Source organism: Nomascus leucogenys, chromosome 16, assembly GCF_006542625.1.
Source record: "Nomascus leucogenys isolate Asia chromosome 16, Asia_NLE_v1, whole genome shotgun sequence".
Classification (NCBI taxonomy): domain Eukaryota; kingdom Metazoa; phylum Chordata; class Mammalia; order Primates; family Hylobatidae; genus Nomascus; species Nomascus leucogenys.
In genome coordinates this window covers 34509527-34562827 of record NC_044396.1, presented here as the reverse complement: position 1 = coordinate 34562827, position 53301 = coordinate 34509527, and the positions used below count along the sequence as shown (strand labels likewise).

Here is a 53301-nt window from a genome sequence, read left to right as displayed (position 1 = left end):
TGGCTCATGCCTATAATCCCAACAATTGGGGAGGCTGAGGAAGTAGGATCACTTGAGCCCAGGAGTTTGTGACCAGCCTAGGAAACATAGCAAGACCCTGGTCTATTTAAAAAAAGAAAAGAAAAAAAAAAGGTTGAAGGGAACTCCTGCCTTGCCCCTTCTGCCAATTAAAAACACAAAAAGAAAGCACCATCTTCGAAAAACAGAACAGGCTGTCACCAGACACCTCAACAATCAGTGCCTTGATCTTAGACTTTCCAGCCTCCAGGACTTTGAGCAATACATTTTTATTGTTTATAAAGGTCCCAGTCTGTGGCATTTTGTTATAGCAGCTCAATTAGACTAAAACAGTGTGGTTGATATGATCATTATCATTATCATCATTAGTATCTGTCTCAGGGGACTTGGTCTGCCCTCCTATTGAGAAAGGGGGCAAAGATAGAGACTGAAGGGTCTGTTTTTTGTGGATAAACAGCAAATCTAAGAGAACTATTGAGTTCTTAATAGCTGATGTTTTCAAATCTATAAGGAATTTCACTGATAAAAATGTTTTCTACTCTTTGAGTATCAATTTTCTTCTAGCCATGTCTAAGAAAAATATAACAGATTCCTTCAATATCAACTGAATGTCCACCACATGATAAGCAGTTTTCTAGCCATGGGGATACGGTAGTGGACAACACAGACAAAAATGCCTTCCTTAGCGTATCTTGTTTTTTAATGAGACTGACAAAGAGAAAACTAAAATGCCATCAGTTATTGAAACGTGCTATGTAGAGTACTGCAGATAGAAAATATTTAAATAGTCAAAGAAAGTATCTCTGAAGAAAGGTGACATTTGAATGAAATGGGTTGGCAGGGAGCAATACAAATATTGGAGAAAACAATCAAGTCAAAGCAAGTGCAATGACCCTGGAACAGCAACAAGCTTAACCTATTTGAGGAATAGCAAGAAGGCCAGAATGGCTATAGCAGTGGTGGCAACAGACAGAATTTTTAATAGATATGGTTAAAAACTAGGTAGGGAAAATATCCTGTAAGGCCTTGTAGTCTTTAATAAAGAGTTTGGGTTTTATTCTAAAAATGATCACATATCATTGTAGGTTTCGAGGAGGCAAATGACAAGTTGTGATTTACATTTTAGAAAGGCCATTCAGATTATTGTGTAAAAAATCGCTGGATGCAGTGGCTCATGCTTGTAATCCTAGCACTTTGGGAGGCCAAGGCGGATGGATCACCTGAGGTCAGGAGTTCGAGACCAGCCTGGCCAACATGGCGAAACCCCCGTCTCTACTAAAAATACAAAAATTAGCCAGGTGTGGTGGCAGGTACCTGTAATCCCAGCTACTTGGGAGGCTGAGGCAGGAGAATTGCTTGAACCCAGGAGGTAGAGGTTGTAGTGAGCCGAGACTGTGCCACTGCACTCCAGCCTGGGTGACAGAGGGAGATTCTGGCTCAAAAAAAAAAAGACCATGTCAGGGCAAGAATGGAAGCAAGGAGAGCTATTGTGAGGCTACTATGTGGGCCACATGAGACATGAGCGTCACTTGGCTGAGGGTGGAGATGCAGATCATGGTAAATAGTCAGATTATGGATCTGTTTTGAAGGTAGAGCTGACCAAAGCTGTTGAAGGACTAGATCTGATGTGTCAGATAAAAAAAGGAATCAAAGATGAAATTTGTGTCTTTGGCCCAATTAATTGGCTAAGTGAATGGCAGTGCCATTGACTGAGATGGGAAAGATGAGGTAAGGTCTAGTTCAGTGGTGTCCAATCATTTTGCTTCCCTGGGCCACATTGGAAGAAGAATTGTCTTGGGCCACACATAAAATACAGTAACACTAACAATAGCTGATGACCTTTAAAAAAACACAAAATAATCTCATATGTTTTAATAAGGTTTATGAATTTGTGTTGGGCCGCACTCAAAGCTGTCCTGGGCGGGCTGCATGCCACCCACAGGCTATGGGTTGGACAAGCGTGGTCTAGTTTGATGGGGTATGGGTTATATTTGGACTTGTCAATTTAGATGCACAATAATCTAAGCCGTGATGTGGGGGTGCTCAGCAGAAATTTTAGAGAGGGAGGTTTATGTTTGGGTCTCAACAGGATCTAGATGATATTAAACAGAGAGAGTAGATAAGATCAATTAGGGAATGAAGTTCAAAGGCTGAGGTTAAGGACACTACAACATTTAGAGTTTAGCAAGAAGAGGTATAGTCAGCAAGGAATACTAAGAATGTTAAGCAAAGGATGTTATCCTGTAAGTCAAATAAAGAAAACGCATCCAGGAGGAGGGCATGATCAAATGGGTCAAGTGATCTGAGTCTTCTATAATCTTTAGATATCATGGAATAAACTTAATAACTGTTATCTGCATATATTTGCCTGGTAGTTTACAGCAGCATTTCTCAAATTGTGTTTGTTGATATTGAAGGAAATCAAAATATTTTACCCTAAAATATATTTCTTTGACATATTTTGAAATGGCTGCCACCTGGCCAGCAAATAGAAGTGGCCTTGCAAATCTGTCTTTTGTGGGGAAAATATGCATCTGTAGAGAATTTCCATTAATGCCGCCATGCCCCCTCCCCTTTCTATGCCTTTCTTGAATCCAGGAGAGGCTGAGTGTCTGACCGTTTTAAAAGTCTGAAAAGAAACATTTACCATCTATTCTCTCCAAGGGAGGTTTCATTTACATAACAAGGCCACCTTTGCTAGCCAAGCTTGTTACTTTCTCCCTCATCACCTGCTGATTTATCAACATAACCTGTTTCTGGCCACCCTCTGAGTCTGTATTCTTTACTGTGGCTCAGGATGTTGGGTCTTCATTCTTAAGGCTCCCATGTACACACATTAAATAAATTTGTATGCCTTTTCTTCTGTTAATCAATCTGCCTTATGTTAGTGATTTTTCAGTGAAGCTTTCAGTGGTCAAGAACCTATGGTTCCTGGAGTACAATAATTATATAGGATATTCTGCAAAAAAAGGAGTGCAGTGATCAATTATGTGACATGTTTCACTCAGAAATTCATGATCCACATTAGTGTATTTAAAGCTCTGAGAAATCCATAGAAAAGAAAACTTCTACCTTTTAAAAACAGGAATCCCCCAAATTGTTTTTTCCTAAAAATCAGATTGAGGATAACCTACAAGCAGGAAAATCCAACCATTTTAGGGGTACAATTCTGAATTTTTCCACAATCACATAACCACCACTGCAATCCCAATTGTTTTTAAGCCACAAATCATGCCATCTATCAATGGCTCTAGTTCCACTTTAAAAATGACTGCTGCCAGTTTACAGAGCACTTTCGGATGTATTTTTCCATTTAACTCTAATGTCAACCCTCTTGAGTTTGGAACCATTATTTCCAATGAGACAGATAAAGAAAGAGGCATAGAGAGGTAAAGAATCATCCCCACAATCACACAAAGCTACTCAGTGAAAGAGGTAGATTAAATGCAAACATTCAGATGAGTTAGATTTTCACTTGGTATAGTGGAAAGATAACACTGGATAAGACTATCAACAACCACAACTATTTATTGAGTCCTTCAACCATCAAGTAGGTGTTGTTGTTCTTGCCTTACAAATGAGAACATAGGAGTAAAGTGTCTAATCAGTTTGCTCAAGGGTAAAGAGAAATTGGTGGAGAAAGAATTCAAACGTAGGCCGGGCACGGTGACTCATGCCTATAATCCCAGCACTTTGGGAGGCCGAGGCAGGAGGGTCACTTCAGGTCAGGAGTTTGAGACCAGTTTGGTCAACACGGTGAAACCCTCTCTCTACTAAAAATACAAAAATTAGCTGGGCGTGGTGGGGGGCGCCTATAATCCCAGCTACTTGGTAGCCCAAGGCAGGAGAATCAGTTGAACCGAGAGGTGGAGTTTGCAGTGAGCCAAGATGGTGCCACTGCACTCCAATCTGAGCAACAGAACAAGACTAGTCAAGAAAGAAAAGAAAAGAAAAGAAAAGAAAAGAAAAGAAAAGGAAAGGAAAAAAGAGAAGAGAAGAGAAAAAAGAGAGAGGGAGGGAGAGAGGGAGGGAGATAGGGGAAGTAAGGAAGGGAGGGAGGAAGGAAGGAGGGAAAGAAAGAAAGAAAGAGAGAAAGAGAAAGAAAGAAAGAAAGAAAAATTCAAATCTAGAACTCTGACTCCAGAGCCTGAAATCCTAACTGCATGGGATTGTGCTGTCCAGTATGATAGCTACTAGTCATACTTGGCTATTTGAGCACTTGAAATGTGGCTACTCCAAACTGAGATGTGTGTAAGTGTAAAATACACACAGGATTTTGAAAGCTGTTTTTTTAAGTAAAATATCCAAGTTTTAAAATTACATGTTGAAATAATAGTTGGGATATATTTATAATATTAAAATTCACTTCACCTGTTTCTTTCTATGCTTTTTAATGTGGCTCCTAGAAAATTAAAAATTACATATATGTGGTTCGTATGCTGCTTCAAAAAGTAGAGGCTGTTCATGGTTTTCTTTCTTAGTGCTGTCAAGGTCAAGGCGCTTCCTGTTATTTCTCTATTCAAGGGTAGAAAACATCACCAGGGTGCATTGTTTTATTGGGCATTGGTTTATTTCCAGGGGGTGGAAACGGGATTCTTCCCCTAGGTCCCCAGCTGTTTGTAGTCATATTCTTTTACTCACACACAATGTTATTGCTTTTGCTTTTGGGAGATGTGTTTTATTTAAAATAGTGGCTAATCAGGGACTTGTTAACAGCATACACTAGAAGGTTTTTTGTCTGTTTTTTGTTTGTTTGTTTTCTGAGACAGAGTTTTGCTCTGGTTGCCCAGGCTGGAGTGCAATGGTGTAATCTTGGCTCACCCAACCTCTGCCTCCTGGGTTCAAGTGATTCTCCTGCCTCAGCCTCCCGGGTAGCTGGGATTACAGACATGAGCCACCATGCCTCGCCAATTTTGTATTTTTAGTAAAGACGGGGTTTCTCCATGTTGGTCAGGCTGGTCTCGAACTCCCAACCTCAGGTGATCTGCCCGCCTTGGCCTCCCAAAGCGCTGGGATTATAGGCGTAAGGCACTGCACTCGGCCTTGTTTTTTTTTTTTAACAAAACAATCACACAAAATGACCATGGAGAGTCAGTCCTGGGTTCCAGTTTCCAACTAACTGCATTTTCTTGCAGAGTGAGCCCGCACCACCACAGTGCCTGTATTCTATCAGACCCAGGTTACACATGGATCCTGTAATGCATAAAACAACTTAAAAAAAATCTCACGGGGCTACAAAGATCTTTTAAATACGTTAAAAGCTCTAAATGATTAGAACTGCCTAAGATAATGTTTCTCTTCCTGAAACCTGCTTTGTTTTAAACTCAAAACATTCCTTCAGTCCTTGGGCATTACTTTCTTGATTCTGAAAAGGGAGGAAGTCTTCATGAGTAGGAGTGTGCTTCTTTATCCTTATTATATACTATGTCCACTACCTCAAAATGGAGTGGTTCATTTTATTTGTATGATTTGGTAGCTAGCGACCTTGGTTCCATATTGGAATCACCTAGAGATACTTTGAAAAACACATATGCTTGAGCCTTGCCCTTAGAAATTCTGATTTAGTGAACACAAAGTATAACTCAGCCAACTGAGAACATGTGACATGCGGTCGAGGTTTAGAACTATTTATGAGGATAGCGAAACTAATGTTTTAGGCCCTGTAAAATTTACTTTAAAAAAAATCAGTTCATACCCAGGTACTTCCCCTCCACATCTCTGTTCAAACCTTTTTAATGAAATCCCACTGGCTTAGACACTATCCCTATGAAACCGCCTTTGCCAAAATCATAACTGAGAAATTACAGTGAAAGAGGTCTGACCTAACTGACACTACCCTGCTTCTAACATTCAAGGTGTCCATTCCCAGGTGTAGGCCAAACTAACTTTGGGAGGAACTTAGTTTATAGTTTAGCTTTGAAACAAAGAATATAACGGCGCTTTCCCCCAAACAAACCCCCTCCCTGCCTGGGGACTAGACTGCCTTTGCAGGACTAACAAATTAGCTACAAGATTAGAAGTTATGGTTAAGCAGTCATGAAACTGGAGGCTGCAAGATTCTAAACCTCCCCAAATGGCTCCTGGGAATAAAATCACTATTGTAAAACCTAAGATCAGTGCTTGAGATATTTTGCAGACCCTGCACTCAGTGGATCAGCTGGCACTACCCAGATCAATAAACAGGCTCATCTAGTCTTGTGGCCTCCACCCAGAAAGTGACTTAGTGCAAGAGGACAGTTTTGACTCTTTACGATTTCATCTCTGACCCCACCAATTATCACTCCTGACTCACTGGTCCCCTACCCACCAAATTAACCTTAAAAACACCAATCCTCGAGTTTTCGGGGAGATTGATTTGAGTAATAATAAAACTCTGGTCTCCCACACAGCCGGCTCTGCATGAATTACTCTTTCTCTATTGCAATTCCCCCGTCTTGATAAATCAGCCTGTCTAGGTAGTGAGCAAGGTGAACCTGTTGGGTGGTTGCACCTCCACCAAACTCCTATTAGGGTTACTGTTAGCATCACTCATTAGTCTGATGTTTATGTACAATGTGTGTGTGTTGCTTGTCTTACCAACTGGTCTATAATTCTTTATGGAGAGGAGTAGTATCTTTATATTTACCATGCACCATCCTAGCGCAGCACATTTCACATAATAGATACTCAATAAAGGATGTTTCAAAAGTACATATGTAGTTTGGATATCCACGAGACATTTATAAATGCAAAAATAAAGCAATGTATATAATTCATCAGACCCTTAGTTTATTTAATTTTTTTATTTTTTTATTTTTTCTGAGACGGAGTCTCGTTCTGTCACCCAGGCTGGAGTGCAGTGGCGCGATCTCGGCTCACTGCAAGCTCTGCCTCCCGGGTTCACGGCGTTCTCCTGCCTCAGCCTCTCTGAGTAGCTGGGACTACAGGCGCCCGCCACCACGCCCGGCTAATTTTTTGTATTTTTAGTAGAGACGGGGTTTCACCGTGGTCTCGATCTCCTGACCTGGTGATCCGCCCGCCTCGGCCTCCCAAAGTGCTGGGATTACAAGCGTGAGCCACCACTCCCGGCCAGATCCTTAGTTTATATTAGCAATGGGATAGACTAAAATATGGGTTAAAACACAATTATTTAATATGGTAGACATAAGAATTTAGGAAACTTATAGATTTCAAAGTGTTGTTTAGGAAATAGTCCAAATCAAAAACAGTCTTGGGAAATGCAACAGCATGGGGAAGTCATCTAGGCTTTATGGGAATCTTTCCACAGTATCTCTGCCTACTGGCATCCAGAATCATAGATGTATACTTGCCTGGCAGGGGAGATACCAAGATCACAGGATCATTAATGATTCCAGTGGTGAGAAATCAGTACCTGGCAGTAGAAGTCGGCACTTTATTGTGGGAAAGTCTGAATGGTTAGGAACCATGCGGGATATGAAGTCAAATCTGCCACCCCAAACCTTCAATCTTTGGTTTCAGGTTGTACTCTTAGGATCATCACAAAACAGATTGAATCTCTCCCCTCATAACAGTCCCATTAAATGATGTGCCACCCCAAACCTTCAATCTTTGGTTTCAGGTTGTACTCTTAGGATCATCACAAAACAGATTGAATCTCTTCCCTCATAACAGTCCCATTATATGATGTAAAGTCAACTATACTTGTGAGTCTTACTCCATGAACTCAGGTTTGCAAGAAATATAATTTTACTCAAGGGATGACTTTTAAATCACTGAAATCACACAGGATTCTCTTTCCTAACCCACTCCAGCCCAAAGGCACTGTCTCCCAATACCATCCCATTGGGGGTTAGGGCTTCAGCATGTAAATCTGGGGAGAAAACAAATATGCAGTCCATAATACTAGGTTCATAATGTGCTGTAACCCTTATTCCCTCAGCCTCTATCCCCATTCCACTGTATTATTTCAAAACAGACCTTACTTCCCATGGGACCATTAGAGCCTGAAGAAGAGATCTCTTCTGATGCATCATCATTTTTCCTGGCAGCACAAATATTCTGCTCTTCCTGCTAATGCTAATTGATACCAATTGAGCACTTACTATTTCCCTGGCTTTTTTTTTTCCTTTTTTTTTCCTGTAGAGATGAGATCTCACTATGTTGCCCAGGCTGGCCTCAAACTCCTTGGCTCCAGTGTCCTCCCACCTTGGCCTCCCAAAGTGCTGGGATTACAAAGTGAGTCACTGTGCCTGGCTGAGGTTTTGTTTTAAACTCTTTTTTTTTTTTTTTTTTGAGACGGAGTTTCACTCTTGTTGCCCATGCTGGAGTGCAATGGCACAATCTCGGCTCACCGCAACCTCCGCCTCCCAGGTTCAAGCAATTCTCCTGCCTCAGCCTCCCAAGTAGCTGGGATCACAGGCATGCACCACCACACCCGGCTAATTTTGTATTTTTAGTAGAGACGAGGTTTCTCCATGTTGAGGCTGGTCTCGAACTCCTGACTTCAGGTGATCTGCCCGCCTTGGCCTCCCAAAATGCTGGGATTACAGGCGTGAGCCACTGCGCCCAGCTGTTTTAAACAATTTACATTTACCAAGCCCTTTAATCGTGCAGGTATTATTATTATTCACATTATACGGACAAGAAAACTGAGACATAATTTACCCAAGGTCACACAGCTAGTGAGTAACTGGTAGGGAATATTCCAACCTAAGCATTCTTGATACTAGGATACAGTGCCTTAGTTACTCAACACTTAAACTGTACCACCTTAAAGACAATAACAAGAAGTGTGTGAAAATGTGGAAAGGCTTTGATGATGTTGGATGCGTTACAAACAGAAAGGCTTTTAAAGTAAACTTTTTATTCAATTATGACACACATACTGAAAGTGCATAAACGATGTTCAGTGAATTTTCATAAAGTGAACACACTGATGTAACCATTACCCACATCAAGGAACAGAAAACGGAGCCGGGCGTTGTGGCTCAGGCCTGTAAACCCAGCACTTTGGCAGGAGGATAACTTGAGGCCAGGAGTTGGAGACCAGCCTGAGCAACAGAGCGAAATCCTGTCTCAAAGGAAAAAACAAACAAACAAACAAAAAACAAAAACAATAACCAGACCACCCATCCCCATTTAGAATTTCCTTTTGTGCTAAGTTTCAAAACTCAAAATAAGCATTCACTTATTTTCTACAAACTGCATTCTATAGTCGATCTCAAACCTTGATTGAGATACATTTCCATTATAGTATACTCTTTCTAGAGCACTGATCTCAACATGTGGTGCCCAGCCAAGTAGCGTTAGACTTTCAAATTCAAGGATCCCAAGCTAGACCAGCAGAACAGGAATTCTGGGAGTGGAGCCCGGCAATTTGTTTTTTAGCAAGCCCCCAGGCTGATTCTGATGCATCTTGAGGTTGGAGAAGCATGGATGTTGTCAGTTGTAACAGTTGTTGTTTGTGATCACGTAGTAACTGTTAGATGAATACTAGGGTTTAAAAGTGTTACGCTTGTCTAATAGTGACAAGTTCTCATTACCCATTTGTTTCTGAAATACGCTGCAGGCAAATGCGTTTTCATTTTAAATAACCATGTTGTTGTTCCGGTCAAGGTTGCACTTTACAAGGAATAAGGAAGATAAAGCTGCCTCCTCCTATCCTAATCTCACTCCTCGCTCAGTCTGGAGTCCTCCAGTTTACCTACAAAGCCCCGCCCTAGACTGGCGGCAAATTCAACGCCCAGAGGCAGGAACAGGTGTCGGCCAATCAGAAGCCGGAGCAGGTGTCGGCCAATCAGAAGCCAGGCTTGAACCGCTCGCCCTTGTCCCGCCGGCGGAAGAGACTCTCCGCGGCCACGCCCCGCGCCCTCGAGTGCGAGCCAATCGTTGCTCGGCGCCTGAAGGGGCACTACCCAGGCGAGCCATTTAACATGGCGGAGGACGTCTCCTCAGCGGCCCCGAGCCCGCGGGGCTGTGCCGATGGTAGGGATGCAGACCCTACCGAGCAGCAGATGGCAGAAACAGAGGGAAACGACGAGGAGCAGTTCGAATGCCAGGAACTGCTCGAGTGCCAGGTGCAGGTGGGGGCCCCCGAGGAGGAGGAGGAGGAGGAGGACTCGGGTCTGGTGGCCGAGGCCGAGGCCGTGGCTGCCGGCTGGATGCTCGATTTCCTCTGCCTCTCTCTTTGCCGAGCTTTCCGCGACGGCCGCTCCGAGGACTTCCGCAGGACCCGCAACAGCGCAGAGGGTGAGGGCGGACCGCGTCCGGGCCGGGACTACGCGGGGGGCGGATGCGGGATCCGTGGTGCTCGGCAGAGGGCTGGTTCCCTACGTCGCCGAGGGAGGTCGGGAGAGAGGGGCTGCTGCGGCCAATTAGCTGGGAGTCCGAGGCTCCGGGCTGAACTTTGTTGGAATCCCGGTTCGCCCGTTGTCAGCACCTGAGTTTTTCTCAGATTGATTTCCTCTTCGATAAAATGAAAATAAGACCCTGTTTAGGTTTGATGCAAGCATTAAATGATTTAAAATGTATACAGTTCCACTCAACCCAGTATCTTTGTCTCTTTTGGCGCTTTCTACTCAGGTATGCCTGTAGCAATATTCAGCAGTCCCTGTGGCCTCCAGTGACCCCCCAGGCATCAGTGTTTTATGTTAATTTGTGAGCTATTTAACCTCTTTTGGCCTGCTGGCTCTACAGCAGTTAATTTTATTCTGTATAGGCTCAGAATAAAAGTAAATGTTGGCCACATGCCTGCAAGTCCCAGCTACTTGGGAGCCTGAGGTGGGAGGATCGCTTGAACCCAAGAGGCAGAGGTTGCAGTGAGTCGAGATCGTGCCACTACAGTCCTGCCTGGGTAACAGAGTGATACCCTGTATGAATAAATAAATGAATGAATGAAACTGTTAATGAAATCTGCTGCACACCGCCCCCATCCCAAGATGGGGGTCTCGCTGTCACCCAGGCTGGAGAGTGTAGTGGCGCCATCACAGCTCACTGCAGGCTCGACCTCCTCAGGCTCAGGTATCCTCCCGCTTCAGCTTCTGGAGTAGCTGGGTCTGCAGGCGTGCACCACCACCCGCAGCTGTTAAGTTACAGGCGTGAGCCACCGCGCCTGGCCTAGTGTAGCTTTTCGAAAAACAACAGAAAGATGTTCTGGTACTTCATTCATAGTTGGCGCTAAAATTACTGTGCAAGTATATATTTATAATACTGTAATTATGCTATTTAATAGAATTCTCAGAAAGACATTTTGACACATTTCATCTTCACCATAATCCTGTGAGTTAGGCAAATAATCTTAGTTTTAAGGTACTGATAGGTTAAAAGGGAGTGTTTCAGCCCCATGCTTTATCTTCCAGTTCAAGGATCTTTCCTCTATATTGCGGTTAACACTGGAGCCAGGGATAATTAACATTAAGTAGAAAATTAAATCCTGGAAGGAAGCTAGTTCCTCAGAAGTCTCTTAGAGTTCTCTTAGAGTTGGAGACATTGGTATGAGCTGTTCAGCTCATGTAGGTATAGATGACTTAGAAATATTTACATATGCATGTGTAGATAGGTTACTATACAAATATGTATTTCCTTACTCTGTCAGATAAAAGGGCACAGAAGCAACCTAACTCTAGTAACAATGAGTACACCTAGCACCCCCATCTTGTTTACAACTAAGTTTAAAGACCTCACTTGGCTTTATTGTGATTCTGGATTCAGGTAATACTTTATTCCATAAAATAAGTGCTCAATGAATTGAGCAGTTGGGGGTTGGCTTTATAGACAGTAATACTTAAGGAAGCTGAAACAGAACAAAAAGAAGATTGGTTATTTCACAGTTACTTGTAAGGCTGGGACAGGGAGACAGAACAGTAGATCCATGGGATGCAGAATGGATGTTGTGTTAGCAGGCATGAAAGCAACAGTAATTTCCTTGTACGTACGTCTACCTCAGAGCTCTTGAGTGGTTAGGCTCATTATCAATGAGCAATGGTATTTCGAAAGGAATCTTTTTTCCAAGCAGTAGATCTCAATAATGGGCTTAAAATATTCAGTAAACCATGGTGTAAACAGAGGCACTGTCATTTTGTTCCATTTCTAGAGCACAGGCAAAGTTGATATATCATTTTAAGGGCTTAAGATTTTCAGAATGAGAAATGGGCAATGGGTTTAACTTAAAGTCACCAGCAACATTAGTCCCTAACAAGAGAGTCAGCCTGTCCTTTGAAATATTGAAGTTAGGCATTGACTTCTCTCTGGCTATGAAAGTTCTCTATGACATCATCTTCTAATATGAGGCTGTTTCATCTACAACTAAAATCTGTTGTTGGCTGGATGCAGTGGCTCACACCTGTAATCCCAGCCCTTTGGAAGGCCAAGGCGGTTGGATCACTTGAGGTCAGGAGTTTGACACCAGCCTGGCCAACATGGGGAAACCCCATCTCTACTAAAAATACAAAAATTAGCTGGGCATTGTGGCACACGTCTGTAATCCTAGCTACCCAGCAGGCTGAGGCACAAGAATCGATCACTTGAACCTGGGAAGTAGAGGCTGCAGTGAGCCGAGGTCACGCCACTGCACTCCAACCTGGGTGACATGGCAAGATTGTCTCAAAAAGAAAACCAAAATCAGTTGTTTAGTGTAACCACCTTCATTTGTGATTGTAGCTAGATCTTCTCAATAACTTGTAGCTTTTACTTCAGCACTTGCTGCTTCACCTTGCACTTCTATGTCATAGAGATGGCTTCTTTCCTTAAACCTCATGAACCAGCAACCTCTGCTAGCTTCCAGCTTTTCTTTTGCAATTTTCTTACCTCTTTCAGCCTTCTTAGACTTGCTCTGGATTAGGCTGTGGCTTAAAGGAATGTTGTGGCTGGTTTGATTTTTTTTCTATCCAAGTCAAACTTTCTCCATATGAGCAATAGGCTCTTTTACTTTCTTATCATTTATGTGTTCAGTGGATTCGAACTTTTAATTTCCTTTAAGAACTTTTCCTTTGTATTAACAACTTGGCTGTTAGGCACAAGAGGCCTATGTTTCAGCCTATCATGGCATTTGACATCCTTTCCTCACTAAGCTTGATCATTTCTAGCTTTTGATTTAAAGTGAGAGACATGCAAGTCTTCCTTTCACTGAAACACTTGGAGGGCATGTAGAGTTACTCATTGGCCTAATTTCAATATTGTTGTGTTTCAGGAAATAAGGAGGCCTGAAGAGAGGGAGTAAGGGGAAGGGCTGGTCAGTGGAGCAGTTAGAACACACACAATATTTATGGAATAAGTTTGTGTCTTATATGGGCATGATTTGTGGTACTCCAGAACCTTTACAATAGTAACATCAGAGATTATTGACCACAGACCACCATACAGATACAATAATAATGAAAAAGTTTGAAATATTGCAAGAATTATCAAAATGTGACAGGTACAGTTACTGTTAGAAAAATGAGCCGGACGTGGTGGCTCATGCCTGTAATCGCAGCACTTTGGGAGGCTGAGGCGGGCGGATCCCGAGGTCAGGAGATCGAGACAATCCTGGCTAACATGGTGAAACCCCATCTCTACTAAAAAAAATACAAAAAAAATTAGCCAGGCGTGGTGGCGGGCGCCTGTAGTCCCAGCTGTGCGGGAGGCTGAGGCAGAAGAATGGCGTGAACCTGGGAGGCGGAGCTTGCAGTGAACAGAGATGCACCACTGCACTCCACCCTGGGCAACAAAGCCAGACTCCGTCTCAAAAAAAAAAAAAAAAAAAAAAAAATGGTGCCATTAGACTTGGCTCAAGCTGGGCTGCCGTAAACTTTCAATTTGTAAAAAAACATGCTATCTGCAAAGCACAATAAAATGAGGTATGTCAGCACCTATCCTTTGTGGTACTCATTAAAATTTTAATTAGTTACTTACATAACTTTTTGTTTAATTGTGTCTTCTCAGATTAAAACCTTCATGGGGGCAGAGACTGGCTGTCTTAAGTCATCACCTCCTAACACAGGCTGGCAGTAGATGTTCAGTAAATGTTGAATGGCTTGTGTTTAAATTCTGTATAAATTTTGTGCTCTCTCAAAATCCTGTTAAATTCTATTATGACTGTGTATGGTCCAGATAATCTCTGGTGTAGCATAAGATTATGTTAGAATTGAGGGAGGAAATTGGGTAAATATATATTTGTCTTACATGCCTAATTGCTACAGAACTGCTTTTCAGTTTGCTAGTTATTTAAGTTTTTTATATACACCAACCAAGCCCTGGGTTAAGTATAATGGTAGTAGTGGCACCTTCAGGTCTTAGGTTAGACATTATTTCCTCAGAGAAGCCTTCCCTGACACCTCCTCTGTGCAGAAGATAACTTAAACACACAGATTTCTTGTTATATGCTTCCGAAGCATTCTGTACTTGTCTTTTTAAAGTTTTCACCACATTTTTACTTCAGTAGTTCAATCGCTTGTCTCTCATTGCTATGTGGTAAAAAGCTCACTGTGGTCCAGGAGTATGGCTTACTTGGTATTGTATGTAGTCACTGCCTGACTCAACATCTGGGTGGGCATTCAAGTTTTGGGGAGGTTAAAATACAACTTTGTAAGCTAAACAGACTCACTTAACTGAAACCTTGATAGAAATAATATAAAATATTTTCTATTATATGAAATGTTTCTAGGTATAAGTTTCCAACCAATGATTTTACACATTTTATAATTTGTATCTAAATCTTTTCTGTTAATGTAGACTGCTACTTGTGAAAGAATTTTCAACAATTTTTATTCTACATGTGAAAGTTATATTTTGTAAGAAATGTCTTCATTGCTATTCTTTTTTTGTTCTGAATTTTAATCAGATCTTAAATGTACAACTCTAAATTTATGATAATTTTTACAATATGTTTGTAACCTATTACTGAACAAACCACACAGTGGCACTACTGGATCAAGTTTGATTTTAATAAAATTTACTTTTTTTCTTTTTTAGCTATTATTCATGGACTATCCAGTCTAACAGCTTACCAGTTGAGAACAATATACATATGTCAGTTTTTGACAAGAATTGCAGCAGGAAAAACCCTTGGTAAATATGTGTTTTTATTTTATATTGGAAATATTTCAATCTGTGTCTAAATGTAAGACAATGGGAAGAAACAGATGTTTCTGGGGGAAGTTTGCCTACAAGTGCCTGGTGCCTAGGGGTGTGTGGGGTGTGTGTGTGTATGTGTGTACACATACAGTCATATCTAAAGCAAGTAAAAGAAATATAGTCCCTGTCATCTTAGAACATTGGTTCTCAAACTTTAGCCTGCTCCAGAATTACTTAAAGGACTTATTAAAAAAAAAAAAAACATAGTGCTGAGTCTCCCTAACTCTAATGAGTTTCCGATTCAGTAGGATGGGTATGGGGCTCTGAAATGTACATTTCTAATAAATTCCCAGGTGATTCTGATGCTACTGTTGGGGAATTGTGTTTCATTGACTCTATTTGGTAACTTTGTGGTGACTCCAATCATACACACTCTGTTTTTTATTGGCAACTATTATATTTGAAACCTTTTATTTGAACTTGATGCCAGCACTTATTTATGTAAGAAGTACAGTTTATAGCTGTAATCTCTCTCCCTTGTCTCTGTAGTTCCATTTTAGATTGTAATGGGCAAGGCTGATTCAGTTTATCAGTAATGACTGGTATTTACAACATGGTCATTTTTTTTTTTTTTTTTTTTTTGAGAAGGAGTCTCGCTCTTTCACCCAGGCTGGAGTGCAGTGGCGCAATCTCTGCTCACTGCAAGCTCCGCCCCCTGGGGTTCACGCCATTCTCCTGCCTCCGCCTCCCGCGTAGCTGGGACTACAGGCGCCCGCCACCTCGCCTGGCTAATTTTTTGTATTTTTAGTAGAGACGGGGTTTCACCATGTTAGCCAGGATGGTCTCGATCTCCTGACCTCGTGATCCGCCCGCCTCGGCCTCCCAAAGTGCTGGGATTACAGGCGTGAGCCACCACGCCTGGCAACATGGTCATTTTAAAAGGCTATTTGATGCAAATAATTTTGTATTTAGATTGATTTTTTTTTTTTAAGTACAATTTCCATTTTATTTTTCTCCGGAGAATAGTCTGTCTTCAATATTTAAGAACTCAGCTCCTTACATGGGCTTTGGTGGGGGACGTGGGGCAGCACCCGCAGGTCTAAATCAGGGTGGGGGTGTTCGGTCCTTGCGGGCTTCACGAGATCGATTCCTGACTACTTTGCTGTGAATTGCACAACTCACACAGTAATGTAGCTTCACATACAGCTTGGGAAGCACATAGGCATCGAAGACGCTCGCTTCAGAAATGTCCCTGACTGCTGCGGCCTCCACTATGTTTCGAATGACGAATTTCTTAATGGCCTTGTCCTTGGGCACGCATCGGGCACAGTTAGTGCAGCGAATAGGCTGCACGTGGCTGCGGCCCTTTTTGGCACGACCATTGTTCCTTCTTTTCTTTGTCATTTTGGAGGCACGGACCGGAGAGAGTAGATTGATTTTTATAATTTACAAAATACTTTTCCAACAATCCTGAGTAGTGGGCAGTACTTACATAAAACTGCTTGATTATTGAAGTGTTGTCTTACATAAAATCCCAGTGTATTAGCACCACTGTCAAGGCCCTCACTAAAGTAGCTCTGGCTGATGTAGTCTGCTTTGTTTAGGGGATGAAGGTAAGTCTGGAGTTGGTGCCAGGACCATAAATGGATAGAACTAGATAGAGGCAGAATAGTTGTGAAAGAGACAGAGCCATAGGTAGGCCTGGGCCAGTTGCTGGAGAAGTAGCAGGCTGGAGCAAAATTCCAGACCATGCAGACTATAAGTTGACACTGTTGTTAACAGGGTTGTTTTCTAAATTAGGGTGGAAAAGTATTCTAAAGTGCCTGGCAGTGCTTTACACATAGTAGTTGTTCAGCACATCTTAGTTGCTTCCTGGATAACCTTTTCTCCAAAAATGGTGGGGCGGAATCCAGATTTTATGTGTGATCTCATGGTTTAATCTTGGAATTTACCAGGATACTCTTTTGGATATATCCTAGATATAATAGGCCAGGATCAGCTGTCAAGAATCAATGTATTTCACCATAATGCACTCAACTGAGGCAGCATTTAAAATTTTATGTATTGGATTTTCAGCTATACATAACCTTTTTTTTTTTTTGTTTTGCTCTATAGTGGCACTGCCTAATAGAGATATGTGAGCCACATGTCTAATTTAAAATTTTCTAATAGCTATATTAAGAAAAGTAGGCCAGGCATAGTGACTCACACCTGTAATCCCAGTACTTTGGGAGGCCTAGACAGGAGGATCGCTTGAGCCTAAGAATTTGACACCAGCCTAGGCAACATAGCGAGACCCTATCCCTACAAAAAATCTAAAAATTGGCCCGGCGTGGTGGCTCATGCCTGTAATCCCAGCACTTTGGGAGGCTGAGGCGGGCGGATCACAAGGCCAGGCGATCGAGACCATCCTGGCTAACATGGTGAAACCCCGTCTCTACTAAAAATACAAAAAAAAAAAAAAAAAATTAAAAAGTTAACCACGTGTGGTCCTCTGGAGACTGAGGTGGGAGGATCGTTTGAGCCCAGGAGGTTGAGGCTGTGGTGAGCTGTGATTGTGCCACTTCACTTCAGCCTGAGTGACAGAATGAAACCCTGTCACGAAATTTAGAAATTCCCATTCCAGCAGGTGTAGCTAAAAAATAATAATTAAAATAGGTGGAATTAATTTTGATAATCTTATTTAACTCAGTATTTCTCAAACACTATGTCAACAAGTAATCAGTGTAAAAAATGTTAGTAAGGCCAGGCACATGACTCACACCTGTAATCCCAGCTCTGGGAGGCTGAGGGGCGGATCACTTGAGCCCACAAGTTTGAGGCTGCAGTGAGCTATGATCACACCACTGCACCCCAACCTGGGCAGCACAGCCAGACCCCCATCTCTTAAAAAAAAAATCAAATGAGATATTTTACCTTTTTTTGGAGTAAGTCTTTGAAATCTTATGTGTACTTTATACTTAAGGTGCATCTCAATTCAAACTAGCCACATTTTAGCTGTGCAGTAATCATGTATGGCTAGTAGCTACCATATTGGGTTTAGTCTCCTACCCCACATAGCTTTGACAAGATTGGACATGTTTGGGGTGATGTGGCCTTAGACCCCCACATAGCTGTGAAATACAGCAGATATCTTAAAGGGGAGATGCTTGTCATCCTCCTCTCACGGAACTTTAAGCTTTTTTTTTTTTAGACAGGGTGTCTCTCTGGCCCAGGTTGGAATGCATGGTGCCATCATAGTTTATTGCAGACTCAAACTCTTGAGTTCAAGTGATCCTCCCACCTCAGCCTCCTGAGTAGCTAGGACTACAGGTGCACCCTCAGGCCCAGTTAATGTTTTAATTTTTTGTAGAGACGAGGTCTCATGTTGTCCAGGCTGGTCTTGAACTCCTGGCCTTAAGTGACCCTCCCGCCTAGGCCTCTCAAAACTCTGGGAGACTTAATGTGCCTTTCCACTGCAGCCTACTGCATTACCCTGGAACTCAGCACATGTCCTGTGGAGAAAAGCCAATCATGTTTGCAGTTCCTCTAGTTTGCAGTCGACGTGCCAGTCCCAAGGAAACCACCAGAAGCTGTTCTTATTTGTCTTTCCCCAGTAAAGTCTCTCTGGCTGGAGTACACTGGATCCTCAGCCTTATCCGAAATCAGCAAATCAGCAGCTCACCTCAGAAGGGGTTCTCTCTGGAATTTTAGTTCATCTCATTTTCATTGCTTCCACGGCTATCCCATGTCTTTAGTAACGTGATTTTGGAGTTTATCTAATTGTTTTCTAGTTGTAGTGTGAGTGTTTTGTTTGCTGCAGTATACTACATCCCACCTGGAAGTGAATGTCTATACTGTAAATTTTTTGAAGCTAAATCTAACATACATTTTTCTCTATGTCACATTTATAAGAAGGAAGGCAGGTAAGTGAGAAGGGTTAAGTAATGTCAGTCGAGAAATACTTATTTGAAAATGTGTGTTGAAATTAGTTCTTGAAAGAAAGCAAGCAGATGAAAAATGAGGAAGAAAAATTAGGCAGTCTACCTTTGCATTTTCATTTCACTACTTTTGAGGCACAGTAAGTGATTTTTAAGTGTCTTGGTGTCTGCTTGTACTACTTGCTAGGTGTATGACCTCTCTAGCTCTCAGATCTTACTGTATAAAACAAGTGCCACAGTGCCTGACACTCAGTGTTAGTTATTAACATGAATATCTTTTGTACACCTCTTTCTTACCTCATGCTGCTCCATTTTCCTGAAGTGTTCTCCTTCCTATCCTTGTACTCTACACTTAGTTATCATCTGTTTATCTTTAATGCCCCAATTTGGATGACTTCTGTTTCATGAAGGATTCACTTCTAGTATTCCTACTTAGAGTTAATACCATGTTCCTCAAATACACTAGACTCTGCTTGAGAATTTAATCTTTGGGAGATGGGTATAGGCATCAATATTTTTTTTCTTTTTTTTTTTTTTTGAGATGGACTCTCACTGTGTCGCCAGGCTGGAGTACAGTGGCGCCATCTTGGCTCACTGCAACCTCCACCTCCCGGGTTCAAGCGATTCTTCTGCCTCAGCCTCCTGAGTAGCTGGGACTACAGGCGTGTGCCACCATGCCTGGCTAATTTTTCTATTATTAGTAGAGACAGGGTTTCACCATGTTGGCCAGGATGGTCTCAATTTCTTGATTGGCGGATCTCGTGATCCGCCTGCCTTGGCCTCCCAAAGTGCTGGGATTACAGGCATGAGCCACCGCACCTGGCCATGCATCAATATTTTTCAAAAGCTCTTCAGATGTTTCTGAGGTATAGCAAACATTGAGAACCATTGGCATAATGCACAATTCCATTAAAGTACCAGTTATATTGGTTTGTCTGCATGTCTTCTTCCATAGCTAGGATGTGAATTCCACAAGGTCAGGAACTTTTTTTTTCATGTTTGTATCTTAAGTACCTGACACAGAACCTGGAATATAAAGAGACTTAGTATGTGAATGAATATATTTTTATATCTAAAATGTTGGAAAAATAATTCGGAGAGGACAACAGGAAATAAAGTAAAAATATTTGAAACTACGAATATTTAAACTGCATGCTCACTCTGGTTTTTCAAGGAAAAAAGGATGTGCTATTTAAAATTCTCTGTATTCACCCGGCACGGTGGCTCAAGCCTGTAATCCCAGCACTTTGGGAGGCCGAGGCGGGCGGATCACGAGGTCAGGCGGTCGAGACCATCCTGGCTAACACAGTGAAACCCCGTCTCTACTAAAAATACAAAAAATTAGCCGGGCGTGTTGGCGGGCGCCTGTAGTCCCAGCTACTCGGGAGGCTGAGGCAGGAGAATGGCGTGGACCCGGGAGGCGGAGCTTGCAGTGAGCTGAGATCGCGCCACTGCACTCCAGCCTGGGGGACAGAGCAAGACTCCATCTCAAAAAAAAAAAAAAATTAAAAAAATAAATAAATAAAATAAAATAAAATTCACTTTATTTGGTCGGGCTCATGCCTGTAATCCCAGCACTTTGGGAGGCCGAGGCGGGTGGATCACCTGAGGTCAGGAGTTCGAGACCAGCCTGGCCAACATGGCGAAACCCCGTCTCTGCTAAAAGTACAAAAATTAGCCCAGTGTGGTGGTGGGCACCTGTAATCCCAGCTACTTGGGAGGCTGAGACAGGAGAATCACTTGAACCCAGAGGGCGGAGGTTGCAGTAAGCTGAGATCGCGTCACTTCACTCCAGCCTGGTCAAAAGAGCAAAGCACCATCTCAAAAAATAAATACGTAAAAATAAAAATAAAAAATTCTCTTTATTATGCTTTTTTTTTTTTTTTTTTTTTTTTTTTTTTTTTTTGAGACGGAGTCTCGCTCTGTCCCCCAGGCTGGAGTGCAGTGGCGTGATCTCGGCTCAGTGCAAACTCCGCCTCCCGGGTTCACGCCATTCTCCTGCCTCAGCCTCCCGAGTAGCTGGGACTACAGGTGCCTGCCAACACGCCCGGCTAATTTTTTGTATTTTTAGTAGAGACGAGGTTTCACCGTGTTAGCCAGGATGGTCTCGATCTCCTGACCTCGTGATCCGCCTACCTCGGCCTCCCAAAGTGCTGGGATTACAGGCTTGAGCCACTGCGCCCGGCCTATTATGCTTATTTGTTGCATACTTGCTATGGAACTACAACTGTGCTAGGAATTACAGGGGTTTAGAAAAATACACTTAAGTGTCTTCTGCCCCCCAAAATTTGAAATATTATGCATTATAGAGTAAGAATTTTTTTGTCTTCAAGACACTGTAAAAGCTAATAGGGTTGTTGAGGTAAGTACTGCAAGGCATTAAAAAACGAATAATGATACAAGAGTTCCTTTTTAATTAATGCAATGCTTCATGAATTTTTGCGTCATCCTTCTCGAGGGGTCATGCTAATCTCTGCATTCTTCCAATTTTTATACATGTGCTGCCAAAGCAAGCACATACAGGAGATTTAGAGAAAGGACATTTCCTAGTCTCTTAGCTGCTGGGGTAAGGACAGCATTCAAGAAAGAGGTGCAGTTTGCACTATGCCTGTAAGAATTGCTAGATTTTGTCAGAAAGAAAGTATAAAAATGGTAGTCTATCCATATCCTCAGATGTGGTGTGGGGGTGGGGGGAAGGTAGTCTAGACAAAATGAAAACATTAGCATTATTTTGAAAATAAACTAGTTTACCTGGATAGTAGACTCTTGATTTCCATATACAACTTCATAAACTTGGTTCTCACCCAGGCCTCCTATGATAGTAAATGTTAGCACCATTTATCCAATTATTAAAACCCAAGAGTCCTCCATTTTTTCCTTATGCTGTACATGCAGTCCATTAGCAGGTTCTGTTCTACATTTAAAATAAGTTCCAAAACAGACAACTACTTGCCTCTTACATCATCTTTCTAAGAGTATGCATCCAACTTGCCCACTGACCTTCCTCCTGCCCTTTGTATTTGTTGTTCCAAGACAGGGTCTTGCTCTGTCACCCACGCTGGAGTGCTGTGGTGTCATCATCGCTCACTGAGCCTCAGACTCCTGGCTCAAGCAGTCCTCCCACTTCAGCCTCCCAAGTAGCTGAGACTACAGGCATACGCCCCTACCTGGCTCTTCCTGCCTTTTGAACCTCAAACTCCTCCTCAGGACCTTTGCACTTGCCATTCCCTCTGGAATGTTTTTCTTCCAGATCTTTGTGTGACTTCCTTCTGCTTCACATTATGCTGTTCTCAGCTCCATTGTCACTTCTTCAGAGAGGTCTTTAACCTGTCTGAAAGAGCTTCCCTCTCCCCTACCATTCTTCATTTCCAGAACCTTTTTTCTTTTCTTTTTTCTAGCCCTTACTACTCTGAAACTGTATTGTTTACTACTCTGAAACTGTATTTCTCATCAGCATGTGAGCATCATAAGAGCAGGATTTTGTCTTATTCACTGAGCCATTCCAAGTTTTTAGGCGAGTGCCTATATATAGTGAGTGATCAATAAATATTTATCGAATGAATTGTAGACTGTAGATGCTAGACATGTAAGACATTATCATGGAGGCTCTTGAATGTCCGAATGGGTTGTTGCTGTGTAATTTGCTTATTAGTTATCAGCTGTTGTGAGTCTTTGTTCTGAATAACTTGATCACAACTCTTTTAGGAAAGCTTAATAATAGTACAACTATTATCTCATTATATATTCACATAAATTCTGTGAGGTAGTATTTATTATCACCATTTTATAGGTGAGAAAACTGGCCTGTTTTGAGGTTTGTTATAATGCATTAGACTTAGGAACCACTTAAGAATTCTGTTGCTATGACATGTTACGTAAAATAGTTTATTTTCGTTCTTTAAGAACGTTTTTGTAAAGAAAATTTTCAAATGTTTGTAATCTCATCAACCTTTTTCCATTTGAAATTGATCTTAATGAGCCAATTAACTTAGAAAATAAAATCACTTCTAAACTGGTATAAACAAGAAGAGTACCTAGCACATAGTATACACTCAGTAAATATTTAAAGGAATGCATTATTAAAAACTGACAAAGTTCTACTTAGCTTTCTGAGTTACTTATTTTTGTTCTGTTTTTAAAAGATGCACAGTTTGAAAATGATGAACGAATTACACCCTTGGAATCAGCCCTGATGATTTGGGGTTCAATTGAAAAGGAACATGACAAACTTCATGAAGAAATACAGAATTTAATTAAAATTCAGGTATGAATAAATTACTTTTATGCTTATAATTATTATATTTCTAGAAAATAAGAACATTTAACATTTAAAAGAAATTAAGAGAACCTAGTAGAAGTTGAGCAGTAGTAAAATTTAATGTATTGTTTCTCTTCAGAAATTTGGCCTTTGGTTTATAGTCTTAACATGAGCACTGGGGGATGGAACTTAATGTGCCATACTTAAGTATTATGTTGCCCCTATGTTGTGGAAAATTTAAAAACCAGGGGTTTGTGCTCTCCCAATTGATATTTAAAGATTATGTAAAAAGTAGATAATATTTTTAATTAATGGTAAATTTTAGATTTTTGTAATCAAGAATATATAAAATTTTAACCCAGTAGGGAGAATTTTAGTAGGCAGTAAGTAGCCCAAAAACATCATTCAAAGATACAGTAGCTAGCAGTCAAAGCAAATATTAGGTACTTTCATAGTTAAATAAACTTTTTCTCTTTTGAGAATTTTAAAAATTTCTTTTCAGGTTGGATAAAAGAAAATCCAGGTCATTCCCCACCTTCCCAAGAATTAGTGTGGTGATTGTCAAGTAGAATTAGGACCTGAAGAAAAGAAAATGAGCAGAAAAACGACTGCTTCCTTTATGAATTCAACCCAGAGCAAAGAGATTTGTCATGTTATTGCAATCTTTTAGGCTGCTAGAGAAAGCAAGTCTTTCTTAATACACTACTGTAAAGTCAAATGGGTGACAAAGTTTATAGCAAACATTTAATATATTCCTTACTATTTGCCAGGCACTGTTCTAAACTCTTTCGCATAAAACTCTTACATCCTCATAACAATCCTATGAAATGGGTACTATTGTTTCCACCATTTTACATATAAGGTAACTGGGGCACCAAGAGGTTAAGTAGCTTACCGAGTTTACATAGCTACCCAAATGGTAAGTGGTCCTGTCTTACCATGTTACCAAAAATGCCAATGCGTGAAAAAAATGATCATTAAAAAACATCTAGCTTCTTAGGTTTGTATTAGATATTTTCCAGGGATCTGACTAGCAAATTTTATGTATCCTAATCATCACAAACATCATCTACCTCCTCTCATTTCCCTTTTACTCAAAATTAATATTTAGGTGGGTCCTAAATGTACGTGGTATGGCTTCTAATTTATTTATTAATACATACTTTTAATTTGGGTCTAAATTAGAGATAGAATGCTGGGCATTTATGAATAAATGTGCATGGGACCAGTGCAAATTTTTCATGTCATTTCAAGCGACACTTACTTTGTCTTTGAAAATGTATTTTATATCATTTATCAAATTAAAATTATTAAACTACATAAAAATGTTTTCAACAGAGGATTTCAGACTTACGTGAGTTATCTTAATAATTAAATAATTATTGGGTATTTTTAAACGCAGTCTAAGGTTGGTATTTTTCATCTTTTAGGCTATAGCTGTTTGTATGGAAAATGGCAACTTTAAAGAAGCAGAAGAAGTCTTTGAAAGAATATTTGGTGATCCAAATTCTTATATGGTAATTATTTAAATTAAAACCATAGAATTTTAGAACTGTTTATGTAGAATGAGGAAAACTGAAAGAAAATTGGAAGAGAAAAGAAATGCTTTATCTTTTAAACAGTATAGAATAATACTGTGCAATAGAAAAACTACGCAAGTCACATATGTGATTTAAAATTTTCTAATAAGCTGGATGCAGTAGCTTACACCTATAATTCCAGCACTTTGGGAGGCTGAGGTGGGAGGATCCCTTGAGCTCAGGCATTCAAGACCAGCCTGGGCAACATAGAGAGATCCTCATCTCTCCAAAAAGAAGAAATAATAAATAATGAAAAATAAATAAAATTTTCCAGTAGTCATATTTAAAAAGTAAAAAGAGGCGGGGTGCAATAGCTCATGCCTATAATACCAGTACTTTAGGAGGCTGAAGCAGGAGGATCATTTGAGGTCACTAGTTCAAGAGCAGCCTGGGCAACACAGCGAGACCTTGTTCTCTACAAAAAAATTAAAAATTAGCCAGGTGTGGTGGTGCAATACTGTAGTCTTGAGGTGGGAGGATTGCTTGAGCCCAGGAAGTCAAGGCTGCAGTGAGCTATAACGCTGCCGCTGTGCTCCAGCCTAAGCAACAGAGAGAGACCCTGTCTCTAAAAATAAATAAATAATAAAATAGTATAGTATTTGCATATAACATATGTACATCCTCCTGTATACTGTAAATCATCTCTAGATTATGTATAATAACTTACACAATGTAAATAGTTGTACTGTTTAGAAACAAAAAGATACAAAAAAGTCTGTATGTGTTCAGTACAGGTGTAATTTTTTCCCCCATACATTTTGTGGAACAAATACATGCATTTCTTTTGGGTTTATATGAAGAGTAGAACTGATGAGTCATAAGATGTGTACATACTCAGTTTTAGTAGATATTGCCAAACTGTTTTCCAAAGTAGTTATGTCAGTTCCTCCATTAGTGTGAAGGAATTCTAGTTGCTCCACACACCTTACATCTGGGTTTTCATTTTAGCCATTCAGGCAAATACACAGTGCTATCCCATTGTATTTTAATTTGTTTCCCTGATGAATAATCAGATTGAGCACTTTCCCTTGATAATTTTAGTAGATAGAGTTGGAGAGTGACTACCTTAATCCAATAAGGAACCTGGGCCTAGCAGAGAGTAGGTTGGGCAGTTTTGGCAAGGCTTTGTCTGTCTCTAATTTAACCCTGTCCCTGGGGTATAACCCTCCAGAAATTTCAGCCAATAGCCTGATATGTCTGTTGGGTTATCTACCCTTATATTTTCTCCGTAGCACTATGAGACTACTGAAAATTCTACTCTGCTTATACCTCCCAGAAGAGGAAAACTTATGGCCAGGAAATATGAAGAGGTTAAGATAAGTACTTAACCTCACTAGTATTAATGTTGTCTCATTAGGGCAATATTAAGTACTATATTGAAATACCACTTCCCATCCCTCAGACTGGCATCAATTAAAATGTCTTAGAATATCAACAGTTGTCTCAACAAATTGAGAAATGATTGTACTGCCTGCCATAACTTCCTTTCAAGACTGTAAATTGGTACTTCTTTGGGAGATCATTTTAGCAAAATATTTTAAGCATACATTCCAGCAATTCCACTTCTAGACAATACCTTAGAATAGCTGGTTTCACTTTTAACTGCATATTTTAAAAGCCATGAAGCTTTAAAGGCAACAAAAAAACAAGGCCTTCCTGAGACAGTTGGGATTGAGCCTAAGAATTTTTTTAAAGTTCTACAGCTTTTATTGTGCAGCCAGCCTTGAAAAAGTTACTGTCCAAGAAAAACACATACAATGCACAGAAATTATTGTAGAAAAATGTCGAAGAGCAATGCAATAATTGCAAGTAGCCTAAATCCCTCGATAGGCTTAAAGAATGGATGAATAAGTGATGTTTTTGATCAGTGTAGTACTTTATACTTTACAATGGCAAAAATAACTACTTCTAGGAATATTAGATCAGCATGGATAAATGTTGTAAACATAGAGTTGAGTAAAATATAGCAAGTTTCAAAAGAATACGCATCGTACAACACCATTTGTAGAGTTTAAACCATGCTAAGCAATGCTACATATTTGTGGATACATACATATGTAGTGCAAGTAAAGGAATTCCTGGGAATGGTGAATTCTAAATTCAGGGTAATAGTTACAGTTAGAGGAAAGGGGATACAATCAGATTATGGTAGTAAACAGGGATTTTAACCGTATTGATTATGCTTTATTTCTTAAACTGGGTAATCGATACTCTGGTTTATGATACATATTTTTTTGAATCTGTCTAAAATGTAAAATATTTTTTAAAATGAGGAGAGGCCAGAAGAAGTCAGAAAAAGGTACATTGGCATGCCATTTAAAACTTAATTTTAAAAATATCTGTGTCTCTGAGTTTATAAAGTGATTTCTTTTCAATTAAATAATATATGACAAAAATCCTTGTATCTGTAACTTTGTGTGATTTATGTTAAGATATTTCTTCTCTTTTCTTTAGCCTTTCAAAAGCAAATTGCTTATGATAATCTCTCAGAAAGATACATTTCATTCCTTTTTTCAACACTTCAGCTACAACCACATGATGGAGAAAATTAAGAGTTATGTGAATTATGTGCTAAATGAAAAATCATCAACCTTTCTAATGAAGGTATACATATTATTCAAGAGTGACTCTAATAATAGACCTAAAGGAAATGTTATAATAAAGGAGAATACTTGAAATAGAAATCCTTTAAAACTAGTCAGAATTTTTCATTGTGGTTTTGTAGAAAGGTGTGGTAAAATGTTACATTTTGTGGACCTAATTAAAAGATTTATGAGTGATATGTACTTTTGTAACTTTTCAAAATTAGTTTGGGAAAATTTTCAAAAGAAAAAGTTGAAGGGAAAACATAGAATGAATTAAAAATAAAAATAGGCAAAAGCAAATATTCATTTTAATTTAAGTAAATTTTAAAGATGTTTTTAAACATATTTTTAGGGAAAAATAGAATTGTATTAAAGAAGGGCCTTTTAAAATTTTTCTAGGCCAGGCACGGTTGGCTCATGCCTGTAATCCTAGCACTTTGGGAGGCCAAGTTTCAGGAGTTCGAGACTAGCCTGGGCGACATGGTGAAACCCCTTATCTACAAAAAAATACAAAAAAATTAGCTGGCCGGGTGCGGTGGCTCACGCCTGTAATCCTAGCACTTGGGGAGGCCAAGGCAGGCGGATCACACAGTCAGGTGATCATCGAGACCATCATGGCTAACATGGTGAAACCCCGTCTCTACTAAAAACATACAAAAAAAATTAGCTGGGTGTGGTGGCGGGCGCCTGTAGTCCCAGCTACTCAGGAGGCTGAGGCAGGAGAATGGCGTGAACCTGGGAGGCAGAGCTTGCAGTGAGCCAAGATCGCGCCACTGCATTGTCGCCTGGGCGACAGAGCGAGACTCCGTCTCAAAAAAAAAAAAAATTAGCTGGGCATGGTGGCATACACCTGTAGTCCCAGCTACTTTGAGGGGGTTGAGGCTGTAGTGAGCTGAGATTGAGCCACTGCACTCCAGCCTGGGTGACAAAACGAGATCCTGTCTCAAAAAAAAAGACATTTCTCGTCAGGCGTAGTGGCTCATGCCTGTAATCCCAGCACTTTGGGAGGCCGAAATGGGTAGATCGCTTGAGCCCAGGAGTTTGAGACCAGCCTGGGCAACATGGCAAAACCCCATCTCTACAAAAAAAATAGAAAAATTTAGCCAGACATAGTGGCACACGACTGTAGTCCCAGCTGCTTGTGGCGGCTGAGGCAGAAGGATCGCTTGAAGCTGTAGTGAGCTGAGATTGAACCACTGTACTCCAGCCTGGGTGACAAAGTGAGACTCTTGTCTCAAAAAGACATTTCTGGTCAGGCACGGTGACTCATGCCTGTAATCCCAGCACTTTGGGAGGCCAAAATGGGTGGATCGCCTGAGCCCAGGAGTTTGAGACCAGCCTGGGCAACATGGCAAAACTCCATCTCTACAAAAAAATTACAAAAATTTAGCCAGGCATAGTGGTGCATGCCTGTAGTCCCAGCTACCTGGGAGGCTGAGGTGGGAGATCTCCTGAGCCCAGGAGGTTGAGGCTGCAGTGAGCTGTGATTGTGCCACTGCACTCCAGCCTGGGTGACAGAGTGAGACCCTGTCTCAAAACAAACAACAATAAAATTTTTCTAATAACATTTTATTTTCTGTCTTGGCCTCCAAAGTTTTAAGTTGACAGTGTTATAGTGGAGCATCTTGATTGATTTGAGATAATTTTTATTTCAAAATATCTAGAATTTTTATTTTTATTTTTTTCTGTGCAGCCTTTTCTCTTAAAATTGCCTGGAGAGCATTTTGTCTATCAAATATATTTACAAGGAAAGACCACCTTCATAACGCTGATAAACCAAGCAGATAGCTAATGTAGCTGCTGGCAGTGTCATAATTATTGGTGAAAATAACAACACAGTGCCCTTTATTGGCCTGTGAACAGATACATTGGCTATGACTATCAAAGAATTACAAGGCTTAATTTAATGCTGTTTGTTTAAAATGGCTTAATGCATTTCTTCCTATCCTCCTACCTCCATGCACACCGTTTTTTAAGGCAGCGGCAAAAGTGGTAGAAAGCAAAAGGACAAGAACAATAACTTCTCAAGATAAACCTAATGGTAATGATGTTGAAATGGAAACTGAAGCTAATTTGGATACAAGAAAAAGGTTTGTAATTTAATCAATTTGTATATTTTTTGTTTTATGAATGTTCTGTCTTTATGTAAAATTGATGTGAGTCATTTTATTAAAAATAATTATTGAGTAGCATGTTATCTTGCTGATGATTAACATTTAGGTATTCAGAGTACTGTAGAGTTATTTCATGACTTGTGCAAATTAGATATGCTAAGCAAAAGTAGAGAATAAGAAAATATTACAGTTTAAATAATGTGGATAGTTTACCATTCTTACTGAGGGTATGCTTAGGAACAAGGGTGAGGTTGGACTCCTGTGCCCCTTAGTTGTTTTTAGATTCTACATGTTCTCATTATGTGATTCATGTTTCACTGTACTAAGAGTCTAGTATTTTAAGATATTATTCATATATCTTCTCTAAGCGTAAGCTCACTGCTTCATTTGGTGCTCAACTGAAGAAATAGTGATTTGCTTTAATACTGGAGGAAAACAAGTTGTGTCAGTCCTATATATTGAGAGATAGTTGTTAAGTCTCCTGGCCAGGCGTGGTGGCTCACGCTTGTAATCCCAGCACTTTGGGAGGCCGAGGCGGGTGGATCACGAGGTCAGGAGATCGAGACCACGATGAAACCCCGTCTCTACTAAAAATACAAAAAGTAGCCAGGCGTGGTGGCGGGTGCCTGTAGTCCCAGCTACTCGGAGAGGCTGAGGCAGGAGAATGGCGTGAACCCGGGAGGCGGAGCTTGCAGTGAGCTGAGATTGCACTACTGCACTCCAGCCTGGGCGACAGAGCGAGACTCCGTCTCAAAAAAAAAAAAAAAAAAAAAAAGTTAAGTCTCCAAAACTATTTTTTCTTTAGGGATTTTCAGGGGTGATTTTTGTCTTTTGTTTTAGAAGCTTAAGTATCTTCCCCTATTGAGGAAGATAAAACTCTTAACATTATAAAGATCTTCTTTTCTGTTGAACCCATGGTCTGTTTTCTCTGTTCTTCTATCCTTAAACCAAAGCCAGATAATCAAATCTCTGTGGTCTCTGGATGGGTATATTTCGAAATGGATGTAATATTACTTTCTTCTTGGGACCATAACCTAAGTGTTGCAGGGACCCCATCTTAACTACTTATTTAGAGGTGGAGACTGGGGTTCAAGTTGGATCTACACTGCATTTGTCACATCTTAGGACTGAGGCTCTGTCATCTTATAGTGGCCCCTCCTATTGTTCCTGCCTGTCAACGCATGACTTGTTCCTCACTGATTCATCTCTCCAAAGGCTGCACTAAAGTCTTATTTCACATTGATGTACTTTTCTAAAATCCAATTTAAGAAGTAGAGATTCCATTTTTATTGGCCCAATTACTTCATTTTGTTTCAAAAATCAAAGTTTAGTGATACTAATACCCAATACATTCTTGTGGCCAAGCCATCCTGCTCATGATAATACTGCTAATACCATGGTTCTTACAGATAATCATAAGCACACTTCCTATGGACTCTCCTTATATAGTACTACCCACTTATTTCAGATGCTCTCCTAGACACAAACACAGTGCAATCCATGTGTACCAAACAGAACTCTTCATGTTCTCATTTGCCTCTCTACACCCTGTTTCTCTTTAACCTCACACATCCAGCTGCTCTCAAAGTATTAAGAACCCCACCTCAGAAATGCTTCTCCAATCTATTTTTATCTATATAGCTTTGTACCATTCAAATCCATCCTTGACATAACTTCCAGAGTTAGCTTCCACAAAAATAAATCTCTTTAGATCACTCCCAGCTTAAAAACCTTTTGGCTCCTATTTCCTACTAGATGAGTCAGAATTTATTGGCATGGCTTATAAAGCCTTACGTAGACCCATTCTATTTTTTTTTTTTTTTTTTACATACAGTCTTATCCTTAAGCATGAACTCCTCCCTGTCCACGTACATGGTACTTTCTAGCAGCACAGAAGCTTTGTTCCTTCTATTTGAATTCCTATCATTTTATTCTCTCCAAGGCAAGCTCTTACTTGCCATTCAGTCTATCTCAGAGATCACCTATATGAAGTCTTGCCCAGCTCTGTAATCAGAGTTGTTACTTCTGTGCTTTCATAGCATACATCTCTATAAAAGGACTTATCTTCATTAGTAACTTATTTGTTTACCTGATTCTTTCAATAGATTGAGAATTATTTGAAGGTTCTTACTTAGCTTTGAAGCATCTTAATTAGCTTGGTATCCTCATTGCCTAATTCATTACCAGGCATACATTAGAACTTGCTGTACACTAGTTACAGGGAACAAAACTAAAACTAGAAACAGGGTAAAGATCAAGAATCGAGCAAATACCAAAACCATCCTGGAAGCAGAACCAGGGCAAATAAAGCATCAAATCACCAATGTCATGACAGTTACCAATAAGGATTCAAGTAAAGCAAGTATAGAATCAGAAGTGTGATTGTGAGGTCAGACAAATCCTAGAAAAATGGAAAACTCCATGTTATGAAGACTGGATGAAATATTTTGCTCTGATAAAGCTTATACAGTTGTTCCTTGGTGTTTGAAGGGGATTAGTCCTAGGACATCCATCCTTCATGAATACCAAAATCCAAGGATGCTCAAGTGTCTTACAAAAATGGTGTAATAGCCAGGAACAGTGGCTCACACCTGTAATCCCAGCACTTTGAAAGGCTGAGGCAGGAGGATCACTTGAGCCCAGGAGTTTGAGACCAGCCTAGGCAACATGGCAGAACCTTGTCTTTACAAAAATTAACCAGTCTTGGTGGTGCATGCCTGTAGTGCCAACTACTTAAGAGGCTTAGGTGAGAGGATCACTTGAGCCCGGGAAGTCTGCAGTAAGCTGCGTTTGTGCCACTGCACTCCAGCCTGGGTGACCCTCGGCGAGACCCTGTCAAAAAAAGTGGGGGGGGGGGAGGTGTAATATTTGCATATAACCTACACACATCCTTCCATATACTTTAAATCATCTCTAGATTACTTAAAATATCTAACACCATGCTGAAATAGTTGAGATGGACAGCTTCATGGAGGTACTAGTCTTGAGCAGGGGCTTTTGTAGGATGGTTAAGTTTTTACAGATGGATAGAAGAGGAAATATCATTTTAGGAGAGAGGAATAGTACCGGTTAAAGCATGGAGGTGTAAATAGTCATGCTGTGTGTATGTGGAAACCATTTTAACTATAACAAACAGGAACTTAATCGATTCCCAAAAGTTCAATTGGAGACTGCTGGAGAGAACCATAAATTAAAATTGAACCCATCAAATTGTATACTTTAAACATGTGCCATGCTTTTTATGTATCAATTATACCTTAATAAAGCAGTTTTTAAAACTTGAATTCATGGAAATAAAGTGCCATAGAAGAGTTTTTGAAAGAGTGTTATAAATGCTTGACTACACCATTAATTATGCTTATGTTTGGAGAAGCTTGATTTAATACCTCTTCTAAGCATGTCTGGACAAAAATTAGCCATGTTGTAATGGACTGTATATGTCCCGATGTTACTGAGGTTTCTTTCCAAAGTTATTTTTTTATAAATTGAAATATGCCTTGACTATGTGGAAAGTACTATCCTTATGAAAAGTTTCTTTTGTTTACATTCTTACAAATTTTTTCTTCTTTTAAAGTGTTAGTGACAAACAGTCTGCGGTAACTGAATCCTCAGAGGGTACAGTATCCTTATTGAGGTGAAGTAAATTGACGTTTTTCTTCTTTGTCTTTCAAATCTTTGATTGAAGCAATTCATGCAGACCTAATATAACTACCACATAAATGATACAATTGAAAGAATATCTCAGGGTCCTACTTAGCCCAATAGATATTCACGACTCTGAGACATCTTGAAATTCCAAACTCTAGAGACCTGCTCTGAGACTGGGTTGTTTCACATTGTTTCTACAAAGCCATTATTGGAATACACATATAGGCAGTTCTTGAGCTTAAAACAGATGTTTAGTAAACGCTTATCTGTCATAGAAACAAAGATACGATACTGGGGCAGGAAGGGGATGGGAATTACATTTCTAATGGATGCCCCAATGCCAATTTTATGAAAGTTACTTGAAAAACTTTATTTGATCTAATAGAATCGCTGTGACAGACAATGCAACCTGTCCCGAGGGCAGAAAGTCTGCATGAATGATTTCTAACATAGAGCAGTTGGGATCACAAGTGGAACCATGGGAGGAGGTGGCTGACTTCATGTGGCGGAGGTGATTGGACATGAGGAATTGAGAGGCCAAGATGGTATATGAATTGTCTGTGAGAACACTGAAATAATTCATAATAGCAGCACTTAGGTGTAGAGAAAGATCTGAGAATGATGAAGAAGTGCTTGGAAGGATGGTAAATGGCTGTGAAGAATGATCGAAGGTGATATATCTCAGTGGCATGAATCCTCAAGGCTGAAGTTTCTATGGAAGCAGGATCTTGAAAGTGGCATTCATTAGGAAATGAAAACTGCTGTCTCTGGAGTCCTATAGTTTATGGAGGGTGGAAGATTAAGATTAAGCTTGAGAAGGCTACCAAGAAGAGAAACATTGTCCCCAGGGGAAAGCTAGATTTTAGACAAGGCAAAGAGCAGAGAGGAATGGGTGAAGAGATTGAGAATGACATTCCAGAAAGGACACTAGAGTCTTGGGAAGGAGGGACAGAGGGGAAGAGAGAAAGGATAGCTGGTCACCTACAGTATCTATAGGGATAAAAGTATAACTAAAATAACCTACATTTTAGGTGGAGATAATACAGCTGCCTAAGCTTAGGTGAACTGCTTTTTGAATCTTAGTTTGCTCCTTCATAAAATTGGATTAATATAATACCAATTTGGCAGAGTTTTCAAAAAATGATGCCACATCCTGTGTTTCCAAACAGCCTTACCTTTCAAAACTCTTTTTGGAAGCTATAAAGATAATCAAGTGATAACTGCCATTATGTAAAGGAATTTTGGAATCCGTCTTTGGGGAAATAAAAGCCATAAGAGAGAAGGAAAGCTAATACTTTGTAGTTTAAGGATTTTTTTCTTTGATGTATCTAATTGGAAGGCCGAAAGAGTCTTGTCTTTTTTTTTTTTTTTTTTGCCTGCTTCTTCTGAGACATCAAAAAACATATTGATTTCTGCGGAGTAGATGAGATGGAGAAAGATGAGAGAGGCAACAGAAATCTTAAGAGGCCACAGGTTACGATGGGGCACTAAGCAGGGAGAGCACCAAAGGAAGTAGGCCAAAGTATTAATAGAAGATCCTAGAACAGATTAAGGCAAATCATTTACCTTTTTTCCATTGCTTTACTAATCTTTCTGGAGCCAATTACAAATTTTCATGTTTTATTTTATTTTAGGTCTCACAAGAATCTTTTCTTATCTAAGTTGCAACATGGAACCCAGCAACGAGACCTTAATAAGAAAGAAAGAAGAGTAGGAACTCTTCAAAGTGAGTACTGTTATAACAGTTTTAGAAGGGGAGAATTGATATGTCCTCAAACAATCCAGCCATTGACTTTACTACTATAGCAAAAAAACACACACTTCAGAAAACTGAAGCACAAAGTCTGGACTTCATAGAGTTAATTGAGGTAGTGTTTAATTTAGAAAGTTAGCTATTTTGACTGTCTAGCTTAGGGTTCTTTTGCTATGGTGGTACACGGCTTTCCTACTTTCACTGTGTTCAGCAACTTCAAATATAGTCATATGCCACATCATGACATTTCAGTCAGAGACAGACTGCATTGCATATAGGATGGTGGTCCTGTAATAATGTAATGGAGCACATATGGAAACTTGATAATGTGGCACTTGATATTGGCATTGCATATCAAGTAGGGGAAATGATTGATAATTAGCAATGGTACTGGGAACCATGGGTTTTCTATATGAATATATATATATATGTTTGTGTAAGTGTACTCTTAATAATGTTCACCTAAGGACAAAATCACCCAACGACCCATTTCTCAGAACATATCCCCCTTGTAAAGCAATTCATGACTGTAGTTACTTTTCAGAAACATTAAGTACAGTTGATTCTTGTTATTCACAGTAGTTAACGTTTAATAAAGTCTGAGAGCGTTGACTTGGCAAATTACAAGTTTCTTTTTGGTGTGTATTCATTTAACAAATGTTTATTGACCCCACATTAATATTTTAGGTACTGAACTGATACTGAGATTTTTTTTTTTATACTTTAAGTTTTAGGGTACATGTGCACAACGTGCAGGTTTGTTACATATGTATACATGTGCCATGTTGGTGTGCTGCACCCATTAACTCGTCGTTTAGCATTAGGTATATCTCCTAATGCTGTCCCTCCCTGCTCCCCCCTGAGATTTTTAATATGGATCTAAACCTAAATACTTATTGATAAAAATAATAGACATAATGAAATTAGGTTTATTTCTTCATGCTCATAAGGTACCATCTTGGTGCCAGGCAAATGATAGGCCTGCAGTAAATATTATAGAATAAATTTGTTCATACCTGATGGCTGATGACATGGCAACCATTAGCAAATATTTGTAAATAGAGTTCTAAAATATTTACATTCATAGATATCATTCCCATTTTAAAGATGAGAAAACAGAAACTCAGTAAAGTTATGTGCTTAATGTTGGTGGAGTTCCAAGATTGGTTTTCTACACCTATTGCTGCAAGACAGCTGGGAATCATTTTAAATGAGAATAACGTGAGCATTTTCCTAGAGTTTTAATTTCATAGTATGAAATTCAAAGAAAAGGAAATGTAGGCCAGGCTCAGTGGCTCACGCCTATAGTCCTAGCACTTTGGGACGCTGAGGCAGGTGGATTGCCTGAAGAGCTCAGGAGTTTGAGACCAGCCTAGGCAACATGGCGATATCCTGTTTCTACTAAAAATAGAAAAAATTAGCCAGGCGTGGTCGTGTCTGCCTGTAATGCCAGCTACTCAGGAGGCTGAGGCACGAGAATCCAGCTTGAACCCAGGAGGTGGAGGTTGCACTCCAGCCTGTGTGACAGAGTGAGACTGTCTCAAAAAAGAGAAAACATGGTTTATCTGCAAACTCGAAGACTATGAACTCTTTGCAGACTGGCTTGACAGTGACTGTGGCTATTGAGTCTATAAGGTCTTTGAGTTTTAGCACATTTTATTAGGTGTCAGTAATAAGTATGTTTTCTTAAAAAAATCCAGTGTACTTCAGTGGTACCTAGGTACCCCCTCTTTATAGTTTGAGGATAATAATTTTGTTTGTGCTAAACCTTTTTTTCTCTTCTTTTTCTGTTTTTGGAGACAGAGTCTTACTTTGTTGCCCAGGCTGGAATGCAGTGCAGTGGTGAGATCTTGGCTCACTGTAGCATCTGTGGCTACTTGGCTCAGTGAGCATCTTGGCTCACTGAGCACTGAGGCTCAGTTGATCCTCCCACCTCAGCCTTCCAAGTAGCTGGGACCATAGGCACTTGCCGCCACACCCTGCTATTTTTTTGTTTGTTTGTTTTGAGATGGGGTCTCACTGTCACCCTGGCTGGAGTGCGGTGGCTCGATCTTGGCTCACTGCAACCTCCATCTCCAGGTTTCAAGCAATTGTCCTGCCTCAGCCTCCTGAGTAGCTGGGATTACAGGAGTGTGCCACCACACCCGGCAGGTTTTTGTGTTTTTAGTAGAGATGGGGTTTTGCCCTGTTGGCCAGGCTGGTCTGGAACTCCTAACCTCAGGCAATCTGCCCACCTCGCCCTCCCAAAGTGCTGGGATTACAGGCGTGAGCCACCACACCCGGCCTTTTTGTATTTTTTGTAGAGATGGGGTTTTGCCATGTTGCCCCGGCTGGTCTCTAACTCCCAAATTCAAGCAATCTGCTTGCTGTAATTGTGCTGAGATTACAGGCATTAGCCACTGCTCCCAGCCTAACCTTTTTTTCAAAAACTAATTTTTGTGTTGTAAAATTGACATATGCTTAGGGAAAAAAAAATCAAGTTAATTCAGAAAAGTTGAAAGAAAAAGCCAAATCATCCAGATTTCATCAGTGCAGAAAAACTCACCAGCATTGAGTGAAATTATTAATATTTGAGTCGAAAGCTTTTTATAGGTAAATGCATTCAATCCTCAAAACAACCTTAGGAGATTAGTGCTTTTTTTTTTTTTTTTTTAATCATCTCCATTATACAGATGAGGAAGCTGAGACTTAAAAAGGTAAATAAAATGCCTTTGGTTACACAGTGTATGAATAGAACAGGAGCCAAAATTTGAAATCAGACAGTCTGACTCCAGAACCCAGGCCTTTAATTGCTTAGATGGACTACCTCAATAGAAGAATGGATAGATTGAAAGCAAATCAAATTTTAGAAAAATGTCGTCAAGTTACATATGTTACTTGAAAATATATTTACATTTAATTTTTAATATGTAAAACTGAAGTATTCAGTACTTCAGATAAAGGTGGTTTCACAAGAAATCTATCAGTAACCTTTATGATCTGTGTAAAATAAAGAATATGAAATGCTTTAAGAGGTCAGTCAGCTTTAGTCAATCAACTTTAGTCTGTTGATTGACCTTAGCAAAAATTTCTTCCACCAATCCCCAAATTTTCTTGGTTATATTTTATATAATCAATATTTGTAGCATTGTTTTCCCATGTTGGATTTTCAGTTCAAAATACTTTTTCATTTTCTTAGAGACTTTTTTACTGACCTATGAGGGAAGTTGTTTAATTTCCAAATATCTTTCTGTTACTGATTTTTAGTTTTATTCTATTTCAGTCTGTGAATATGCTTCATATATATATTTTTTAAGATTTGTTTTATGGCCCACAGTGTGGTTTATTTTGGTCCATTTGGATGTGCACAGAGAAGAATGTGAATTCTGGCATTGTTGAATGACGTGTTTTAAAATGTCAATTAGGTCAAGTTTTTAATAATGCTGTTCAGGTATTCTATATACATATTCATTTCCTGTCTACTTGTTGTATCAATTAGAAAAGTGATAAATCTCCCAACTATAATTATGAATTTGTCTTTACATTTATGTGACTATTTGCTTTTTGCTATTTTAGTCCTCTAGCACCTGTTTAAACATTTCTCCTAATGCTAAAATCTCTCCATCAGAGCTAGTGTGGTTTCCATTTTCCTGACTGGAACCCATCCAATATATATGTCAAAATCCCATATATGTCAACATCCCATGTTTGTAGTAGGGTAATCTTATTGTTTTTCAAGAGTATCTTGACTATTCTGGTGTTTTGGTGTTCCATATTGTCAGGGAAAAAAACCTAGCCATAGGGCTTTATAAGCAGTAAACCTGCTGCTACTTTTTAGGTACAAAAGGTAGACAACAAGACTTAGTGACTTAATGAGTTAGAGTAAGACAGATTATTATAGCAAACAACATGGCATTGATGTAGTTGTTCAGATTTCCCTACCCCAAGTCCAGTGGACTATGCAACAGGCCTAAACGGATGCTGCAAAGGCAGTAAGTTATATTTCAGCTGAGGAAAACTCAGAGCCAAGGGCCCAGTGCTTTTTGAGTAAGCAACAAAACATTGTAACAAATAGCAAACAGGCCAGTACCCTCTCCCAGGAGAGAGCAGTTGGCCTGGTCATCATGTTGTGGTTTCCTTGACCTGCTTGATTGCCTATCTGACTGGCTGTAGAAAATGCACTATTTCAGGAGATGAATAAGGCTTTTGTACATTCAACAAGAATTGCAGGGGTGCTCAGAGCCAATAGTGGACTACCTGTCTTAACACATAATTTTAGAATAATCTTGTTAAATTATACGAAGAACCCTGTTGAAATTTTTACGTGAAATTGCATTGTTAACAATAGATGATTTTGCAGAGAACTGACACCATTACATTAAGTTTCCTATGCAGGAACAAAATACATTTCTTTAACATGTTTTTATATATACAGTCATCCCTTGGTTTTCACAGGGGGTTGGTTCCAGGACCCATCTCCCCACCCCCACAACAGGGATACCAGAATTCTCAAATGCTCAAGTCCCTTACATAAAATGTCATAGTCTTTGCATATAGACCTGTGCACCCGCCTACCACATGCTTTAACTCATCCCCAAATTACTTACAGTAACTAAAACAGTGTAAATGATAAATAACTAAATTGTAGTAAATAATTGTTAGACTATATTTTTATTTGTATCATTTTTATTGTATTGTTATATATATAAATATATATTATATATTACATATATATTTATTGTTATTATTATTATACTTTAAGTTTTAGGGTACATGTGCACAATGTGCAGGTTTGTTACATATGTAACCATGTGCCATGTTGGTGTGCTGCACCCATTAACTCGTCATTTAGCATTAGGTATATCTCCTAATGCTGTCCCTCCCCCCTCCCCCCTATATATATTTATATATAATATATAAATATGACCTATGAGGGAAGTTGTTTAATTTCCAAATATCTTTCTGTTACTGATTTTTAGTTTAATTCTATTTCAGTCTGTGAATACGCTTCATAGATTTTTTTTTTTAAGATTTGTTTTATGGCCCACAGCATGGTTTATGTATATTATATAATATAATATATTATATGGATATAATATATGGATATATAATATAATATAGTATAATATAATATAATATAATATAATATAATATATAATATATATAATATAATCTATGGATTCAACCAACCTTGGAATAAAATATTCAGGGGGAAAAAATATATATATTTTTATATATAATATATATAACATAATATAAATTTATTATATATTATATAGTATAATAATATATATTATATATATTTTATATATATAATATATAAAAATCATATATATTTTTCCCCCTGAATATTTTATTCCAAGGTTGGTTGAATCCACAGATGTGGAACCTGCGAATATAGAGGGCCAACAACAGTAGGCAGGTAGGTAGGTGAGTAGATAGGTAGGTAGATAGATAGATAAAGCTTCTCATAACATGTTTTATATACATAGTAAAGCTTTATAATTTACTACATACAGGTGTTGTATCACTTTTGCTAAAGTTATCTAAGAGGCCATGACATTAAAGAAACAAGAGCAACTTTGGGAGGCTGAGGCAGGAGGATCACTTGAGCCCAGGAATTAAGAGACCAGCCTGTGCAATATAGTGAAACCATGTCTTTACAAAAAAATTTTTAAAAATTAGTCGGGCATGTCGGCAGGTGCCTCTAGTCCCAGCTACTCAGGAGGCTGAGGTGAGGGAGGATAAGGCAGAAGTATCACTTGAGCCCAGGAGTTTGAGCTATGATCATACCACTGCACTTCAGCCTTGGCAAAAGAGAGAGACCCTATCTCTTAAAAAAAAAAGTTATCTCTAAGAATGTTAGATTTTTTTGTGGCTATTGTAAATAGTATCTTTCTATTGTTTTAATTAAATTATTTTAACTGTTTCTTGCTAATGATAGAAATCCTATTACTAATGAATGAAATCCTTTTTGTGTATTGATCTTACTGATCTTTTAATTCTATTTGTAGAATAGAATTAGGTTTTCTGCCTAAACAATTATCATTTTTCAATAATTACAGTTCTGTTTCTTTTCAGTTACATATATTTCTTGTCTTACCAAACTGACTATGAATAAGAAAGAAGGAGTGAGGAAAGGATTATGCTTCTTAGTACTCCTAAAACATTATCATAAGAAAATTTCAACGATCCTATGCAATAAATATTTTTCCTTTTTTTAAAAACAGATAATGAAAAGACAGGTTCAGGGATGTGAAATAATTTATTTAAAGACACATAAAAGAATCAAGACTCAAAATACTCCCCCTCTGATTTCAAAGGCTGATCTTTGCACTATACCATGCTGCTTCCAGATTTGAAGGAAAAAATTAAACATGTAGAGTACTTTTTCTTAGAATAGCTTAAAAAAGGAATTTCATGATAATCATTAAAAATATAGTTGCTCTTGTTTCTTTAATGTAAAACAATATTTATGACATTTTTCTACTTTTAGGTACAAAAAAGAAAAAAGAAAGCAGAAGAGCCACTGAAAGCAGAATACCTGTTTCAAAGAGTCAACCGGTAACTCCTGAAAAACATCGAGCTAGAAAAAGACAGGTATTTGTTTTTTTTAATATTTGAATAACACTTATGGACATTAAAGTTATAACTTGAATAATTGTGATTATTTCTGTTCAACCTCCCAAAAATCTTGAGTGTAAAATATTTACCCTTTGCTGGCCGGGCATGGTGGCTCACGCTTGTAATCCCAGCACTTTGGGAGGCCAAGGCGGGCGGATCACGAGGTCAGGAGATCGAGACCACGGTGAAACCCCGTCTCTACTAAAAATACAAAAAATTAGCCAGGCGTGGTGGTGGGCGCCTGTAGTCCCAGCTACTCAGAGAGGCTGAGGCAGGAGAGTGGCGTGAACCCGGGAGGCAGAGCTTGCAGTGAGCCGAGACTGCGCCACTGCACTCCAGCCTGGGCGACAGAGCACGACTCCGTCTCAAAAAAAAAAAAAAATTTACCCTTTGCCATCTTTTATTTTGCCGTCTTAGATTAGGTGACTAATCAGCCTATTCAAAATGAAATACTTCACCCACATTTAAAAAGTCTTAAGTTGGGTGTTGGTACTAACATCTATTTGAAATTATTGTGATACTATCATAAAATCTGTTTTTTAGATGTAAGGTGGGACTTAACTCCACATTATAAGCTTTGATGTTTAAATTTTCCTAACAGGGATCCAGTTTAAATAAGATTTTTCCTTACTTAAAAACAAAGAAAAGATACCGTTTGATCACAAAATTTTATTAAGGTGGGTCAATTTAGGGCTTGATTCATTTGCTTCCCCTTTCAGTGACTATAGTCTTGTGCCATCTGCCCAGTGTCCAAAACCATTATTTTATGTATTTTTTGATTGTCTAGTTGTTCACAGCAGATGGATAAACCTGGTCTTTGTTTTTGTGGTGTGTGTGTGTGTGTGTGTGTGTGTGTGTGTGTTTTCCCCTTTTTTTGTAGAGATGGTGTCTCACAATGTTGCCCAGGCTGGTCTTGAATTCCTTGGCTCAAGTGATCCTCCTGCCTTGGGCTCCAAAAGCACTGGGACTGTAGGCATGAGCTATTGCACCCAGTCAGGCCCTTGTTTTCTTCTGTGGCTGGAACCGTTTTCTTACTCGAAAGTGCTTTTTTTTTGACAAGCTAATTGCAAATAGTTCATACTGAGGTTGTTGCAGATAGTGTCAAGTTGCACGCTGCTTGGAATATCTTCTGTGACTCAAGTTTATGTTACCCTTCATTTCTCCCCGAGTGAACATAGCAAGCAACTTCTACTTTTGATTTGCTTCCTACACATATGACTTGCCTTTGTGATTCCCTTTTTTAGCCTTGCCATCTCTGGCCTTTAGTAGGTTGAGGGGAGCTCCTGCTGTTGCTGACCAGAGATTTAGGGGGTGTACCTCAGAGTATTTTCATTAGAAAAGCACATGCCACACGCTTTCTGAGATCTGTAGACAGAGTTGCTTTTTCATAACCTAAGTTGCACTGATTATTTATACCCTTTCTACCTACATTATGGTTCAGGTTGTAAATGTCTCTTACTTTTTTCAGAGTTTGGTGTTTTATTTCTTGTTGCTTTTGGGTGAATTCCCAAAGGAGAAGAGGGAAATGCTAATCTTATGCTACCATATGCGACCACAGTCATGCATACGTTTTGTCCTGGATGTTTTTTGCAGTTTGAATATGATGTACATGTATATAGTTTGTTTATTTATCCTGCTTGGTATTTTCTGAGCTTCCTGAATCTGTAGTTTGGTGTCTGTCTTTAGTTTTGGAAAATGCTCAGCCATTATTACTTCAAATCTTTCTTTTGTTCCTTTCCTTCTTCTTCTGGTGTTCCCATTATGATTCCAAATGTTACACCTTTTAAGATTGTCCCACTGTTCTTAGTTATTCCTTTATCTTTTTTCTTTCTTTTTTCTGTTTACTTTTCAGTTTGAGAACTTTATTAATATACCTTCAAATGTACTGATTCTTTCTTCAGCTGTGTTTAATCTACTTGTGAGACCATCAGAGGCATTGTTCATTTCTGTTACCGTGTTGTTGATTTCTGGCACTTCCCTTTGGTTCTTTCTTAGAGTTTTCATCTCTCCATTTACATTTACCCATCTGTTCTTGCATGTTGTCCACTTTTTCCATTAAATCCTTTGACATATTGATCATAATCATTTTAAATTCCAAGTCTGACAATTTCAAAATCTGTGCCATATCTGAGTGTGGTCCTGGTGCTTGCTTTGTCTCTTCAGACTGTGTTTTTTGCTTTTTAGCATGTTTATAATATTTTGCTGATAGCTAGACATATCAGGTAAAAGGAAATGAGATAAATGATCCTTTAATGTGAGGTCTTAATGTTTATCTGGCTAGGAGTTATCGTTTGCTGTAGCTGTAGGTGTCAAAGGCTAAAATTTCCTTTAGTGTCCTGTTTTTGTCTCTTGTTGTCTCTGGGTTTCCCTAGAGACTGCTTTTTAATAAGAATCTGAGGGACCTCTTTCAACTATAATGCCCAGGATCCTGACTAATGTGGTGGTAAGGTAAGGGGAGGTGAAGCGTTCTGGAGTCCTGTGCATAGGTCTCCTTCTTTTAGTAAGCCTGTGTCCTAGGCTGTGACCTTCATAAGTGCTTCTCAGCCCACCACCCCTTGGGTGAGACATGAAGGCTAGAGAGAGGTGGAGTTGAGTATTTCCACAGGTAAATTAGGTCCTTGTAAAACCTCAGTTGGTTAGGTTCTGGCAAAATTAGTTTCTCTTGAGGAAAGGATTTTGTTAAGGAGACCAGAATGCTTTCCTCATTTATTTTGAAATGGGGAGTATTTCAAAATGGCTACTTTTTCCCTCCACCTGTCAGAAGCAGGAAGGAATTTTTGTGTGATCTTTACCCTGAGACCTGGGGATGGCTCCTGGAGATAAAACTCACAAAAGTTTGTGAGTCCCTCTGAAACTGGGGCCCTTGGAGTTTTTAACTCTCAAGCCTATCCACACTGAGCCTCCATCAGTTCCTCAGTCACAGTTGATTGCTCCTACCAGTATTGGCTCCAGCTGTGAGCTTCTGCTCCTGGCCTTTCTGTCCCCAGTAATTCTTGTGATTCTCTTAATCTGCCTCTCTCTTTCTTTAGTTTTCAGGGCAGCAGTTTGCCCTGTGACATTTGTTCTTTGATGTATCTAAGAAGAGTTACTGATTTTCAGTTTGTTCAACAGCTTTTTTCTTCTGGGGACTGGAGTGATGATTTCCAAGCTCTTCACATGTTAGTCTGGAAACCAGAAGTCTCTACCTTATACATATAACTGATCTTTCCCTGTAGTTCTTCCAGCAGCCATTCCAAATGAGGTGTTATTTACAGATATATATGAAGAAAACAGTTGTTTCTCTTCTATTCATAACAAAATGTAGGATATCAACCACATAATCAGTGATAATATCTATCACCATTTCCTGTGCCAAAAAAGAATTCTGTGGATATCGCAAGGGCCTGGTTTTATTTTTTAGCTTTCCGTTCTTGGCCTTATGTTAAAATACTTGTTTTAGAAGATAAGTGACAGACTTAATTTTATTTTGTATTGAGGTTTTTAAAAAAAAAAAAAAAAAAACAGCAATAGCCCATGTCTACTTGGACAGTTTTCTTTTGCTGCATTGGTCTATTAAAGATATTTCTTCCTTCCTTATCAGAATTAAAGAGCCCTCCTTTTATAAACTTATTCCATTAAAGAAGAAAAGTAAATGCCTTTCAAACTGTTTTCCATGAACAGTATGTAATGAGAAATACTGTAGCAGTATTTTCTTTTACTATTCGTAGTATCATTTTAAGGCATTAAAAAGCATTATTTGTTCTTTAGAATGGATATACAGTTCAGATCTGAGTTATGTAATCTCTAGCCTTGGGAAAGAAAAAGATTGGTGTGTTTTAATTTGTTATGTGCTCTTTGTATCTTTTCAGGCTATTGGCATGGCTGGGGTTGTTACGATTTTATATTTGATTTTTTGAGAAAATAAAAGACAAATAATAAAACAAAGGAAATGGGTTGTATGGGTTTAATGTCCAGAAATACATCATCTTAAACTCTTCCCTTAGTTATTACTATCAGTGGAATCTGGTACAATCAGTTAAATGTATAAAATGAGGAAATGGAAAGTTTTAAGCACAGTAGTAGACTTTATGAAATTGTACTGCCCTTATGTTTTCTTTCTGATCTGACACAGGTCAGTTGTGTCACTCATTAAACTCTAGCCAAAGAAAGTAGAAGTTGGTACCAATGACTACTAGGCCACTTGAACCTCTAAACTTAAACATTACAGCTTTCCTTACTTGCCAGACAATAGCTTATTCTGTACGATGTTTTCAAAACTCTTTCAGTCACAGGTAAAATTAAGCAAAGACTGAAAACATTTAGATCAAGCAGTACAATCAAGGCATAATCAACCATGAAGTAACACTGTATCAAGGTAAAGTTACTCTTTCAATAGAAGAAAAAAATAAAATACTTAATGCTAAACACTGTTAGTTTTCGGTTAATCTACTGACAACATTACTACTTTCCTCTAGGTTAGGGGTGAGCAAAATTTTTCTATAAAGAGCAAGATTTATAATATATTTATTACTAATGTATTTTGTGTATATTTCACATACATAGTTTCTGTTACATATTTTAAATATATTTTTAAATGACTTAAATTTTAATATGGTTCTTAGCTCCAGGGCTGTAGAAAACCAGCCTTGGGCTGGGTTTTGGCAGTGGCTTGCTGACCCCTGCTATAGATGATACATTGGAAAATACTGCTTAAACATACTGCACCCAGGACCCCAAATAGGATTCAGAGAACATTGGCCACTTCTTGAAAGAAAGGGGCTTTTGTATTGTATCAAACGTCGTCTGTGTACCTTATTAAAAATACTACAGCTCAGATAAGAACAAGCAAACAATGCTGTATATGTGTATGAAATTTGTCTAAACCACAAACTACTTTTTAAAGCTGAATAATGTATATGACAAGTTTTTGAAAGAACAGAAATTCTTATCTTGGAGACCATGTAGTTGATAGGCTCTTTAAAGAGAGTTTATGTGGCCCCCAAATTTGTATATAAAATTTTAGATACCTATACTTTTCTGTGGAGTATGTCTGTAAGATTTATATGACCCCAAAGATTAATAACCCACTGTTGAAGTGCTTTTAATCAGTCACCCCACACATGAAAAATTTATTAATGCATCTCTTGGTTTTTGTCAGTTAATGACAAGCAGTGTGGTGAGGTTTTGTAGGAGTGAAGGCTGAGTCAGGCAGTAATAGATGATCATAGGAGGCTGTCAGCCTTTGTCTAGCGATTGAATAGCCATGTACTTGTAAGCAGCACAGTTGCCGATAGGTGTGCCGCAGACAAACAAGCAAAAGCACGTACAGAAGAGACCAGGTTGGTATCTTGGATTTAAGTCACAAAGCAGAGGAATAGCAAGAACATGGGATCAGGTTTAAGGTAGCTCAAACAAACTTCTCTATGGGTTTGGTTATGGTCACTGACAACTTTTTGGTACTGAGTCATACGTAAGATGGTTCTCATGTCATGTTTGTATTCTTCAGGCCACCTTGAATTCTTTCTAATATTGCATCAGACAATTGAACGGGTTTTTTTTCTTTGATTATAGTAAAGTACACATGATATAAAATTTACCATTTGCCATTTTAACTAATTTTAAATATACAGATTGGCAGCATTAAATATATTCATATTGTGCTACCATCACAACCATCTATCAATAGCACTCTTCCTCTTACAAAACAAAACTTGAAACCGTACTCATTAAACACTAACTCCATTTCCATCCCCCCAACCCCCTTGCCACCATCATTCTACTTTCTGTTTATGAGTTGGACTATTCTAGGCACCTCATATCAGAAGTAGCATAGTATTTGTCTTTTTCTGTCTAACCTAATGTCTTTAAGGTTTATGCATGTTCTAGAATGCATCGGAACTTCCTTTTTAAGGCTGAATTATATAAATATAATATATAATATAATTTTGTTTATCCATTTATCAGTTGATGGACAGTTGGGTTGCTTCCACATTTTAACTATTGGGAATAATGCTGCTATGAACATGGATGTACAAATAACCTCTTCAGGTCCCTGCTCTCGACTCTTTTAGATATGTACCCAGAAGTGGAATTGCTGGATCATATGGTAGTCTTTTTTAAAAATTTTTTGGGTAACTGTCATACCGTTTTCCATAGTGGTGCTGTAATTTTACATTCCCACCACCAGTGCACACAGGTTCCAATTTATCCATATCCTCAACAACACTTATTTTGTGTTTTTTTGATAGCAGCCATCTGAATGAGTGTGGGTTGATGAACCGGGTTTTTAAAGAAAATGTGAAGTGCTGGAGAATTTCTTGTAGTCTAGACACAGTAAATAATCATGCACATGGTCAAATTGCTCTTTCAGCATGCCAACAGAAGGAATAATTAGTTGGTTGCCTGTAGCAAATGCCAGTTATCAGTAATTTTTCTGTGTATAGTATTAAATTTGATTTTTAAAAATGTTTAGGAATTTTCTCCTGGCATAAAATTAAATGTTTTTAATTAGTTTATGTTAGTTGTGTTTTTGAAAGTCTATTTTAGACAAGATTTGAGTTTTATATGGGTGTGTAATACTTCCCCTAACATAGGCAGAACAGGGTTTTCACTGAGTTCATTAGTGACTACTAAACATTCACAAAGCCTATTTGGAGATTTGGAGGATAATAAATACAACTATTAACAATTGTAGAAGAGCATTTTAAGAGACAGTATGGGCTTAAAGTCAGACAAATTCAGTTGACATGTAGCACTGCCGCTTTCTAGCTATCTGATTTTGGGCAGCTGAGCTTACATAAAATGAGCAGTAATAATAATGACCCCTAAAAATGTTATGATAAATGTAAAATCTTTTAAAAATCTAAGAAATGTTTAGGGAAATCTTCCATCTTTAAGAAACTAAGCATTATTTTGATTTTTTAAAACTGGCATTTATAGTAGGTATTTTCTTTTTGAATAATTGTTTCTGTAAATAACTTTTAATTTTTATCAAAAGGCATGGCTTTGGGAAGAAGACAAGAATTTGAGATCTGGCGTGAGGAAATATGGAGAGGGAAACTGGTCTAAAATACTGTTGCATTATAAATTCAACAACCGGACAAGTGTCATGTTAAAAGACAGATGGAGGACCATGAAGAAACTAAAACTGATTTGCTCAGACAGCGAAGACTGATTGTGTTTGTAAAAGCTTGATGAAAGGACAGTTAAGTATTTTGATCACTGCATTTTGTTTGAAACTTGTGTCATTGATGTAATTTAAAACTTTTGTTTAAAGCATTACAGTATTTTTCTGTGACCATCAATTAATATGAGGGTTTGTGCTATAAGAGTTAAAGCATATGCTATCATTGTATTCTTTAAGAACCTTATTTTGATAAAATGTAAATTTGTTGAACCCTGCCACATTTAGTATCCCCACCCCCAAATCCTGTTCCAATGAAAAAATTAAAACCTGATACGAAAAAGAAAAAAAGTTTCAGTTAACCTATTTTGCGTCTGTAGGCTGACCTCAACCCTGTAACGTAACCCATTAAAATGAATTTTCTTTTGTTTTTAAGACAGTTTCTCCCTGTTGCCCAGGCTGGAGTGCAGTGGCGCAATTTCAGCTCACTGCAACCTCTGCCTCCCGGGTTCAAGCGATTCTCCTGCCTCAGCCTCCTGAGTAGCTGGGATTACAGGCACACACCACCACGCCCAGCTAATTTTTGTATTTTTAGTAGAGGCGGAGTTTCACCGTGCTGGTCAGGATGGTCTCGAACTCCTGACTTCATGATCCACCCACCTCGGCCTCCCAAAGTGCTGAGATTACAGACGTGAGCCACTGCGTCCTGCCTAAAATGAATTTTCTAGGTGATTGAATAACAGTAGTCCTTTGATAAGGAGATAATGACTTGATTTATGGCCTTAATATACTACTTAATTACTTAAGATGTTTATTAATAGAATGATAAATGTACAGAGTAGCCTATAAGCATGACATACTTTTGCTTTCAGTAGTTTCATGTAAAGAAAAAAACTTGAAAATAGTAATACCTGAGGACCTATGGGAATAATAGACACTGGAGAGGTAGGGTGGGGAGCGGGAGCAAGAGCTGAAAAACTACCTACTGGGGACTCTGCTCACTACCTGGGTGACAGGATCATCCATACCCCAAACCTCAACATCACACAGTGTACCCAGCTAACAAACCTGCCCATGTGTTCCCTGAGTCTAAAATAAAAATCGAAATAATTTTTTTAAAAAAGAAAAAGACAATAGTATTACCCATGGGACAAAATTTGTACTATTAGGAAGAATAATTTTGTGTCTCATTTAGAAACAGTTTGACTTTTGTTCCAGTGTTTAAACTTTGACAAAAATGGTTTTGAATAGATCTTTATAACCTGATGCCATAAATACAAGATTCTCTGATACCTTCATTTAATATATCAATATTGGGCCTAAAACAGTATTCTGTAAAGCTTAAATTGGTATTAACTATGATCATCTTGATGTCTATGATAGATAATAAACAAGGTCATACATACCTTACTAAACAATTTTGGTTTTTCACCAACATTGTATTCTTTAAAAGATTTAGACTAACAGCATTATTTAGCATTTCGAGTCATGTGCTTTATTTAGCAAGTGAGTAAAAATATTGGAATATTGAAGTATTTGCATAAAAAATCAAATGGTGGTGTTTTGTAATCTCTATTGTATTTCCTATTAAGGTTTCATATATTACTTTCCCATTGTTCCTGAATTTGTTATCCTACATATAAACAGAAACATGAATGAGTACCATATGCTTCCTGACTCCTTTATCTTGTTACACCACAAGATACTGCACTATTTATTGGAGATATTTTGATGATTAGTGCCAAGGCTGGCATCATGAGTCAAAATAGACTTGTTAAGTCAACCTCATTCCAAACACCTACTATAAATCATCAAATCTAAGTTGCCATTAATTGTAAGATGCCCTGTTATTTCACGCACAACTAGAAAAGAAAAATCAGTATCAATTATAGTATGGTGCTTTCTTATTTTGAATTTTACTTATTAGAAGAGCTATTTTAGATTTATTTAAACATAAGATTTTTATCACATAACTTGTGGATACAAAAAAAGAGAAATTATAAGCAAAATAAGTTGGGTAATATATTCCTAAAACCTCATCTTCTCTAGTCTGAGTATTTTTTTGAATCTTTTGTTTGTTTTGTTTTGTTTTTTTTGAGACAGGGTCTCACTTCATTGCCCAGCCTGGAGTGCAGTGGCACAATCACAGCTCACTGCAGCCTCTACTTCCTGGGCTCAGGTGATTCTCCTACCTCGGCCTCACAAGTAGCTGGGACTACAGGCATGTGCTGCCATGCTTGGCTAATTTTTGTGTTTTGTTGTAGAAATAGGGCTTCTCCATGTTGCCCAGGTTGGTCACAAACTCCTGGGCTCAAGAGATCCGTCCACCTCAACCTCCCAAGGTGCTGGGATCACAGGCATGAGCCACCGAGCCCTGGCCCCTGAATTCTTTTTAGTCAGAATTTTTGTTGAGATAATGTAAATTCACATGCCATTGTAAGACATAATATAGAGATCTCTTGTACACTTGGCCCTGTTTCCCCAAATACTAATATTTTGTAAAGCTATAGTGTATCACCACCAGGATATTGATATTGATACAATCCATTCAACTTATTTCCCCAGTTTAGTATTCTGTGTATTTAGATCTAAACAGTATTATCACTTGTGTTCATACATCCACCACCATGAGGATCCTTCACATTTCTCTTTTGTAAGCACACATACCTCTCTTTCCCCAAATCCTGACAGCCACTAACATATCCTCTATTTATAAAAGTTAATTATTTTAAAATCTTATATAGTGACATCACCAAAAATAGCAAAATAGGGAGCTCCAAAGATCTGTCCCTCCACTGAAGCAACCATTGCTAGCAAAAACTTAAGATCAACTTTTTGGATCTCTACTATCTAATAAAAACAACAACCAGAGTAATGCTTAATGAAGAGGCTATTTAACTTTGGTAAAAGAGTTTTTGTGGTTTCGCTTACATACCTACCATGCCCCGTCTCCCAGCCAGGCAACAGCTGAGAGGACAGTGGCCTGTGCTCTTGGTGCATCTTGGTGCCAGAACGGGCAATACAGATCTTGCTCTCACAGAAATGTGGGTGTGCTTTGACCTGCCTGGCAGTTCCTGAAGGTTCAGCTCAGAGGTTTGCCTTTGTTTTGCCCCCTCCACACTAGAACAGCCTCACAGTGCTTATCAGAAGCATTACCTGCAGCCATCTGGGGCTGGGGATGGCAAATGGGGCAAGCAGCAAACAGACCAAAAAGCTTGGGACGGAAATAACTGGGAGGACGATACGTGGGAGAGAGAAGGCTCAGAAGGGCCCTTGTCTTGTACTGTACTGGAAGGCCACATGCATGCCTAACACTGGACACATTTTTGGAAAAGACCTGAGAGGACTCTAGGCCTGCACCTCTGACTGATCTTTAGGCTCCACAGAAGCAGGAGGTGGAAGCTAAAGCAGAATTTAGGTGCCTGGCTAAGCGCTGAAGGAATGCCCAAGTCAGAACCAATCTACAAATCCTGGGAAAATTATTTGTAACTTTTTATTTTATTTTTTTAAAATAGAGACATGGTCTTGCTTTGTTGCCTGGGCTTGTGTTTAACTCCTGGCCTCAAGAAATCCTCCTGCCTCAACCTTTCAAAGTGGAACAGTATCTTTTGTTCTTTTGGACTCATGACAGTTAAGGAAATTAAGTGAAATGCTGTATGTATTCTTTGCCATCTTTCAATCAGCATATTTATACAATTCAAATTGTAGCTATAGCTTATTTTTTTTTTTTAATTTTTTTTTTTTTTGAGACGGAGTCTCGCTCTGTCGCCCAGGCTGGAGTGCAGTGGCGCAATCTCAGCTCACTGCAAGCTCCGCCTCCCGGGTTCACGCCATTCTCCTGCCTCAGCCTCTCCGAGTAGCTGGGACTACAGGCGCCCGCCACCACGCCCGGCTAATTTTTTTTTGTATTTTTAGTAGAGACGGGGTTTCACCGTGGTCTCACCGTGGTCTCAATCTCCTGACCTCATGATCCGCCCGCCTTGGCCTCCCAAAGTGCTGGGATTACAAGCGTGAGCCACCGCGCCCGGCCGCTTATTTTTATTTCTACACTAATACACTACATGATTCTATTAATAATTTACGCTGTTGATGAGCGTTTGAAGTGTAAAAATAATTGAAGACCAAACATGAGAAATACAGACTTTTTATTCAGAGCTTGCAGTAGCAAAGGAATCAGCCACGATCTCTTGTGTTTGGCAGACTCAGAGGCAGATAGGTTTATAGTGGGGGGAAAGGGCAAGGTTCAGGAATGCTCTGCTTGGAGGGTGTTGGCATGAGCAAGCTGGAGGCTGAGCAGCTCGCCGCAGGTGTCTTACAGGATTGTTTTGGGGAACCTACTTGGCTTTCTCTGATTGGTCCCAAGTTGGAAGAGGGAGCAAAATGTTGGGATGATGGCAGTAACTGAGTAAGTCTTGACCATGCTGAATGGACCGCTGGGGAGATTGTGGTTTGGCTTCCACGACTGGTTGCTGCAGAGGGTCTGGGTGAGAGTTCTATTGTCACAGAAGCTCCACCATCATCTGTGTATATGCCTAGTCTCAGAGTTGTTTCCAGTTTCTGGCTGCTAGGCTTTTACATTTCACAATGAAGTGTGATTTTAGAAATAATATGAACTCTTGCCTGCCAGAACAAAGGCCAATGAATTTTAAAGGAAGGAAACACAATCTAGAACTCGACAGCAAGGGTCAACCATGAAAAGTTAGGTATG

At 39.1% G+C, this 53301-nt stretch overlaps 2 protein-coding genes and 1 non-coding gene across 4 annotated transcripts; 1 reads left to right on the top strand and 2 right to left on the bottom strand.

Annotated features, from left to right (window-relative positions):
* The first annotated feature begins 9884 nt into the window (after positions 1-9884).
* On the top strand, positions 9885-50008 carry TERF1 (telomeric repeat binding factor 1). 2 transcript variants are annotated; one of them, XM_030795112.1, is made up of 10 exons: positions 9885-10227; positions 14929-15024; positions 23093-23214; positions 24639-24725; positions 27243-27392; positions 29351-29463; positions 33062-33121; positions 34770-34861; positions 41364-41467; positions 48468-50008. In XM_030795112.1, the coding sequence occupies exons 1-10, from the start codon at positions 9912-9914 to the stop codon at positions 48642-48644; spliced, it is 1317 nt and encodes a 438-aa protein (XP_030650972.1). In that variant the 5' UTR covers positions 9885-9911; the 3' UTR covers positions 48645-50008. The 2 variants fall into 2 exon arrangements, with proteins under 2 accessions (XP_030650972.1, XP_030650973.1); XM_030795113.1 differs by lacking the exon at positions 33062-33121 and having other exon boundaries at positions 9897-10227.
* LOC100592108 (40S ribosomal protein S26-like) lies at positions 16088-16456 on the bottom strand. The gene has a single exon (XM_012496124.2). The coding sequence runs from the start codon at positions 16432-16434 to the stop codon at positions 16135-16137; it is 300 nt and encodes a 99-aa protein (XP_012351578.1). The 5' UTR covers positions 16435-16456; the 3' UTR covers positions 16088-16134.
* LOC115830706 lies at positions 21364-21467 on the bottom strand. The gene has a single exon (XR_004026261.1). It is a non-coding gene; the product is annotated as a U6 spliceosomal RNA (small nuclear RNA).
* Positions 50009-53301: the final 3293 nt, after the last annotated feature.

Coding starts and splice junctions, on each gene's coding strand:
- LOC100592108 (XM_012496124.2), bottom strand. CDS start 16,434: ATGACAAAGAAAAGAAGGAACAATGGTCGTGCCAAAAAGGGCCGCAGC.
- TERF1 (XM_030795112.1), top strand. CDS start 9,912: ATGGCGGAGGACGTCTCCTCAGCGGCCCCGAGCCCGCGGGGCTGTGCC. Junction 10,228..14,928: donor GACCCGCAACAGCGCAGAGG/GTGAGGGCGGAC, acceptor TTTCTTTTTTAG/CTATTATTCATGGACTATCC. Junction 33,122..34,769: donor GGTACAGTATCCTTATTGAG/GTGAAGTAAATT, acceptor ATTTTATTTTAG/GTCTCACAAGAATCTTTTCT.